The sequence below is a fragment of the Gymnoscopelus microlampas genome (assembly GCF_963454915.1).
Source record: "Gymnoscopelus microlampas genome assembly, chromosome: 11".
NCBI lineage: Eukaryota > Metazoa > Chordata > Actinopteri > Myctophiformes > Myctophidae > Gymnoscopelus > Gymnoscopelus microlampas.
The window spans coordinates 19,039,437-19,111,055 of NC_139948.1; the positions used below are offsets into that span (position 1 = coordinate 19,039,437).

Sequence of the window (71,619 nt, forward strand, 5' to 3'; positions counted from 1 at the left end):
CCATGTAGTAAGCCTATTGACGATTTGTTATTACTACGATTTGATTAACCTTGAATTACAATTGACCTTTTACGTTGAGGTCACACATATAGAAATGTATCCCATTATCTATGCATGATACATGTCAGAGGCTCAGAGCTCAGGGAGTACATGTTTGAAGTTAGTTATAACAGGCAGATCAGGTTAGTCTATGGGCATGTATTTGAGCATCTGGGTGTAATGATAATGTTTTGGTGAAAAATACAGTTAATTTAGGCTGTTGTCCTAAGTGTTGAGAATGAATATGGAATAGTGAGGATTACGATGCTCGTATTCTATTTTAGGAAGAGGTTTCATCATGTCATTGTTGTCAATATCAATCTCACTTTCTCCCTGTCCCTCCATGCTCCGTAACAGCTTTAGACATCAGTCACAAACCACCAGATAACATGTACCAAAACAAAGTGTTGTGATTATGAATGTGTCACGTTCATACCAATGCTGTATAATGCTGTTTCCCCAAAAAACAACATTGGTTTTGTACATAGTGGATATAATTCAATATCCACTATGCTATTGAGGTGTTTGTTTTCCTGAGTATATGTGGTATTTATTTTAGTCGTTATACATGTTTGTTTTGAAGCTCTGCAACTCTATAAGGTTTCACATTGGCGACGTATAGTTACAAGTACAGTCCACCAGCTTAATGATAAGATTAAAACTTTATTCAGCCCTTTAAAGACGGCGGGATGAGTGTTTGCTGTTGTTTTAATAATCCCACACTGATTTCATATTCATATTCATAATGTCATGCTGGAGGTTTTGTTGTAAAGAGACATTAAAGAAATAAGCAGCCATGTCAGGGAAAACAAGCCCAAATTATTTTGCCACATAGCACTTTAAAGTAAACCTACATTTGAAAATAGCCGATCTACAAGCTTACAATGCGTTGTGATGCAACGTATTGAGCTTGTAGATCTGCTATTTTCAAAAAATTAAGTCTTGAAATAAAATGTGGAATATTTGGAAGATTCTTGAAACATTCTAACAACACAAATCTGGTACGGGGCACCCTGGCACAAAACATTTTCAGATGGGGGTTATAGGGACAAATATATATTAATTTGGGGTTTCAAACCATGACAAGAAAATGTTTGAGAACCTCTGGGTTTAATACTGTTAATTAAAAAAAAGGAAACAATCCAAATAAGCAACAACTACACTTTAAGAAACAATGTGTGGTGAATGTTGTTGCTGACAGAGAACAGTTGAACTGCATCACAGTTCAGCTCTCAGTCGTAGGCAGAACACAGAACGACCAGGCAAGAAGCGACCCAGACCCGTTCAGTGTTTATATTATGCTTAATTGGATCGAATATTTCCAATTAAAACCGTCGGACCCATGGTGAAGAGAAAGAAGACGTCGCCTGCGGCCGAAGAAAACGAAAATGGGTAAAATAGTCTCGTAAAGAAACACTTTATTTAGAGGTCGAGTTGCGGTGGAAGAGGGTTTCGTTGTCGTTTCTTTCTGCAGGGCGCTTAAACTGAAAGGCGCTCGGCGTTTTGAATTTGATTTAAATTCAACCCCAATGTTTGAGATTCAACTGAAAAGACAACTAGTTCAAATACACGGCCAGCTTGTCCGACTGTCCCGATAGTTAAAACAACGCAAAACAATGATATAGCTATGATATTTGGTGTTGTTTTGTTGGGACAGAGAGAGGGGATTTGAAACAAACAGCGGCGGCCATGTTGAGCGAGAGAGAGAACGTCGTCTTTTTAGAAGTTATTTTTTTGCACAATGTTCTTCTTTTAACGTGACATATTCTCTTTGAAACGGGCTTTGCCAGCAGCATGACACTGGGCTCACGGGAGGGGATCGGTGCCGATGGAAGGAAGAATTCAGCCCGAAAGCCTGAAGGTTGTGACGAGGAGGAGATCAGCGCAGAGCAGGGGAGCGAGGAGCGCGATACAAAGGGAGACGGAGTGGAAATCCTTAATCCATCACCAGCACCGGTCCTTCCCACCTCAACACCCAGCCAGGCCGGACCGGGAGCCAGTCCGACCCAGCAGACCCAGACCCAGGCAGATCCCACTCCTCCCAGTCACGACCAGCATCATTTTCTCCGATCGAGCGTTCGACCTCCGAGCAAGCGGATCCGGAAGGATTCCATCGGCTCAGCCATCAATGGACATGGCGGGGCAAAATCGAAAGGCAAGTAGGAGTCTTCCATCGGTCCCTCTCTCTCTCGTAAAATGTGTCATTTGTTGAAGTTCAGTGGCCGAACACTTGTTCATTAGCCCGTCATAGAGCTGTTTTTTTGTAATCGAGTTGAGATATATCTCTCATTTGACTATTGAAATATAAATAACTGCCAATCTAGCCGCAAGCAACTCTTAGATCCTATTTTTAATATCTGGAATTTAGAGTTATTCCAAAAAAATAATCTCCTGCACGAAATGTATTGACGGAAAGTAGCTCATAACATGTCTACAGTGCATTTTTATGAAACAAAAACTTTTGCAGATAGAAAGAGGATAATTCAAGTTTTCCGTACAACTGCAATGTTGGTGAGTTTAACGTCATTTAATGCAATCAGATCGGACTTTTCTGTTTGGATGTATGGGCTGTCAATGGTTGGTATTGCAACTCTAGATTCCAGATATTAAAAATAGAATCTATGAGTTGTTTGCAGCTAACTGTCAATCCATGTTACAACCCCATCTGACCACTACCAAATAGGACAGGAGTCACTATGATGTGGAGAATACAGACCACTTTCACTGTCATTCTACTGTTGAGGTGACCAAATAAACATAGTCGCCAACCTTTTGACATGAACCGGGTTCATATGTACAGTACACAACAAGTTAGCTGTCATTTTTAATCTAACTGTGCTGACAAATTGGTCCAGCCAGTTTGGGAAACTGTTCTGAAAAGATGTAGTTTTCATACTTAAAATAGATGCAGGTATATGTTGTGTCAAAAAATACACAAGTGTTGTTCTTTTTCTTGCACAATATTTTACGATTAGAGAAGCTGTTTTCAAAATCACAACAATGCATTTGTCACAATGTCTTTTTCCAGATATTTAGTATAGGCAAACATAGCCTTGAGTTTGATTGTATACAGCTGAGCTAACAAGTGCAATGGTACAAATCACTCCAGCCTGCAATACGGCTGAACACACTTTATATGAAAATGAACAGTTTTGTGCAGAAATGATCTGATAGATATTAGGCAGTTCTTTTAGTATAATTCCTTTTAACAGGTCGTTCATGAAAGTCCTTGCGGTCTTGTTTCCAATGAGAACCTGTGAGCAATTAGGGGTTAAGAGTCTTGCTCAGGGACAAATTTCATTTCATCGACACATATGCTGGCCTGGCCTGGAATCGAACCTGGGGCAACCAGGGCCTCTGGCTCCCTAGGCGGGCTCACTAACCACTCAGCTATGGCCGCCCCACAATATAGCAAGTATAGCATCTTTTGACGGAAGCAAAGACCCTTTAGCTTGTGGTGATATTTATTTACTTACTTAACTGTACTCTTATTGATGTTCACTCCAGTGGCTAAATGCAAATGGAAACTGGGAAAATAGGAACTAGAGATAATTTGGAGTTTCTAGATTTGACAGATTTTTAAATATAGAGGGGAAGAAGATGAATTGTGAACTAGTTGGTAAACTCGTCAGTTTGGGATTGACAAGATTACCACATCCTATAGCACTATTATGCAGATTGGAGATCCCATATGAAAACTGACTGGCTTCTTAAACACATCAATGCCTTTTAAAAGTGACCTTATAATCACATCATTTTCCCATTAATGAGCTAAATAAATCCTGTCTTAATCATGAACAGTCCTCCTCTGGGTTTTCACACCATAGTGTTGAATGATTCCGATTCAACTCAAGAATCATAAAACGGCCTAATGTCATCTAGTTAGAGATCCTGACAAGACCCTGGCAAGTCTATACAGCCCAGTAGCTGGAAAAAGCTCACAGCGTCCTATAAATAAACAAAACTTTTTAGACCTCCCAGTCCTAACCGCTTCTTTCTTTAAGAATTTTGGGGTTTCACTGCTTAGGGGGCATTTAACTCCTTGCAGTCGCACTGGTCTTTCATTTATTGTTCAGGCCAGCAGAATGGCATGGTGTTGCCCTGGTGTACTCACTCAGACACACATTTTACAAACTAGCGAGGTGTCTGCTCTGTTTTCACCTGCATCTATTTCTTGTTGGTCTGCAAAACCCTTTGTGCAAAACTTTGTGTTTTGTTAAAAGTGCTTTAAAGCTAAAGTTGAGTTTGAGGCTGATACTAGATGTAAACATTCGGCTTTTGGCACAATTCTGTCGGTCGCGGTGGTGAGAGAGAAACTGGTTGGTTAATCAAAAAATGCTGAGGTCAAACAACAGCATGTAGACCAAACAATTGACAAGATTAGACGTGGAGTTCAGTCCTACTTACATTACATTACATTACATTGCAGTCATTTAGCAGACGCTGTTAAATTTAGTCATTTAACATGATAGCTATTGTATTGGTTGGTGTCCATCTATCATAATAGAAGACCTACATGCATCGAGTACAGGGCATCATTTCCACAAAGGCTGTCTGATTGTGTTCATGTCCCCTGGCACTGTGCTGTGTTAGGGTATTCTTGGCTGTATGCTGTATATTCTCCTGTATGTTGTATGTAGACCTGGCTGTTTTCCAGCTTCCTTCTTAACCACACAAGGAGAAACTCTGCATGTTGTGTGCACTATAATGTTTTTGTGGATTTGTATTTGAACCTCTCTCCAAAAACTGGCACAGCAGAGCTCCACTGTACTTTCCTTTGCGTTCATCCACACACCATGACATGCAGAAAGTTTTCCTCTATACCTTGATTTTCACATTGGAATTTAAAGCTGTGTGTTTTTCCTCTGCGAGGGTCTCCTGTTGATTGGCTTTAGGTTTGCAACTATTGATTACTTTCTTAACAATTATTGTATTGATTACTTTTTGAATAATAAATAACTTTTTTGTTAACTTTTATACTTCGTTGTTAAGTGTTGCACAAAAAATAGCTAAAATAGCCAATCTACAAGCTCGCAACGCGTCGCATTTGGAAAGAAAAACGAAAAATATTTTTTGATTACAATTCTTTTTATAATCGATTAAATCCATTAGTTAAATTAACCGGTTTGTATTTTGCTTTTTTGTTGTTGCTCGTATGCCACAGGGCCAGAGAATGGCTCTTCTTCTTCCCAAGGGGGTGCAGGTCAGTCAGGTTCTGTGACGGGTTCCGCCGGGGGCGTGTCCAAGGCTTCCAGGGGTCAAGGCCCCACTGACAAGGAGGAGCATGCAGGGAACCAGAAGAGGGCCCGTCGCCAATGGGAGTCCTGGAGCGCAGAGGATAAAAGCAGCTTCTTTGAGGGGCTCTATGAGGTAAAGCAGGAGATCAAGGAGGTTGATTATTGCCCACGTATCGTTTCTGTCGGGCAGGAACCTCCTATGTCCATATTCTAACTTTTTGTGTTTTTTCGTAAATGAACGAATTTAATTTACGATGCATTTACAAATGGCTGGTACCTGCTCATGCGTTTGTCCAGTTACAGGTTAAATAAAAAAAGAACATTGGATAAAAATGTATGCTCTTAGACATACATTTTTGTGTGACGCTGTTACAGCGTCACACAACAAAAGCATCAAAAGTAGCAGATCCGCAAGCTCTGAGCTTGTAGATCTGCTACTTTAGCTATTTTTTTATTTGAATCCTTAAAGTAACAGTTTTGGACATATGAGGTTTCCACCCGACAGCAACGATATACTGCACTTATATTATGATGTGCAGTAGGTGAGTACTGCACAAACAAAATGGACCCATATGGGGTCAGTATTCAAACTTAAGCAAGGCAGGTTTATTCGTATCGCACATTAGGAGTTGAGGCATTACATTTTGTTTGACTCCGTTCCACAGATAAATATTGTGAAAATAGCCGATCTACGAGCTCACAACGGCGTTGTGAGCTCGTAGATCGGCTATTTTCAAAATGTTTGTTTATATTATTTGACAATTTGGCTAATGTTTGACCTGTGTTCATAGTTTAGTTTGTTGATTACTTTTGATGCAGCAGAAATGGTCTTTTTATTTTCTTTACTTTGTAAAAGTCCATAAAATGTCACTTTACTGTCATCTGGGGAACCCCCCAAAATCATGTGGGGACCCCCCTGGGTTCGCATAGGTAAAAATTGTGCTTGTTCAGATATCTCTTTCTCACTTCTCACCTCTCCTGTCTTCAGCATGGGAAAGACTTCGAGGCTATTCAGAACAACATAGCCATGAAGTACAAGAAGCGGGGCAAGCCGGCCAACATGGTGAAAAACAAGGAGCAAGTCCGTCATTTCTACTACCGCACCTGGCACAAGATCTCCAAACACATCGACTTTGCCAACGGTGAGCCTTCTGTGCGATCGGTGATGAAAGAAGTACTTGTGTGTTTTACTTGAGTGAAAGTAACAATACTGCAATGTAGAAATACTCTGTTACAAGTAAACTTCCAGTATTCAAAATGTACTTGAGTAAAAAAAAAAAGTACTTAAAGTACCAAAAGTAAAAGTCATTCAGTCATTCAAGTTCAAAATGTATCAAAATATTTTTTAAATAGCATATCTACAAGCTGCGACACATTGTGAGCAATTCTTGGTCAGTAATTCATAAATCTTCCAAATCCCCTGTTTGTTGTTTATGCAGCCGGTGGTGGTGACTTCACTAGATAAGCACTGGTTGCTCTCTCCACTAATAGTCCTATAGCAGCCAGCCGCTGCTACTATGGTTATCTTAACAGTGCATACCCAAGTTTCTTTTTGCATCACCAGCTAATAAGGCAGCATTGTAAGTAACTCTTTGCTCCGTTTAAACCTCAGTGTACTCCCGAGTGCTGAAGAAATCCTCTCAGGAGCTGTACGGACTCATCTGCTACGCCGAGCTCCGCAAGAAGGTCGGAGGACGTGAGTAAACACGCATTTGAATGCATGGCCTTCTTCAGAGGCAGTGTTGCCAACTCTCGTGAGAGAAATAAGCCAACCCACCTTCAAAAACAACCCAAATCTGACCTAAACAACCAAGGCAATACAAGTCCAAGAATATTGCCATATATTATTCATAAAACAATATTAGATGCAGATATCATTATAATTACTATGTTGGTCTATAATGATTTATGTTTTGGTTATTTATTATAACACTAGACACATGCTTGAGCCAGGGCTTAATAAGTAGAGACACCAGACCGATTCTGTCATTCAATGTAATTCATACTCCTACCCAAACGTATGGGGAATAATAGTATATACATAAAAGAAATGTTGGCTTGTTAAATTTGCCAAAGAAGCCACCGCGTTTTTTTAAACGAGCCCCAAAAAATGCTACCCATGACTCGTAATGTCTTCCCGCAACTCTGGGGAAAAAAACAAGCCAAAAGTTGCGGTAAATGAGCGCACTGTTCAGAGGTTGTTTGTGTGCAAAGTGTTCAGGAGACACGGGGGAAGTGATTAAATGGGTTGTGCGTTGCTCAGGGGGGGACAGTTGCTCCTGCTGTGCAGGGCGGGCTCCTGAGGGGGGCGATGTTCTAAACCGGCCTATGTTTGTTTTCTCTCCTGACAGTAATGGATGATAAGAACGTGGCGAAGCTCAACGAGCTCATCCAGCAGGGGTAAGTCAGTCAAAAGACAATAACATCAAATCACAGTCATTTAACCAGTTGAGACCTGAGGCCAATTAATTAAAAAAAGCTTCTAAATCCTATGTTTCTATATCAGTGGTGCTCAAACCCCCGAAATTATATGAATTTGGCCTCAAAATATTTTTTCCAGGGACACTCAGAAGCAAAGATTTGAGTTAAAAATTAGAGTTAGAAAAATACATACTCAAAGATTTGCACAAAATTTCAAAAATAGCAGGTCTACAAGCTCATAGAAGTGGTTAAAATGATTGTGTTTTGAAAATAGTTTTTTAGTTTTTTATACATCAACAAATCGATTAGTTCCATAATGGTGTCATGGATGGCTAATCTACAAGCTCACAAGGTGCTATTTTCAAAAAATATATTCACTTTTGCTTACAGTATAATGACTTACCCAAAATATCAATCGATCATTAATCAATTATTTATATAAAATGTACGATAATTGTTCTTAAATAATAGATTAAAGTGATTAGTTAGCTTGACTGTTGCATCCCTAGATACTATGAGCAACCAGCCTACACATATTCAGATGAGAAGGATGGCTACCATTGTGCTCCCGCTGCCTTCTAAACAGTTTTTGTGTTTGTGTTTTGGAACCAGGGCTACCACGGTGCGCTCCAAAGGCAGGAACCTACGAATCAAGGCACCCATGTGCCGTGCTCTGAAGAAACTATGTGACCCTGACGGTTAGTACTGTGCACGCACTCGCACTAACACACACACACAAAAGTAAACATCAGGGTATTTGCGATGCTTCCAATCAAGAAGGTGAGGAGCAGGGATTGTGGAGGCGGGGTTTCTGATGGCGAAAATGGCAGCATGTGGGCAGGGAGCGGCTGTGTTTCCATGGTAACTGGCCTGAGGAGGAGGAGGTGATGATGTTGACGGCAGCTCTAACCGTCTACACCTTCTATTTCCCAAACAGTGGGTCGAGGACACATTTTTGTAATGGGTCACGAGTAAAATTTCCTATTTTGTTTTAAAATATTTTTTTATCTAAAAAATATAATGAAATTAATTAAAATAATTATTTAGCATGAGCATGAATCTAATTTCATAGATGCCTTACATTTACGAAATTCCATAAATGAAAAAGAAGTAGTGAAAATATCTGATCTACAAGCTGACAGCGTGTCGCAACTATAAAAACGTAATTTGAATTTAATAGTTATTCTCAACTATAAACACATCTTTTATAGTTATTCTCTCCCCACCCCAATTAATGTAATACAAGATGTTTGTTTAAATAATCCAACATGACACATTGAAAGGAGTATACTGTACACAATGTATACTAAGTCGTGTGAGATCGGGTTGCGTCACCATTTGATTCGCGCCTCCATGTTGAACGTACATGCGCGTTCCCGTCTCCCGACCATGAACGCCCATCTATTCAATAGCATGGAGTCACACAGCTAGCTGGCTGGCTAACTAAAACATGCTTTAAAAGTTTGTTTCAACCGATCAATTACCTTTTCTAGACTGTCGGAACTACAGACACATCGCATAAGCATACCGGGACTACCTTTCCTTTTTATATGATACAAAAATAGCTAAGAATTGAGCAGAGTTATTGCCCCTCTTCCACACTTTCAACATGGGAGCGAGTGAGTCCCTTTTGCTGCTCTGCAGCGAGTGGAGGAGGAAGATCAGTGATCACAGACGAGACTAGTGTGAGAGTAGATGTCGGATGACTCGGATCATAATAAACATTTAATCCTCCAAAGTTGTCGGCTATTTTCTCATGAAGTAACAAGTATACTAACGAGGTCATTAAAATGTCAGTAGCCTAACTGTAACGGATGCGACCGGCCACGGATGCGTTCAAGAGTACCGAAACGTGGTACTGTTTGTTTTTAAATGAACCGGTACTCGATAGTACCGTCGTGATTCGGTCGGTATCATTAAAAGTACCGACTTCGGTACTCTACCCTAGTTGTAAGCTTGTTGTTCGTCTATTTTCACAATACCTATCTGTGGAACCGAGTCAAACAAAATGTGATTCCTCAACTCCTACAATTCCAAGTGCTTCTCAGGGTGGAATATGATTATTTTGGGGGGTCAGGGCCTGAAAGGTTTGGGAAACCTTGTTCTAAAGCACAATGTCACAGTCTGCCCTGACTCTATAGAGTTATGTAGCTTATAAAAGATCACAGTCAGGCCTGACTTTATAGAGTTATAAAGCTTATAAAAGATTGTTTCTCTTTTTTTGTTTTGTTACCCCTTTTCTTCCCAATGTAATCATTATGCCAATAAATGTGTTGTCACTGCTGTTGTATCCTACTGACTCACCTGCCAGTGAGGAGTAGCCCCCACCGGGAAGATATAGTAGAGCCTCCGTCCTACTCATCCCATCCAACACTCCATGCTGACAGGTGCCAATCTGATTCCAGTAGGATTATGCCCTAAAAAAATCTCAGATCTGTTGAAACAACCATGGCACCTCCCTTGCTCTTTTAAATCTGCTCACCACCTTCCATATCCATGCGTCTCATTACTGCATTATGACCGACAAATGCCAAATCGACAAAATCGACACGTCACATGACACTTCTTTCGGTTGAAAATATGCGTTTCTTTTTTGACGAGTCAATCTACAATCTACACAAGTACTGCTTTTCTCCAGAGTGGAAGCCAACTCTGTGTGTTTTCTTCCCCCTCAGGAGTGAGTGATGAGGAGGACCAGAAACCTGTGCGTCTCCCTCTGAAGGTGGCAGTGGAGCTCCAGCCACGCAGTAACCACTCCTGGACCCGTGTTCAGAGTCTGGCCCACAACCCTCGCCTTAGGTAACACCTGCCAGTTGGCAACTTGTCTCACACCACAAGCCACTTGAGCCAGATGAGTTGCAGTGTGACGCGTTGAGCTCTACCCACTAGGTCACAGAAATGCCACAGAGTAAAATGTGGCATCGATTGTATGAATATCAGACTAATAACAGACTTAAAGGAGTAGTTCACCCAAAACATTACTTAGCGTCTATCTCTGGGACCCCAATCCACACTGTAAAATCATCAGTGTTAATTTAACTCCGACAGTGTATACATGGAACCACGGGTCCATTTGGTTCCATTTGGTTCCTTTTGGTTCCATTTGTACACTGTCGGAGTGACAGAACCACAAGGGTTCCTAACTATCAATCATTTGGTGGGGGACCACAGGGCTGGAACCCCTCTCAAGGACCCCACATTGAGAGCCGGTGAGCTCCAGGGTTAAAAGCTTAAACAGTATCCCATGCAATTCCTCCGCAGTAGGTTCTTGTGTGGTCCAAAAACTAACCCAAATACACTGCTGTGGTCTCATCAACACAGGATGATGGTGGAGCTCCACAGAAAAGTGTCCAGCCTCATTGAGTACCTGAAACAGAAGTGGGCTTTCCATGACGAGCGCATTGTATCCTTTTTCATGAGCAAGTCGTGTGTGTTCAAATCTAAAATGACACGGATACTTTTCCGATTTTAATGGGTTAAGCAGAAATGGACAAAAAATACAAATACTAGTTGCAGATATAGGACATTTTAACACAGTACTTGGTGTTGTACCTTGTACCACGGGTTTAACCGTGTGTGTGTGTGTGTGGGCTCCTTGACACCGAGGCCTTCCCAGATGAAGAGTCTCCAGGAGAGAGAGGCTCTGGAGGCGGCGGGCGGGCGCTCCGGCAGCGTGGCCTCCTCTCCCGTCAAGGTCCTCCAGCAGCAGCAGCAGCAGCAGGAGGAGGAGCTCTTCCTCTACCCGTCGGAGAGCAGCACCGTGACCACGCTGCCCGGCGTGGCGCGCGTGGTCCACTCCAAGGCCTCCTGCACCGTGCACTGGCAGGAGAGCGGCAAGAGCCGCCCCGGCGCCAAGGAGCTGGCCGCCGGCGCCCACCAGATCCTGGGGATCCACCACCACCCTGCTGCCGCTGCTCCTCTTCCTCCTCCTGCGCCTCCTCCTCCTCCTCCACACCGGGGCGGGGGCGGGGCTAAATCCGGACGCGGCGGCAGCGGCAGCAGCACCTCGGGTAGGCCTGTCACAATTATTACATGATCGCCAAATCACAATTATTTGAGGTAATCGCATTTTTTTAAAGCATTCAATCATTAAATGTGTCTGTCATTTCTTTGCATATTTAAGTTATTTGTCATCATCTGCCCTGTGCAATTCCCTTTAATTACGAAGCCTAAAAGGCAAACAGAAATTATGTTTTTATTCATACGCATGTTCCAGTGTTCAATGCCAAAAAAACTGTTATAAATAGTCGATCGCAAATTATTTGTGTGACAATTAATCGTCAACTTACATTTTTTTATGGTGACAGCCCTGGCCCCGGGTGACGCCCGTCGAGCCGAACCCCTCCTCCTCGCCTCCTCTGACCCTCCGCCGGACGGTGGTTCGGCGACATGGGAGGAGCAGCAGAACCCTTTGCTTCCCTCCGTTCTGCAGCTGAGCCTGGCCTCCGCAGCGGAGGGCGGCGGCGGGACGGGGACCAGGCCGCCCGAAGGGATGAAGGCGTGCAGCGGAGCAGAGGGTGGCGCTGGTAGGCCTGGCACAATTATTAACATGGTCGTCTAATCGCAGTTATTTGAGATAATTACCAATTATTTTTGCATGATCGTCATAATCATTTACATGTTCAAAAATGTTCATATATTTCCAAACATTACAAAAACATTTATATTGGAAATGGCAGATCTACAAACTCACAACGCGTCGTGTCGTAAGCTTGTGGATTGGCTATTTCCTCTATTAATGTTTCTTTTGTTTGTTGAAGTATTATGTTATTTAATTAAATATGTCAGTCATTTCTTTGTATATTTAGGTTATTTGTCATTTCTGCCCTGTGCAAACTTCAAATCTTAAAAAGGCCAAACATTTTGTACACATTTTGTAAAAACAAAACAAAAAAACGACAACGGCACAATCGTTCAATCGCGATTTCATTTGCGTAACAATTAATGGTCATGTTAAAAAAAACTGTCATCATGGTGATACAGCCCTACAAGGCGGAAGCAAAGAGAAGCCGCCGCTGAGCGGAGGAGGGCCGCCGGAGCAGGGCTCGTCGTCTGATCAGTGCAGAGAAGAGCCCAACGCCAGCGTCGTCTCCTCCTCCTCGCCGGAGGTCAACCGCTCACCACCTCCTCCTCCTCTTCCTCCTCCTCCGTGCAAGCCTCCAGGGAGCGGCTCAGAGGAGGCCACTCCGCACCAGCAGGGCGGCGGTAGGACCCGTTACAATTATTACATCAGGAGTCTTCAACAGGGGGTTTGGTGTAGGGGGAAAAAAAGAGCAGACCAAGTATAGAGTGAAAGTTCAAGTTTACTTATTATTGACAGTTTAAGTGGTTAAATGTCTGATAGAATACACATGAACATGAATCCAACACTGATGATAGTGCTGTGAAAATAGTATATGAATCCATCTATGAAAAAGTTTAATATGAAACACAATTTTAGACAATATATGTAGTGGGGGGTCCCTGCTTCATCTCTCTGTCAGCTAAGGGGTCCTTGGGCTGAAAAACGTTGAAGACCCCTGTATTACATCAAATCACTTGAAAATAGCATGCTCGCGACGAGCTCACACAACGCGCCGCGATGCAATGCGTTGTTGTGAGCTTGTAGCTTTTGGCCATTTCCGCAATTGTTTACATTTTTATCGAAAGTATAAAACGATTAAATATATGGCCTTTTTACATCATTTTTATTTTCATTATTGATACTGGTCATCGTCAGTCATTTAGTCAGTATATTGAAGTTATCTGTCATATCTGCCCTGTGCAGTTTTTGTCTAAAAGCCAGACGGAAATGTAATTTTATTTATCGTCTCTGTCGGGTGGGAACCTCATATGTCCGAAACCGAAACTGTTACTTTTCTTGATTCAAATTTAAAAAGTAGCAGATCCACAAGCTCAAAACGCGTCGTTTCGCGCCGCATTCTGGCATTGCGGATCTGCCACTTTTGATGCTTTTGTGTGACGCTGTGGTGTGATCGAGCATGGCCGTTAATTTACAAAAAGAAATATGGAGATAAGAGGGTTCTGCCCTACAGCGACGTTATAATGTTAAACACCCAAAACGACAATGAAATCACTAATTTCGTATTTAGTATGACAATTCAATTGTCAACAAAAAAAACAATGTCATGATGGTGACTTTGACAGCCCTAGGCGGTGGTGGTAGTGGTGACGCCCGCTCAGCCGAGCAGCAGATCCGTGAGGAGGGCTGGAGCGCGGCCCAGGGCTCAGACGTCACCCTGGCGGAGCTCTACCTGATGCTGGGCAAACCCAGCAAGCTGCAGCTGGAGTACGAGTGGCAGACCCCCGCCGTGGCACCTCCGCCGTCCCCCCCCTCCCAGGAGAACGGACAGCAGCAGCCGCATCCCCCCCCCTCCTCCGGCACCAGCACACACCAGCATCACCACCGCGTCCTGCGCTGTCTGCTGAGGCTGGTGTCCACCGAAGTCAACCCCAAACCCGTGGTAGGGACAAACTCACTCTCACTCTCTCTCTCTCTTTCTCTTTCTCTCTCTCTCTCACTCATATCGTATGCCACAATTTAACCCAGTGGTTCTCAAACCAAGGACCCCCAAAATGATTTTTGGCCGCGGACCCCCCATCTCAAAATATTTTGTTCCAGGGACCCCCAGAAGCAAAGCACGTTTTCAAAATCTTTCAAAAATAGCAGATCTACAAGCTCATAGCGTGGCACAAAATGCAGCGCTATTACGTATTTAGTATGACATATGAATAGCCAAACTATAAAATACAGTGGTTTAGAATAATGGTTCTCAAAAATAGCAGATGTACTAGCTCACAGCGCGTCACTTGTTTGAATAATTTAGATTTTTTTAACACAAATCTTCTTTGGGGGTCCCTTGCACAAAACATTTTCAGATGGGGGGGGGGGCTCTTCAAAATGTGCAATTTTCTGGACAGAAGCCATAGTTATCGGTTCTTTCCTGTCTGTCTTGTCTTTTTCCCAGGCCCCGGAGGTGTGCTCCACAGCCACGTCTCCAATGAAGCCCACCCAGGAGGAACAGTCCCAGGCCCTCACCCCTCCAGGGAAGGGACCCACTCCGGGGGTCCGCAGCCCCAGCTGTGGCCGGCAGCAGGCCTCTGTCCGCGGGGCCAAGGTGCTCCTCCCGGGAGTAGGAGCTTCAGGTAACTTTGCTTTTATCTCTCTCACACTTTGATCCTCTTTGAGTGAAATTTTGAATTCCGGACTTACTTATAACAGAGTACTTCGACATTGCAGTATTGATACTTTTACTTAAGTAAAACATTTTAGTACTTTATCCACCACTGTATTTCTGACACTTGTGTCCCGTCTCTGTCCCTAGGTGGTCGTAACCTGCCCCGCTCCCTGCTGGGCTCCGTGCCAGGTGGGGACACAGAGGGTGGGGTCTTTGCCATCCCCACCACGCTGCCTCCCAACAGCTCTCGTCACTCCAGGATGTTTTCCCCAAACAAAGAGGCCGAGCTGGCCTTCAAACAGCAGCTCGACTCCATCAGCGTAAGCCATTGGTTCTCAAAGTGGGGTCCTTGGAGGGGGGGGGGGGGGTCCCCAGCTAAATTAGTTACAATTAGTTATCAAATTAGTGTCGCAATCATTTTAACCACTTAAACCATATGTTATACTTTGGCTATTCAAAAATAGCAGATATACAATCTCATCATGAGCTTGTAGATCTGCCATTTTTGAATATATTTTTAAAGCAAACGTGTTTAACTCAAATCTTTGCTTCTGGAAGTCACTGTCACTAAATATGAGATGGGGGTCCACAGCCAAATATGTATCATTTTGGGTGGTCCTTCACATGAAAAAGTTTGAGAACCACTGGTGTAAGCCAGTGGTTCCCTTAACTGGGGGTCGTACTGCGAGGCGTTGTGAGCTTGTAGTTCGGCTAATTTCACTATATTTATCTGTGGAACCGAGTCAAACTATAAATGCAATGCCTACAATTTCAAGTGCTTGTCAGGGTGGGGGGGGGGGGTCGTGGCCTGAAAGGTTTGTGAACCCCTGGTGTAAGTAAGTAAGCGTGCGGTGCACTCTGTGTTTGTCACGTGGTCGTTGACCTCACTCAGAGGAACACCCACCTGCAGGCTTCGTGATTTGATTACAAGCTTTTGATTATAAAACACAGTGAAGGTTTATATTTTTTCTTCTTGTTGTTCTTTTTATTTTCTCTTCAGATGCAGTCAGATCTTTTCCTTTCCAAACAGAGAAAGTCCAGGAGCAGACAACTACGGAAGCCACTCGTAGTTCAGGTAAGACGGGAGTGGAGGAGGAGCTCGCTGAACCCCTGAAACCCGCTTAGTTTCGGTCAACTTAACCAGGTATCAGGCGATAACATGATCGTCAGTTGACCGAAACGTTATTCTTCATTAAGTCAAAGTATTCCTTTCTCTACGCTGTTGACTGTTCTCTCCTATGCACCTGTCCTTGTAAATAGGTGTGCAAAAGCACCTTTATCTACTATAATTGAATTCTTACCACTGACCACAAAGGATGCTGTGTGTTCCGCCGTGTTTTTGTTGCAATGACATCAAGCCGTGTTCAGTTTCAGGGAAATCGGGGCTCTAAAATGAATAAAGAATACAATGAAAAAAAGAATACAAGAATACAGAATGCATGTAATGATCTAAAATATTTCATAAATGCACAGGTTAAAGACTCAATCTGCATTTTCTTCAACTGGTTGGCTGTATAGCTACCAAAACCTCATAATTCGACATATTTTGCTAATTGTTAATGAAACACAGTGCTAGCGTGTGGTGGGCTCCTTTCACGCTGTTTGACAAATCGCAGATTAGGCCTAAGAAACATTTTTTTTTTTTTTCAGGCATGAGATTTTATTTTGCTTTAATCCATGAGTGTTAACTGTAGTTGTTGTAGCCGGTGTTGAATGAGTAGACGGATTGGATTAAACATGTGGTTCTTGTTTCCAACCTTCCTTTTGTTTTCTCCAGCGTACGCTGCTCCCCCGCACCACCGGAGACACCCCTCAGCACGTCTGCTCCTTCTCCATCCTCTCCAACTCCTCTGCAACAGGTAACACATTAACGATAATTACACATTTTAAACCCAAGTTTGTAATGTTTGACTCTGAATTTATATTGAATACTTTTAATTTCAAGGAAGGCCCATAACTCTTGAGAGTTACAGACCTGTAAGGCCCCATTTCTGCTTATTTTCACCCCGTTGTCTTGAACAGAAAATAGCGGATCTACAAATTCACAACGCATCGCAGCATGTAGATCCGCTATCTCCGGTGCGAGACACTGCACGCCAAGTATAAATCAAGCTTTAGTGTCCATTTGGAACCCTGAGGGGCACTTTGAGAACCACTGATATAATACATAAAATAAGCCTGCTTGTTTGTGTATGGAAATCCCCTCTCTCCAGGAAGAACTCCACTAAGTGCTCTGTCTCTGTCTCTGACTCTCTCTCTCTCTCTCTCTCACTCACTTCCTGTGTCTCCCCTCAGGAACAGGCTCCTTCCGGCCCATCCAGGCTTCCAGGTTGACCCCCTCCTCTCGGCCCTTGCTTTCCAAAACCTCCCCAACCACCTCCTCGGGCTCTGCAACCACCAGCCAGCTCTCCAGTACATATTATACATTTATATTTTTACTCATTCTAGGAATGATCTGTTCCTATGAAATTTGATTAAATCATATATATTTTTTGCTGCTGGCTATTTAACACATTGAGTGGCAAAAACGGCCAGGGCCGTTTTTCATAATCCAACCATTGAGTGCCTATAAACCTTAAAAAAAAAAAGATTCCTTCACAGCACCAGGAGATATAATTTTTCGAAGATTTAGACTCCCATCCACTTCCTGGTTAACTTATTACTTTAAAAGCCTGTATCTCGGTTCCTGTGTACTTTTTGGCAAAACATGCTATTTTCAACTGGCTGCAAATATGAAACGGATTACCGAATGGATTACCGAATTTTAACGATTGAAAAAATCACTGGCACGGAGGTTTCTGGCCGACAGCGACAAAATATGTGTTTTGTACTATTACTATAGTATGAACTAGTAATATGGTGAGAATGGCTGAAGTACCAAGAGAGCATGTTTTAATTTTTTTTTTACCATTTCAGGTGCCATCGACCTGGCGGCCAAGTCTGCGGGCATCATCCCTGGTATGTCCTGTCAGGAGCTGGGAGGAAGCTCCAGCGTTGATGGCGGCACCCTGCTGGAGCACCCACCCGTTGACACCCAACCACATCCACCACTCCTCCAACACAGTGCACCAGAGGTCAGAGAACACACACATTACACATTACACATACGTTACAGGCCTTTTGTTCCACACGGGCCCTACACAATGAACGCCCTAATTCATCACACTACAGCGTCGCTCAAAAGTAGCAGATCCGCAAGCTCGAAACGCAAAGCGACGCATTTTGAGCTTGCGGATCTGCTACTCTTGCTGTTTTTGAATTTGAATCCTGAAAAGAAACAGTTTTGGACATGAGAGGTTTCCACCCGACAGAGACGATGATGTCTTCTTTTTGGGGGGGGGGGGGGCTCTAATACACAATGCTTGAAAAAGGACACACAAATGCGTTCCCGGTCTTAATGGGTTAAACGATACAAATGATAACGTTCAACCTGATGTCTGTTCCCAGAACGGCCCGCCCCCTCCGTCTTCTCCTGGCGTGGCCAACGGTGGCGAGTCCCTCCTCTCCCCGCCCAGCGTAGCGTCTCTACTGGACATCTCTCTGCCCGGACCCCCCGAAGAGACACTGGCTCCTGGAGAACCCCAAACACACATCAGCGACTCCATCATTGAGCTGGCCATCAACTCCGCCCACTATGGTGTGTGTGTGTGTGTGTGTGTGTGTGTGTGTGTGTGTGTGTGTGTGTGTGTGTCCGCCCACTATTGTGTGTGTGTGTGTGTGTGTGTGTGTGTGTGTGTGTGTGTGCGTGTGGGGCCTGTATCCCAAGTAAACTAGGGCAGTTCTTCTCAAACATTTAAAATATTTCAAAAAGATGCCAAATGTTTCACAATGTTCCAAGATTTTTCTAAATGTTTTGAAAATATCAGATCTACAGCTCAACACACGTTGCAACGCATCGCGATGTGGCGCGTTGTGAGCTTGTAGATCGGCTATTTTCAAATAGCCAAAGTATAAAATGGGGATAAAGTGGTTAAAGCCTTCCTCATTTTGCTGGAGACCCCATAGAAGGTTCTTTGGGGTCTGTGTCATTTTAGCGTTGGCTATTCAAAAATAGCAGATATACAAGCTCACAGTGCGTTCCTTCGTGCCGCGCTGAGAGCTTGTACATCTACACATTTAGAAGGCATTTGTGGAATCGGCCTCAGGTCTAGATGTGTTAAACTCACCTGCTATAAAGTGGCACCTGATGCATTTCTCACGCTGATATTTAACCACAGGAATGAAGCAGAACGGAAAACATTTGACTTGGCAAATTGTGCAAATATTTCAAACGTCTTTAGAAGGGAACGCACACAAACGAGCACTGAGTAACAAGTCGATCTTGGCACGCTCGGCTCTATTGAACGCAAGGCTCCTTACATCAGCTGTCAGAATGCTACCAAAATGCAGTTTAACCCATTAAGACCTGAGGCAGATTAAAAAAATGTTTCCTAAATCTTAACAGTTTTTTGAAAAAAATCCATACATTTTTTTTCCAAGATTTTTCAAAAATAGCAGATATACAAGCTCATAGCGCGGCACTCGGTGCCGCGCTATGAGCTTGTATATCTGCTATTTTTGAATAGCCTAAAGAAATCTAAAAATGGATGCGTTCCCGGTCTTAATGGGTTAAAAAGAGAAAGTGGCAGCCTGGAAATGTTTCAGTACTAGGCTAGCACTTGTGAAATAACCGGTTGTTATTTATATGTCTAACTCAGTGGTTCTGAAAGTGGGATCCGGCGACCCCCCCAGGGGTCCTTGAGGGGGTTCCAGGGGGCCTCCAGCCAAAGGATTAATAGTTAGGAACCAAATGGACCCTTACTGGTCTGTAACTCCCAAGACTGTCTTCCATTTGTACACTCTCAGAGCTATGGGGGGGTCCGTGGTCTAATGCATACTAAACTGTTGGTCCTTGCAATTTAGTTTGAGAACCACTGGTCTAACTTAACACAGTCAGTTAGACCCGCATCCGTGTCATCTTTTGATTTCTTTGGCTATTCAAGAAAAAAAAGCTCATAGAGCGGCACCGAGTGCTGCGCTACGAGCTTGTAGATCTGCTTTTTTTCTTTTTTAAATCATGAAAATGTGTGCAAATCTTTGAATATGTTTGAAAGCGAACGTTTGTAACTCAAATCTTTGCTTCTGGGGGATTCTACAAATGTCTTCTAAATCCAGAACAGTTAAACAGTTTTTTGAAAAAACGGATGTTGCTATAATCAGTGGTTCTCAAACTTTTTTGAGGGACTGTCCAAAATGATATGTATTTGGCCGCGGACCCCCCATCTCAAAATATTTAGTTCCAGGGACCCTCAGAAGCAGAGATTTGAGTTTAAAACTTCTCGCTTAAAAATGTATATACAATGATTTGCAAAAAAAAAATCATGATTTAAAAAAAAAATGCAGCCGTGCTATGAGCTTGTAGATCTGCTTTTTTTTTAATAGCCCAAAGAAATCTTAAAATGACACAGATGCGTTCCCGGTCTTTAATGGATTAAAGCCTGCGTAATTATTTCAATGTGTGTGTGTGTGTGTTACGTTGCAGGTGAGGAGGCCTCCCTGTCTCCAGCCAAGCTGAGCAGCAGTGACGGCTCCAAGCTGTTGGCGTCCTCTCCTCCGGTCAGCCCGACGCGGGGCTGGATCCCCTCGCCCAGCCATGACCCTCAGTGGTACCCCAACGACTCCTCTGACTCCTCTCTGGGATGCCTTCTCTGTGAGTCTGTTTATCTCTCTCTTAAACACACTCGCACAAGACAGCACACACATTTTGATTTAAGACCTGAGGCCGATTCTACAAATACCGTCTAAATCAGTAGATCTCACACTTTTTCGTGCCAAGGACCCCCGAAATGATATGTATTTGGCCCGCGGACCGGACACTAGCAAAACATCTGCTATCAAAAATGGCAGATGTACAAGCTCGCAGTGCGGCACAAAGTGAGCTTGTAGATCTGCTATTTTTGAACAGCCCAACGCTAAAATCTAAAAGCAGACTTGTCATTTCTATTCATACGTACGTATGGTGTGTTTTGCTTCCTTCCAGCCAGCCTGGTGTCTCCTGATAAGGGCAAGCGGTCCACCCTGACCCCCTCCGGTCCCTCCAGTGGCACGGCCCTGCTGGGCCCCAGCCTCATGGACTGCAACTCCCACGATTCCTTTCAGTCCCGCGGCCTTCCAGATGTAGCAGAGGTAAGGAAGACCCTTTTTTATTGATTTATTCATTATTTTTTCTCACACTTTTTTTACAAGCTCGCAGCACGGCACAAAGTGACGCGATGTGAGCTTGTGTGTCTGCTATTTTTGAATAGCCAACGCTAAAAATCTAAAACGACACAGATAGTGTATGTCTATCTACACTATCTATGAAATGACTATCGGGATGAGTCACTATCGGGACCCATCTTTGGGTGGCGGACACATTTTTATGGGTCGCGAGTAAATATCTCCTTTTTTCCAGTTTGCTACATTCATGTTTTTTATACATACATACATACATACATACATACATACTAGATTTTAAAAAGTTTAAACAACAAAAAACTTTTCATCAATTGGAAAACAATTCCATCATTTTCCAAAAGTATTTCATAGATAAAATGAATAAAATAAAATTAGCCACACACCGTCCATAGACCTTCTTGAGGCATCTCATGGGATGCCTGAAGAAGGTCCATTGACCGAAACGTTGCTTAAATAAAGTTGTCCCTATTGTGCAAGTGATTTTATTTGATTCTATACGTGTGATCCCTGGCCACGCGCCCCTCGCTGAGCTGATCAGGTGTGCATAACACTTTGTTGTTTCATGTAAATAAAACAAAGAAAATCTAATAATTTCCATAAATACATTAAAAACAGGTTAGTGAAAATAGCATATCTACAAGTTGTTTTCACTAGTTTGGGTCCGGGGCAAACGTCTCACCAATGATCGATCACTCTCCAGATAGATTTGGCATGACTCGCCGTGGTTCGGAAATATCCAATAGAGCTCAATAGGGCTGTCAATTGAGTTCAGAAATGACAATACAATTTCAGCCTAACAAATTGGCCTATTTTCTATTGTATTTTTATATCTTGCATAGAGAATTATGCACATAATGTAATGTTAGAACTGGTCAGTACCGTTAGAGCCACAAGAGGAAGCTTGCCGCCCATTGTCGAGAACAAGCTTATGTAAGGCAATGTGAATTCATATTTATTTTATGTCTTAGTTTAGTGAGTTTTGACTGTCTTTGGACAGCTAGAAAACTATAGCTAAACTATTGCATAGTGACCCATTATTCTACCTGGGTTACACCTTGTGATACTAGTTCTACTTGAATGTTGTTAGATATTAAATAATGACTCATGTAGCCTAGCGGACCCCTATATTAATCCCACTCGTGTTTCTGCAGCGTGAGCTTCAAAAATAGTAAAATATACTTTGACTGACCAAGTGTTTGAAAAATGTTGATTCATTTAGTTTTTTTTTAAAAAACATATCTTTTCTTCTGTGGGTCCCTGGCACTAAACATTTTCAAATGGGGGTCCGTGGCCCAAAACAACAATTTGAGGGTCCTTTGAGAACCACTGATTTAGACGGTATTTGTAGAATCGGCCTCAGGTGTTATTGGGATATAGAGTAATACTTGTGTCTGTGATGGTTGCTTTTTCCTGCAGATGGATACTCAGCTGGCCTGTATGATGAGTGAGAGCAGCGTTGACTACATCGCCCGCTTCAATGACCTGGCGCAGGAGCTGGCAGTGACGGAGCCCTCCATCCCCCCCTCCCTGAGGTAGAGAGGAGGCCCTCCATCCCCCCGACCCACAGCCATCTGGAGCGGACCTGGCAGGTGCCATTTGATGTTCGACCACCAACAGCGAAGAAGGCCTCGCCGTCTGGACTATTGCCAAGCCGCCGCACCCTCCCCTTTCTCCTGCCTTTTGGAAGGAACAAGGTTGTGACAAAAGGCCGACCGCAAAGCCATCCCCCCTGACCCGTTTGTTAAAAGTGCAATAATATAACGGTGAACTCTGACCATTGTTTAGAAACTCGCTGTGCAAAGTAAACAACACTTGTGTCGGTTTCATTGATTTTTTTTTTTTTTTCTCTCGATGAAATTCTCTTTAACTTAACACTTTAGGAAATAAATACCGTTTACAAAACACAACCTCATGTACAGAACGAAACCTATGCCAATATCTAAAAACAAGATGTCCCTTCTTGATCCTCTGTCTTTGTCCTCTGATTTCTCTAAAGATTTTACGGCCTCAGCGTGTGCAAGCGCGCCCAAAATGTGCAGTTTAGACCCCAAAATGCCTGGTTGGTTGGGCTTTTAGTACGTAATGGTCATTGAACGTGCCTCCCGGACGTGGAAGGTTAACAGTGTCCTTTCTCCGTTAGTTGATCTGTGAACTATGTAACTTGTGTAGAACAGAGGTTGTTTACTTGGTCCATTTCATGTGTTCTTGGTCAGGCTTGTAAGCAGTTAACCCATTAATACCGGGAAAGCATCTGTGTCATTTTAGAGTTGAGCTAAAACGCATTATTTTATACTTTGGCTATTAAAAAATAACAGATATACAAGCTCATAACGCGTAACTTTGTGCTGTGCTACAAGCTTGTAGATCTGCTATTTTTGAAAAATCGTGAACATCTGTGCAAATCTTTGAATATAATATATTCAAAGATTTGCATTTACATATTATGTATATATTATTTTAAAGCAAACTAAAATCTTTGCTTCTGGGGGTCCCTGAAACAAAATAGTTTAAGATGGGGGTCCGCAGCCAAATGCATATCATTTTTGGGTAAAAGGTTTGAGAACCACTGATATAGTAACATAAGTGTTTCAGAAAACTTGTTAGGATTTAGAAAAGAGGAAAAGCCTAGTCTGAGACTCAAGAGTCTCCATTGAGCTGGTCATCAAATTATTGTCTCAGGAATGCGACAAAAACAAAAATCTCCATGAATTCAAGGCTTCTTGGGGTGTGTAATTGATAGAAAAAGTTTTTGTTTGGGGGTGAACTACTCCTTTTAATGGGTTAAAGAACACATGGGAGGAGGGATGTTAATCCAGAATGGAACACAGCCCTGGTAACCTGTCATTGTTGGGTCAAAATCCATTATGATTCAGCACACGCAGCAGTAGTCTTCTGTTTTACTGTTCCATTATTGCCTGGCATAGAGATTAAGTTGGTTCAACCCTTTAAGACCTGAGGCCGATAGGCCTAACAGTTCTCTGAAAAACTTGTGTTGCTATATCAGTGGTGTTCAAACTTTTTCATGTCAAGGACCCCCGAAATTATGCATTTGGCAGCGGACCATCTCAAAATATTTTTGTTCCAGGGACCCCCAGTAGCAGAGATTTGAGTTGAAAAAAAAATCGCTTTAAAATATATAGATATTCAAAGATTTACACAAATGTTCACGATTGTATATCTGCTATTTTTGAATATCCAAAGTATAAAATAATGGTTTAAGTGGTTAAAATGTTAACTAAAATGACTGATTATTTCCCTGTTTTAATGGATTAACCACATGAACCCTAGTGTCCCTGTTCTGGCCATGTTATAAAAGGCGAACATTCAGCAAAAATGGCAGATCTACAAGCTCACGTGCAACACATTCGACATACATCAAATTATATAGTTTAAAGTAGTTCAAAACTACCCTTCATGCCTGTGCGTTCGAAGGCATTAGTCAGAATCCACCATGTAATTCTTACTAGACAGTCAAAAATGAATACGCCATAGGACAAGAGATGTGAAGGTGTCCCTATTATCGTTTGTGATCCTGTGTTCTACGGTGGAGTTCATTAACCCATTACGACCTGAGGCAAATTCTACAAAGGCCTTCTAAATCAGTGGTTCTCTTTCAAGATTTTTCAAAAATGTAAAAAACTATTGCAAATGTACACGCTCGCAGCGCTGTGAGCTTGTATATCCATTTTTGAATAGCCAACGCTAAAATAAAAAATGACGTGCTTTCCCGGTTTTAATGGGTTAAGAAATGTCAGCACCTAGGCTGCCTGGTGGCTCAGCTAGTTGGTGCACTGACCACGTGCTCATAGTGAATAGCGAGGACCATAGTTCTCCCGCCATGTCTCACGTATGGCTGTGGAGTCGCATACCTTCCATCATATTGCATCAATTTCCAGCTTAAAGTTGATAGGCACAATAGCAGTAATACCAATGGGGTTATGTTCTGCATTTCTTTCTACTAAATACTGTAGATTTATCCATCAAAGGGATCATTTTTGTGCGTTTTATTCAGCACTCAGTGAAGAGTTAAGGTATGTGGCTCCTGCTAGCTCATTGCCGAGTGTTTTTTCCCACAAGCCATTTGTTGGAGACCTGTAGGGAAATACAAAATGTCATTGTATCTCATAAAAAGGACAATGTTTACACACAATACACACACTAAGACCATGTTCAAACACTCAAATACTTTTTTAAATTCTTTTTTCCATCGCTAATTAGAGCCCCATGATTAGTTGTGCACAATAGGGTCTCTGCTGGTTAGCACAACTGTTGCTAACAAAAGGTTAACAGGAAGCGATTGCTAAAGCTTATTAGTGATCCTAACCATTGCTTTAACCCATTAAGACCTGAGTCCAATTCTAAATGTCTTCTAAATCTTAAGTTTTCTGAAAAACAAATGTTTCTATATCAGTGCTGCTCAAAACTTTTCATGTCAAGGACCCCAAAAATGAAATGCATTTAGCTGTTGAGCCCCATCTCAAAATATGTTGTTCCAGGGACCCCCAGAAGCAAAGATTTTAGTTAAAAATGTTCGCTTAAAAAAAAAAAAGTATATATTCAAAGATTTGAATACATTGATTTTTCAAAAATAGCACATCTACAAGCTCATAGCGCGTCATGACGTGCTATGAGCTTATATTTGACACAGATGCTTTCCTGGCTTTAATGAGTTAACCATACCTCATTTATTTGTCATGTGCTTTGGGTTTTGAGTTTGGCGTCTTAAGTGAGGCGTGAGGATAATAAAATGTGCTTTACTTTTACATAACCAGTACTTTTACAGTGGACTCCATTTCCCCTTATATTTGCACCTTGACATATCGCATTATACACGCACAAGGTGTTAAAAGTATGCAGATTTCCTCTGGATGATTTCAATTAACCAGCATTGCAAATGGCAGTATTATGAGCAACATCTCATCTCAGCATAATGTTTGTAAACTTCCTTTCGGACTGAGTGATTTTATTTGTTGTGGGGGGGGGGGATTGTCTTAACCCATTAAGACCTGAGGCCGATTCTACAAATGCCTTCTAAATCAGTAGTTCGCACACTTTGTAGATTTTTCCAAAATGTCCAAAAATAGCAGATGTACAAGCTCGCAGCGCTGCACGAAGTGACTCGCTGTGAGCTTGTTTATCTGCTATTTTCATCTAAAATGACTGATGCTTTCCCGGTTTTAATGGGTTAATATGCCACAAACGGGATTTCACATGTAAAACATGTCACCTTCCAGCACTGTGGTGCTTTCAAAGATTTAATATGACTCATTATTTTTTTTTACATTACAGTCACATTAAGTGACTGCATAATGTAAAAAATGTTTTATTCTGTGGATAAAGAAAACGTAACATTGTATTTCTCACACGAAAAAGCAATGAGATTCATGCTTCTAGTTCATTTATATATATATATATATATATATAGCAGGTTCTGTCTTTGAATAGGGCATGCAATGGTTTTAGTTTCTGCTGAAGGGTTTATTTGTACAGTTACAATACCATTGACTGTGCTTTTTATTTTTTACAATGTAAATTCTTATTTGGACTATTTATTGATAACATTTGCAAAATGGTGTTTAAGTTAATATTAAGATGACATCTAAAAAACAAAACCCTCATGTGTAAAGAGTTTTGTTTGTAAGCTGTGTTTTTATTCTGTGTATAAAGATAGTTATGGATACTAGTGACTCTGACCAGCCTGTTCATGATCACACCACACAGAGAAACTAATATCACATCCCACAATAGCAGGTGGTGGTCTAATTTTTCAAAGAGTCTGTAGTGTGCTATCTCATGTTTTCATGTAGGCTAAATCTACAACCATTATACTAAGACACTTTAGTTTAGTTTGTGATAAAAACTAGCAAATATTGCAAAACAAATTGGCTGTGACTTTATTTTAACCACTTGAACCCTAGCATCGCAAGAGATTCGGTGTAGAGGGAAAACAGGAGGGGTCCATGGATAGATCCCTGGGGGACCCTAGTCCACCAAGTACATGGAGTTCAAGTGGTTAATTGTCAACTGTTATTTCCCGTGGCTGAAAAAGGAGTTGTGACGTCACAAGGTTCAACTCCATAGTTCTAGGCAATTAACTCCAAGAAATATCAAGGCTGTGATGTCAGAACCAACCAGAATTTAGAGTCGTTTCTAAGCAAGCACTGAACACTACTATAAAGCTTTTTTTGTTAAGACAGACACTGCAGCATTTAGCACAAATTTCAATATTTAGTTCTGAAGTTTATTTGTCTGAAAACTGAAAGAGACAATCATGTTAGTTGACGGGAATCTCATGAACTCAATGATGAAAGACTAGTAAGTCTATGATTGTTAAATGTAATATTTCACCACCCTTGGAATGGCTATGGTATATAAATCTGTATGTAGACATTGTTAAACAATCCATTTTTACTTATCTATGACTAATGGTGAATGAAAGAAGGCTTTGTACTGCCCAACACCTGTCGGCACCGAGATTCCCAAGTAGTGTTCCCATTGCTGTGGATGTGGGTGTATCAGTGATTTTCCACCGATGATGTGCATGTTTGACTAATGACGGCCATATCTAACCTGCAAACAAATATGGTCCTTTTAGAGAAGTCACGTATTGTAGGCTGGGTAGGGTACACGGACGGATAACAACATGCAATGAAAGCCAATGTTCTGGTAGTGGGCTGTCCCATTTCAGTTAAGCCCACCTTTAAAATCCATTAGGGCCAACTGTGCTGATTCCACTGCTGTGGTCAATCTGAATGACCTCTAGAGACTGGGCATTCCAAGTGTCATTACTTGGACCCACATGCTCTGTGAAGCTTCTCTCTCTTGCGTTCTCGCTCTACCATACCCAATAAACCAGGGGTCTTCAACAGGGGGTCCTCAGAGTTACAACAGGGGGGGGGGACAATTGTTTTTGTGATTTTTGCATTTCATTAACCACTTGAACCCTAGCATCCCTATTCTGAGGGGGACATCTGCTATTTTTGGGAGAGAGGTTTGGTGTAGAGGAAAAGAAGAGCAGACAAAGTACAGAGTGAAAGGTCAGGTTTACGAAGTATTGATGGTTTAAGTGGTTAAATGTCTGGAAATAAACATGAATCCAACATGATAGTGCTGTCAAACAAATCTATGAAGCTATCTATGAAAAAGTTGAATCTGCAACACATCTATACAATAGTAGTGGGGGTCCCTGCTTCATCTCTCTCTCAACTAAGGAGTCCTTGGCCTGAAAAACGTTGAAGACCCCTGCCTGCAATAAACAGCTTCACACATGCCGCTTCAACCGCTTGCGTACCTCTGTGTCTCATTCAGCTTTACGTTTTTCTTCCTTGCGAGCGCGTGAGGACATGAGTTTGAAGAAGAGTGCGGGCCACAGCGTGCGGAGGTAGACGGCGAGGGTGGGCAGCGCCTCGGCCAACAGGACGTCTTTGCTCCTCTGACGGACAGCCTTCAGAACTGCCTGGGCCACGTCGCTGGGGTCTCGGCCCGTCGCCGTGCTCTTGTCTAAAACTGGAGCCAGTGTAGGACGAGGAGTTGAAGAAGTTACACCATCAGACATCATGCGGCAATAGACACACACACAGATATAAAACATATATACAGTATAACATGTATTGCTGTTGTCGGGTAGCCTGGTAAACCCTCCCTCCGGAAATCTCATTTCCATTTGATTTCAGGAGAGAGTCTGGGCTGAACCGCCTTTCTGCAATAATCGCTCTGTTCTCCGAACCGACGAGCCTATCAGCGTCGTCGCACATCGTTCTGTGATTGACAGCGACAGTTGGCCAATCAGGTGGCGAGTTCGAGTGAGCCCGAATGAAGCCGAGTGCAGCCTGACTGGGGCCGACAAAAGACGAACGGCAGCCATTGTTGTTGTCCGAGTGCCTTCACTGTTTACTTTAGTTTTTAAAACGGTCTCAAACTTCTTTTTTGAGGCACGGAATTTACTATTAAGATATCGTTTGGACTTCATATATGTGGTCAATTAATCATGACAGAGCCTATTTAAAAATATAAATTTAGAGAACCGGCAGGGGCGGGGAGTGACACGCATGTATCCCAATAAGGCAACCTATTTTCGGCATGGCCGTCCCAAAAGTCCCGTTGCGTCACATAGTCTGGAGCTCGTCAACATGAACTGCTGATTGGCTGAAGGGGAAAAACGATCATTGGTTGAAGGGGTTGTCAGTCAACGGTATTACTCCCGCCCAACTCCAGCCCACAGCGATTATTGCAGAAAGGCGGTTCAGGCCAGACTCTCTCCTGAAATCAAATGGAAATGAGATTTCCGGAGGGAGGGTTTACCAGGCTAGTTGTCGGGCAGAAACCTCCCATCTCCAATGCCATATTCTAACTTTTTGCAAAGCGGCGTGTTTTGAGCTTGTAGATCTGCTACTTTTGAATTTAAATCCGACAGAGATGATATATACACACTGTAGCATCATTATAGTAAATGTGAAGCCATTTTGTTCAAAGTTCCATTCTCTTACCTCCATACTTGGAGCCGTCCCCTGTGACAGCATTGAGTGACAGGTTGGTTCGGATGTAACCGGGGCTGATGACGGTCACTGGGATTCCATAGCGCTCCACCTCTGCTCTTAAGCAGTCAAAGTAGGCCTGGGTGGCATGCTTGGAGGCAGCATCTAACCAAAGTGGAAAAGTGCATGCAGTGTGATGATGGTTCCAAATCATTGGTCTAGTGAAGAAAAGGGGAATGTCCGCACACGATATACTGCTCTACCGTCTTTATTTATTTACCAAAAATGATGAGCAATGTTTCGCCCCTGTGTAGATGAAGCCCTACACGGGCGAAACATTATTTTTGGTTAAATAAATTAAGACGGGAGAGCAGCATATCATGTGTGGACATTCCCCTTTTCTTCACTTGATAATCTTCGGGTCCAGCACTGTGTCTTAAGAACTGTGGAACATGCCAAAAGCGCTTTACAGAATTTGTTATAAAAAGGACAAGAACAGCGGCTTCATTTCAAACAAAACGTCAATGTGAAATAACATTTTACAGTGAGAGGTTTATCCATAATTAAAACGGTTCTCTATTAAAAAATAGCAGATATACATGCTCACAGCGTGGCACTTCGTACCACGCTGTGAGCATGTACATCTAAACATTTTTTTAAAATCTTGAAAGGACTACTGGTTTAGAAGGCATTTGTACAATCGGCCTCAGGTCTAAATGGGTTAAATGATGGAGGAGTACTCACAAGCTGATCTGTAAGGAATAGCTATTTTCCCCTGAACACTGCTGATGACCACAATATGGCCACTGCGACGGCGAACCATGGAGGGCAGGATGGCTAGAGGTGAAGGAAAGAACAATGTGAATGCCCATACTGTGCATAAATATATATATTTAATGTATCATGTTTTTTTACACTTCTTTAAGGGAGAAAATATACAGTGCTCTGTATATACTGTATATTAAAAAAATATATACAGTATATATATCTCTGCTGTCCGGCAGGAACCAGCTAAATCCAAAATGTTCATTTTTCAGGAAATGAAAAAAACAAAAATGAGGTTAGGAGGTTTTGTTCATCATTGATAAGAATAGCTGAATGGACGTCCAAGCCAAAGATTTTTTATATAGGAAGATACACATTCTCCATTGGAGCCACTAGAGGCGAAGTAGTACACAAATCCTACAAATGGTCTCCTAAGTAGGCGTGGTTTTCTTCTCCCCCGACCAGTCAGAAACATTTTCATTGGTTAAATATTTTTTTGTGTTCAATAGCACTGATTTATAGAAAAAAATGCAAAAGCGGAAAAATTGCTGGTTCCTTCTGGACAGCAACGATATACATTGTGCACTGTATAAAAAAATCGAAATCTAAAATTATTACCCCTATAGGCCTAATAGGTGCTCGCCAGTCGCCACTAGTCCATTCAATGGCGTTACCATCCACTGGAGTACAAATCCGATATAAGTGAGGAGCGACAGGCTGAGACGTTGTATGTGTATATATACACGTTACTGCACTGAAAATGTGCTCACATTTGTGCATAACAGATTGAAAAGAAACACTTCGACATATACAGTAGTTTAACAGTGATTGAGAAAAACATGATTGTGAGAACTTTTAGTTTTAACCAAAAATATCACTTACCCTACCTTTAATCAAAAGGAAAATATACTGTATTATTTTGGTTTTAAAATGCAGCTACAGTGAATCTCCACCACCTATTCATCTTCTTATATTCAAATTGGCTTACGGGAGGTCCGGCTGGCGGGCCGGCGGACCATCTCATCACGCTCATGTCACTAAGACTCAGCCATAACCATATACGATTTTTTTACTGGTTCACACAGCAGACATTTGATCACTATAAATAGTTTAATTTCCATACAGATGAATGATTAATGAATCAACTAGAAAAATCTGAAAGACCTGTTTCGTTCAATGACTATAGAGATACTGTGTACCGATATGCGTGTTGTTTGGACAAAATCTGTAGGAGTACTGTCAAAAAATGTGTTTGGCAAAACTAGGCCTACTGGTGGCGCTATAACCGGCCCATGTGAGACATTTGGGGCAGAGGTTCTGCTCTGGCATCCAGGGATTATGTGTGCACAGTTTCGCTGCGATCAAGCCAATGGTGCTGGAGATTAGCTGTCCACAGACGGACACACACGCGGATTGACAGACAGATGGACAGGGTACAAAACATAGTCCTCTGCCATGCCTTCGGTCTGGTGGAGACAATGAAGGACGGACGGACAGGGTGCAAAACAAAGTCTCCGCAATGCCTTTTGGCCTGGCGGAGACATTAACGGGTTTCAATTATGGGCATCCCTACAATTAAGTTGTTTTCCTGAAGTTAATGTGTTGCTCCAAAAGTTAAAAGAACATGTCATTAGACAGTTTGTGACCTTTAGTTTTGCTCCAAGGAGCACTTTTTCTAGTTTTAAACATATTTTTGGGGGGGGGTTTCAGAAAACAGCTCAGGATTTAGAAGGTAGCCTCTGGTCTAAATGGGTTAAGTTACCAAAGCTGGATTTCCAGGATGACAAAAGCAATCAGAACAAATGATCTACTCCCTCACTAACCTTGTGTAAGAGCGACTGGCCCAAAGTAATTTGTATCCATGACGTTCCGCTGCACCGACAGATGTGTCTCGAGGATGTTGCCCCGGTAACTGATGCCGGCATTATTGATGAGGATGTCCACCTGGCCGTAACACCTCAACACCTCTTCTGCTGCACTCTCCACTGTGTCAGTGTCAGCCAGGTCAAAGGTCACGACACAGGGGGTGTGTGTCTGCTAAGAAAGGTATACATATATATATATATATATATATATATATATATATATAAATAAAATTGAATACTTTGCTGTCCACACTTGCATAACTATGCATTTTGCTTATCTGAAGTTAAGCTAAAAAAAACAGTTAACACATTTTAGATCATTACAAAGCATCTGATTTTTTTTATTAATAGCGTGTGCGAGCATATCCCACCCTGGAAATTTTCATTTCCGGGAGGTCGACACAGAATGACACACAGGTAATGCTTCAAATAATCTGATGTAAAGTGGGTGTTATATTTCTGTCATCTAAATTAAGAAGATAAAACTTCACTAGTACTACACTTCACTACTAGCAGTCACTAGTAGACGCCCATCTTCCCACAGCGAATGACATTACTACATTTTGCCAGCGACACATGAGAACTAAACAACAGGAGGTAAAAGGGGCGTTGCAGGTTGGTCTGTATGCTTAATGTGTGCAACCGAGCCAGTAGGCGGGCTCTAGATCGGATCTGAGCAGTAAATATGCGTGAGATGAGATTCATGAGTGGGTGTCCGGAAGCGGACGCTAATTCCCGGGAGACTCCCGGAACTTCCGGGAGAGGTGGGATGTCTGTATGCGTGTGTGCACACCTGTCGCTGAATGTCTGACAAGCTTTCTGTAAGTTCCTGGACCACTGCCTGTAGCCGGGTGGCATCTCGTCCACAGAGTACCAGTCGTGCTCCTGCAGCGTGGAAGACCCGCGCACACTCTGCAACCAGAAACACACCTCTTATCCACAGGGAATATCAGCGCCGCTGCATATAATTTCCTGCACAATAGGCTATGTGTATAACTAGTGCTGGTTTCCCAAAGGTGGCATATCCATTTCCGGTTCAGTTCCCTGTAGTTTTGCTTGATTGGCGTGGCAGATGACGTGCTTCTGATTTGAATCTGCTGCGGCGCCAGTCAAGGTAAGTTATGGTAGACTGAACCAGAAACTGGAAACGGGTATGCCACTGTTTTGCATAATGTTACATGTTTTGCATTACGCATAATGTAACGTACTGTTACTGTTGTATGTTTATCCCCAAACATAACATGTTAGGGGAGATGTTTTTTTTATGAACAAAAACAATGCATAACCAAACCTTTTCCGAAACATAACATTCCAAATCTTTTCCAGGCCTGATAAACAGTTTTTTTTCATGAATTTCATGACCCTGTGGGAACCCTGTACAGTTATACACAAAGTCTACATATTATGGCATAATACACATGCCAGCTATCTCACGTCAACATCAATAAAACACTGGCAAACATATCGTTTTGTGATGAAGTAGGGCTGGGCGATATGACTTCAAATCAATCGCACGATTATTTCAAATGATTAGCCTTGATTCAGATGAATGAAAGTTTTTTTTTTTTTTTAATGTAGTGAAAACAGCAGAGCTTGTATATCAGCTATTTTCACCATTTTTGCATGCCACCATTGTACAAAGAAGTATAACATAGTGGTTAATCAGACTTATCTATTTAATCGATTAAACGATAACTTCTCGATTATTCGATTAACCTACATGATCAAGATTAAGTTGGTATTTCTTTCTGAATGTCGGTTTCGATATATTTTCGGCTAATTCCCCAACCCTACCATGTAGTACAAATGAGGCTTAACCTTTCCCTAAGCCAGAGCTGGCTCCTGTGATGACCACTACAGCATCCTGGATAGCAGCTCCCGCTCGGAGACGGACGAGCATACGATAAAGCAGAAAGACGCCCACGCTGCCCAACACCAAAGGCAACATGCCACCTGCTGCCATCACACGCTCCATGAACCGTGGCCCCGCCCCCGCTACGCCACGCAACCTATCCCAATGGAAAGGACACAAAGTAGAAAAATCATCATCACAATTACAGCTTGACATTGAATCATTAAAGACCTGAGGCCGATTCTACAACTGCCTTCTAAATTAGCAGTTCTCAAACATTTTTCAAACACTTTCAAAACATTTCAAAAATGATGATTAATGTTTAAAGATATCACTATGAGCTTGCATATCTGGTATTTTTGAATATCCAATGCTAAAATCTAAAATGACACAAAAGCTTTCCCGGTTTTAAAGGATTAAACCCTCTTCTTAGTAAAAAACGGACCTGAGTGAGTTGCAACTGTACTTGGACCGCTTTTTCCCGTCTACACACCAAATGTCTTCGCCAAAAATAGCCGATCTACAAGCTCACAATGTGTCACGCTGTGAGCTTGTAGATCTGCTATTTTGGGGAGAATGTTACCCCCCAGAATAGGGATGCTGGGGTTCAAGTGGATAACTATCAACAGTCAAGTGGTATGGCAAAAACAAGCCCCTGTTCCAAATCTCAGTTACTGATAAACTGCCTTTATGAACACAACCCACCATATTTGGAGGGGGAACATAAAAGTTGGAGCTTTGAAGCTCAAAAGTGACCATGACCTGTTCACCCCAAAATACAATATTAGAATATGGGCGTGATGTCTGGATCAGTTTGATAAACCTGGCAGTTTCCACAGCAGAGCGCAGTCAGTACAGCAGCAGTAACAACTGCTATTATATAGGCCAGGGGTCTTCAACAGGGGGTCCGGGACCCCTAGGGGGTCCTCAGAGCTACTACAGGGGGTCCGCCAAATCTTTGTGTGATATTTCTTTTCTTTTTTTACCTTAACCACTTGAACCCTAGCATCCCCTTTTCTGAGGAGAACTTTAGACAAAAATAGCAGATCTACAAGCTCTCAACGCCTCGCACTGCGAGGCGTTGAGAGCTTGTAGATCGGCTATTTTTGGCAAAGAGGCTATAGGTGTAGAGGGAAAAAAGAGAAGACTAAGTTTAAAAAAAAACGTATCTCATCTGAAACACAATTTTATACAATATAGAGGGGGTCCCTGCTTTATCTCACTCAGCTAGGGGGTCCTTGGCCTGAAAAGGTTGAAGACCCCTGATATAGGCCTATTATGCACACAAACCAGGTAGTGTGAAAGAGCATCACTTGTCCCTCCCTCACTAAGGAACTACCATGAGGGGCCCATGAGCAACGCACAAAACCCGCAATCCCTAAGTGATTTAGCCATTTAGAAAATAAATAGATACAAACGCAAAACAATAAAATCGTAAAACTTTTATGGGCTATGCGTTTTTAAAGGTAGAAACTGAGTAATGTCCACCAGAAAACAAAATATATCCAAGCTAATTACAAACCAAGCTTTTCTAATTCATGAGATCAGAAAATCTCAGTAGCTAAGGCACAGATCTAGTGAGCTCTGGAACTACATTTCAAGTAAAGTACGCAAAAGTCAGACTCGATCAAATACATCTCTGATAGTCTTGATCCAAGGCTACACTGGACAAAATAATAATGTTAATGTTTGAGCATATTTTAAATTGTGGTTCCCTAATATCACACACATGCCAGAAAACATGCTTTGTTTTCCTGGGTTTACTCACCAGAACAGAATAAGGTTACTAATACTAGAAAAATATATATGTTATTATTAGCTAAAAAGCCAACACTAAATGGCCTGTAGAAGTCACCACCAGCCCACTTGAGTTGTTATGGTGCTGGTACACTGAGATCCAAGTCAACACGGAAGAAAACTGCAACTAGCATGGGTGAGCAACCGGAAGTGTATCTATTTGGACGCCTGGCATTGTGGGGATTGGAGTTTATTGTGCATACCCTATTGTAGAAATAGTCTGTTACAAGTACAAGTTCGGTATTCAAAATGGCATCAAAATGTACTTAAAGTAGCAAAAGTAAAAGTGCTCATTATGCAGAATGCCCCATTTCACAAGTTTTCCGATGTATAAAAGTCTTTTGAAAATAGCAGATCTACAAGCCCACAACGCGTCACGATGTGACATGTTGTGAGCTTGTAGATCGACTATTTTCAAATAGCCAAAGTGTATATATACGGCTGAAGTGATTCATGTATGTTTTGTAATAATAATCTAAATCTACAAAGAAACTAGTAACTAAAGTTATCTAATAATAGTGGAGTAAAAAGTACAATATTTATACTGTATACTGTAATACTCCAGTAAAGTAAAAAATACCTCAAAAGTGTACTTAAGTACAATACAGTACTTGAGTATGTGTACTTAGTTACTTTACACCACTGCATTCTGACTCTGTACAGTTGATTATGCTGTAATGGATAATTATTCCACTTAAGAGCCTCAGTTCAAAGTTGCACTGCCACTTACCGTTGTCTTCTTTCTTTGTTGGGATTGAATACTGGTTGCCTACTGGTTACATGGTGTCTCTTCTCTTGCATATACCTAGGCCTGTCACAATTATTACATAATCACAATTATTTGAGATAATCTCATAATTGTTTTTAATATCGTCATAATCGTTTCCATGTTGTTGTTCATGCATTCTCTTTCAGTAGCAGAAATAGCAGATCTACAAGCTCAGTGTGTTGCATCAGCTAATTCCACTATTCATGTTTTTTTTAAGTATAAAGTTATTAATATGTAATTTGTATATATTTACATTATTTGTCACATCTGCCCTGTACAACTTCAAAGTCTAAAAGCCAAACAGAAATGAAAATGTTATTCATATTGTTCAAACGACAAGAACAAAATGTAATCTTTAACGGCAATTATTTGTGTGACAATTAATCGTCATGTAAAATGTCATAATCGTGACAGCCCTACATATACAGTGCCTACTGATAAAGGTTGGGTTTTTTCAACATGTGACACAAGCTTATGGAGCCTATGGAACATACTTACAGTATAAATAGAGCCTTGTCCTACAACACCCACTTCATTTCTCCCAGCATTGTCATGTACAGTAGATCTTGGGCCGTCACCTTCCTATATTTATCAACGCTAACAGGGGTTGGGGCAGGGTAGACTGCATTCCAACTCCTTACTGAGGTGAAACTAAATCACCACTCTGTTTTCTAGAGGCCAGAAAAACATCACATGAACCACCTGTGATCCAGGAGTGACAATCAAATTACAGCAGTTCTACAGTGAAAGGGTTTAACAAGCCTAGTTCCAATTAAGTTTTATTTAAATCATATGGCGGAATTAAATTTAAAGTCACAAAGAGAACCCTGTTCAACTGGTTGTTCTGCATATACTCAAACGTTGTGCACATGGGCATAAGCTCTCATAATAATTCTCCCAAAGCTTGATTACAGTAATAGAACATGCAGCAATCTGGGGAAGATACTATATATCACAAGCTGCAATGGAATTGTCCAAGTATAATGCTACCAAAACATAGATCCATTATTTTTTTTCAGATGCTAAATACATTTCAACGTTAGCTCTCTTTAGTAGATATGTTACAGGTAGATTGGCATTCCAGGTAGAATGGAAAAGAAGCGCTTATTTTCACCGCCCGTCCGCCCACCAGGCATTTCTGTAGAACCAACGCTAGAGGGCAATAAAAGCCAGTCCCACACCACACACGCACACGCGCACAACACAAACGAGCACGCACACAAACGAGCACGCGCGCGCGCACAAGGGGGCGAGCCTGAGGGGGCGGGGGCGGGCTGGCGGGCTATGTTAGTGCAGCGAGTGGCAGTTCAATGGGGCAAACCATAGAGGGGCAAATGCAGTCCCCACAACATCATTTACGATTCTGTCCCTATCGGTACATAACTCGAACGGCGCCGATTCGAATCAGCAGACCATCGGCTGGTCGTCGCGGGCACTCGCACCTGGAGGCGCTCGGGCGCGACTTCCTCAGCCTCAAGGTCTGCTGATTCGGCGCGCCTCCGTCATGGTCCAAAACTATACTTTATCGGCGAAAAAAAGTAGTCCGCGGTTGTTTGAAAAAGTAATGTCCCAAGCGGCAGTCAAACCCAGACTTCCACTGGTAGTGGATGGGGTGTCTAATGATTGATTGTCGAAGTGCGCCACTGAAGCTGGTATGTATGTACATCCATGTTGTCCTCGTCGCCGTCCTCCTGGCATCGCAGCCCCGCACCGAGCCTAAAAACAAGCGCTCCACTTCCATTCTACCTGGAATGCCAATCTACCTGTGACAGATACACTCTTGCTTTCTCCACAACACTTAAAGACACTTGGATGGAGGATAAATGTTGGGAGGGGGGACACCTCCCAATTCGACAGGGGTCTAGTACTAAAGACAAACCCACAAAAGGTCAAAAGCCATTGCAACCTAGAAGGTATTAAATAATTGACAAACATCCCATTAATGCTGATGTATATACAAGGCCCCGCCAGGTCTCAAATTTGGTATTAAAAAAACAGTTGAACCATATTGCCAAGAATTCTCTGTAAATCTTCCTAGAAATTGGGCCCAGCAAAAAAAATATTTTAATGTCCATTTCTCAAAATAGTTTTAGATGCAGCATGACAGATTTCATATTGCACAGGACACTGCACACATTTCCTGCAAGAAGCAAACTGCATGAAAATAAACTCCACTATTTTGTCATTTGACTGACATGTCAGTTAAAGTGTGTGTATTATTGTGATTGTTGTTTGCGCTCTTTTAGCTTGTTGTATTTCCATCTTAAGTCTCCTAAGTCATATCATGTACCAAACTAGTTTGCTCAGAAAACCATCATTCACTTGGATTAGGAAGTTAACCTATCATGGGCAAGAGGGTGAAAACCATAGACTGTAACCAGTGCAGCAAACACTCACACACTCAAAATGATCTGCAGGGAAAGAATTCAATAGCCATCTAGGAGGACCTTAGTCTTTTTCCATCCCAAATCATTAACTGCAGGCTACTCTACATGTATTCAGTTAATGTGTGATTACTAGTACACCGTGTACATTTTAGAGGGCATTTGATAAATGTCCCTAGAAAAACCTTATACCTGTGAAATGTGAAATTGAAAGCCTCCCCCTTTCAAATGAAGATGATCTCCCTTGCTCTCATATAGCAATCAAGTCTGTGTACACAAGACACTCCCACAGAAGGTGCTGTTATTTGATCTAGGGGTCGATCCGCCATCGCCTCTGATAATTTATCTTTTCCGTACCATCAGCTGTTTGGGCAGATCTGCTGGTCAATAAAAAAAAAAAAAAAAAAAAATCACCCTTTACTAGACGCATCCGTTCCCTTATGAATCTAGTTTATTGCCTGCTGCTGGGTACTCCATGCACTTTGTGATTTCATTTAATTTAGTTCAAAAGCTGCATGTTTGACAAGTTATTTTATTTAACATAGGTTCATTTAAATTACGTTTTGTGTCATTGAAACTTTTTAAACACTGACATTTAGAATATTGTAATTAAATAAACTTAAATCATATTGGCACTGAGAAAAACATCAGTCGACCCCTAATTTGATCTGTTCAGCATATTGTGTGGAATTGCTTTAATGAAAAAACATTTTTAAAAATTATATACAGAAAGGTGAGTTTGAAATATCCTAATGTTTAATGAAAAGATGGCGTACTGATCAGCAAGAAAGGGAGTACAGTAAAACTACGAGGATAGGGAAAAGAGCTCGCGTATACGCAAAAACATGTCTGTCCATTTCAACCGCAACACTGATTCAGTCCACAGGAACTGCTTCTATACCCTTGTGCACTGGCTTGGGGTGTATTAAGGATGCAGGAGGTGGAGGGCGCAGGGAAGGAGGCGCAAGGGTAATATGGAGATAAGTGTGCTGGCGACACGAGTAAAGAAAATGGAAAAGAAAAACAATTCCTTCTAGTTTTAGCTATATCCCTCTGATCAATCAAAGTTCAAAATGGAAGTGCCACCACACATGTGGAGCTGACCCCTGACCCTGATAACAGCTTCCACTTGGCTCACTTCTGGGGGTGGGTGGTTCTTTTTTTTTTGTCATTTTCTTTTTTTTTTTTGTTTCGTTTTCCATTTTTTCTGTTGGTTCTTAAATCCTCTTCAGAGCGCGATCATACCGCATAGAGTTCGTAGATCTTCTTGGCGCAATAGGCCAGGGCGGCCAGTGCTATTGTGTTGTGGAGTCTCTTTCTGTGGACGTCATCCCTGCGCACCAATACCACGGGCGAGGAAGAGGTGAGCGTATGCAGGGGCAGCCGCGAGAGTTTTTGGCTGTCGTACTCCACCTGGTACTTGCAGCACGGGTCAAACTGCCAGGAAATGCCGTACAAGGCGGCGCAGGCCACGCTCAGGGCGCCGGCGGGCAACGCCACGTAGCGCGTGTACTCAGGCGGTAATGATAGCGGTGTAAGGAGGCAGGCAGCGCCTGACAACACTGCCGTCTTGTGAAGGCAGTTGCCCACAGCGACCCAGCGGGCCGTCTCGTCGCCAATGCGCGTGGGCTCGATCACAATGTATTTGTACTGGGCCTCCAACGCCTGCTCCAGCTCATACTCAAACTGGTCCTGTGCATTCTCCCCATTGTAGATTTCATGCACTATGTAGCAATCTGTTGCCGCCATCACTCCCCTGTACAGGAAAAGACAGATGGAAAAGTGGGGGGAAAAGCATTAATATCGGAAGAAACTTACAAGAAATGTGCATTCAGCACAAAGTTTGTCGACCCCAAATTCACCATACACCTTTGGGATAATCATGGTTCCTGTGTATGTCTGCATATCAAATCCCATGCATATTCATAGTCACACACCAAATATATCCATGATGACTAACATCTGTCAGCAACTCTATCCATCCTCCTCGTTTTAAAGTCATATTCATTCATGGCATTAATGCTTCAAAAGTAACATAGCCAAACAGCATCCAAAGTTGGAATTAACAATTTCATTGGTTAATTAATATGTGATTATGGTAAATATTTAAGCTTAGGCGTTTATTTTCACTTGCAGACTTAAAAACTGGTTTTAAACTTTAAACCTGTTCCAATTTTAACATTGATTGACAGGAATACTTATTTATTTATTTATTAAAGTTACTTAAAGTTAAGCCCAGTGTTTTGTATATGCATCTATGAAATCCAAGATATTTTATTTATCAGACACGACAGGAAAGTGGTTTTCTGTCATGGCAGGCAAACCCAGAGCCCACGTTTACTCGCCATTTCAGGACTTAATGTACATATGAATGTTAAAAAGGTACACAGAGATACAACTGGCAGGGAATTGGGACCGTTTATAAGAGAAACATAACTTAAGTTTGTCGAGTTGGCTCACAATGCAAGCTTGTAGATCTGCTATTTTAAAAGGATTTTAATGTATTTGAAAACTTGTGAAATGGGACATTCTGCATAATGAGCACTTTCTACTTTTGGTACTTCATGTACATTTTGATGGCAATACTTTTGTATTGAATTTCGGACTTCTACTTGTAACGGAGTGTTTCTACACTGCGGTATCGTTACTTTTACATAAGTAAAAAAAATGTGAGTGCTTTTTCCACCACTGTAAGTTAGATACCATTTTGTTATAAGACCAGGTCAACAAACACTGCTAGCCAAATCAGACTAATTCACCGAGGTGTGGGACATGGAATAAAACACACATTCATCAGATCAATGCGAGGCTGGGGATACCTCTGCCATAGTTGAGTCGGGCAGAGTGTTAAAAGACAAACATCACGAGCACACATCGAGACCCTTTCACAAGCTAACGTTAGCCGTGCACACATTAGCAGTGTTGCCAGATTGTGCGAGAGAAAATAAGGAACCCGGGTCTATGACAACAAGCCCAGAAGAAACGACTAGGCCACATGAGACCTTTAAACCTTTACGTTGGCTATTTGAAAATAGCCAATCTACAAGCTCACAACGTGTCGCGCTATTTTCAAAATAATCCTGAAGAAAATGTGGAATATTTTTTAAACATTTTACACAATACAAATCTTGTATGTCCCTGACATACAATATTTTCAGATGGAGGTCTGCAGACAATTTCATATTCATTTGGGGGGGTATTTGACATGAAAATGTTTTAGCGCCACTGGCTTAAACGACATTTAAGAAACAAGCCCAAATAAGCAAGTACACTTTAAAAACAAGGCAAAAAAAACGCAACCACCCACATTTACAAGCAACCTTAGAGAAAAAGCCCAACGTCGCTTATAATAAGCGGACATGGCAACCCTGCAGCTAACGTTAGCTAATACAAGGGAGAATTCCAGTCATTTGTGTGGTTGTAAAGACGCCAAACCCGAACAATATGCGCGCTATAGGAGAGCACCACGTTGTGACATCGACGACAAAAAGTAGCACTTTTAAAATAAGTTGGTTGAATGGTACAGGATGTAAATGTAACTGACCTCTCCCTGTTTACTGGGACACCGCGCCTCCTTCCCAGCGACGCCATGTTGGAGAATACAACACTGATTGCGGCTGACGTATTACTGCCCTGGTGCACTGTGGGTAATGTCGTTTATTGAAGCAGTGGAAAAATAACTTTAATACGTACAATAATGCAATGTAGAAATACTCTGCTACAAGTAAAAGTCCGGAATTCAAAATTGACTTGAGTAAAAGTACAAAAGTATTGGGATCACCATATACTTACAGAAAATAGCCGATCTACAAGCTCACAATATGTGGCATCGCGACTCATTGTGAGCTTGTAGTTGTAGATCTGCTATTTTCAAATAGCCGAAATATATATAGAGCTTTTAAGTGGTTAATGTATGATTAGTAATAATAATCTAAATCTACAAAGTAACTATGAACTAAAGTTTTCATTTCATGTTTTATTTCATCTATTTTCACACATTGACTCATAAAAAGGTAGCAGGCCTACTTAAACCATTTTTTATAATAGAATGTGCATCAGAGATATGAATGAATAAGTATTAAGTAAATAAAGAAAATAAGGAAAAACAGCCGACTTATGGGCAAGCACATCATATCAAGAAACTCAGTCAAATCAATTAGAAGACAGATTAAATAATAACATTTTTTTTAAAGCATACAATTTAATGCGCTACTGCAGAGAACCTCCGCACTACATTACCCATGATGCACGTATGCCAGCCAGCGTACGTCGCACTCCTTACGTGTTTTTTTTATAATAGGTGATATTATGGAGAGGTCAGACTACATTTGTTGCAGAAGTATAATAAAAAATGTATATACGGAATCACTGTCTCGCGTGAAGAAAATATGTCATCGGTCGGAGACTAAGACCTGCACAAAATGACAAAACTATGGAGCACATATTAGACAAAGTAAACTATGCAATTTATGCAAGCAAATTTGATGCATGACGTATGCATGACGTATAGAAACCTTGTCGTGTCCCTTTAGTTTACACACGCACGCACGCACACACACACACACACACACACACACACACACACACACACACACACACACACACACACACACACACACACACACACAATAAAATGAAGGTACGAATACCGTACGATAGAATTGTAGGTAGGTAACTCACTCACCCATACTGTGTCCTGTACAAACCTCTCGACTTCTTGTGTCGTGTCACGTCACGTTGCACGTAGCCTGGTATACAGTGGTGGAAAAAGTACTCACATTTTGTACTTAAGTAAGTAAGTATCAATACTGCAATGTATAAATACTGTAATATAATAATCCAAAATGTACTTGAGTAAAAGTACAAAAGTATTGGTATCAAAATGTAATTAAAGTACCAAAAGTAGAAAGTACTCATTATGCAGAATGTCCAATTTCACAAGTTTTTAAATGAATAAAATATCTTTTAAAAATAGCAGATCTACAAGCTCACAATGTGTCACATCGCGACACATTATGAGCTTGTAGATCGGCTATTTTCAAATGACTGAAATGTATATAGGGCTGAAGTGGCTAATGTATGTTATGTAATAATGATCAAAATCTACAAAGTAACTAACTCAAGTTTTCGAATAATTGTAGTGGAGTAAAAGTACAATAATATTTGCCTCTGAGATGTAGCTAGTGGAGTAGAAGTAAAATTATTGAAAATTGGAAATACTCCAGTAAAGTAAGAAATACCCCCTTGCCTCTGACAGTGGTTCTCAAACGTTTGCAGGTCTCGGACCCCCAAATTGATAGTGCATTTGTCTGCAGACCGACCCCTGAAAATATGTTTGTGCCAGGGACCCACATGCAAGATTTGTGTTGTTAAAATGTTTCAAAAAAAATGTATTCAGATTTTGTCTCAATCTTTCAAGATTTTCTGAAAATAGCAGATCTACAAGCTCTGCTTTACACACAAACACAGGTATGGAACATGTTGAACGTGTGTCAATGTTGAAGTGTGAGATGTGTTGTTCTCTTGTCATGACGTATCTGAAACATTAAGATGGAACAAAGTTAGTCTGTGCTTCATGTAAGAATACGGTGTTGTCAATGTCAAACACTGCTGCCTGCTATTGGACACCCTCTACTCTCCAGGCCCTGGTTGATGTAAACCCCAGTGCTCTGTAATGTTTGCTTATCAGGCTGACAGCTACTTTTTCCTTCTAGCAAGACAAAGCAAATTTTATGGCAGTGGTTCTCAAAGTGGGGTCCCCCAGGGGTCCTTGGGGGGAGGGGGGGGGGCAAGAGTAGATAATATAGCATCAAAATCATTTTAACACCTTTATCCATTTATATGTTGGCTGTTCAAAAATAGCTGATCTACAAGCCCACAGTGCTTCACTTTGTGCCGCGCTTACATCTGCAAAATGTTTAATAATGTTGTCTTCTCCTCTCGGGGGTCCCTGGCACAAAACCTTTTCAGATGGGGGTCCGTGGCCAGATATACTGTATATCAATTTGGGGTCCTTGACACAAAAAAGTTTGAGAACCATATGATCATTGTGCTGATCATATGTATATTTTCTGTATCCTTGCAGCCTCCTCTCTCTCCCTGGGAGCTGCATGTGTTTCCTCTGGCTGAAGACGAGCCAAATTCAAGTACTCAAATTTCTGCCTCCTCACTTGCTCCGTACTCTGTCCTCCAGCATGGCGGTGTTACGGTGAAATTGGTGATCTGCCTAAATAAGTGACCATCTTGTGGACTTCACATAACTGATTGATTGATCGATTGATCGATTGATTGAGTGAATACTTTTTTAGCAGTTTGGCAAAAAAAAAGCGATGATTTATGTTCGGACACTGATGTCATGTGATGTCTATTGTCACATATTTCGGCAGGTCACCAATTTCACGTAATACCGCCATGCTGGAGGACAGAGGACGGAGGAAGCGAGGAGGCAGACATTTTAGTATTGGAATGAAGGCCCTGTTCTCTGAAGATGAAGAAGAAGCGGCGACCCCACAATGCTGCTCAGCCCCACAGCCAGGAACTACATGCCCCAGCAGCAGCAGCAGCAGCAGCAGCAGCAGGCACCTAGCCTGGTAAACCCTCCCTCCGGAACATTTCCGGAGGGAGGGTTTACCAGGCTAGCAGGCACCACCACCACAGTGCTGGCCTCCAAATAGGCTCTATGCACAGCAGCCATATTGGAAAGAAATTGAGCCTCTTCTTACTTCCTTCACAGGTGTTACCAATGATACTAATGAAGGCTCTGTTCCATTCTGGTTAGGGTGCTGATAGCATGCATGTTGGCTCACTAGAAACACTCCATTTTGGTTCCCAAATGGCCCCTTATGGTGGGTGTGTAACGCTTAGTGTACAAATGGAACCAAATGGACCCGTAATTTCTACACTCTCAGAGTTATGGGGGTCCTTGAAAATAAGACAACCACTATGCCACACTAAATGGAACAGAGCCTTAATTAGTATCATTGGTAACACCTGTGAAGGAAGTAAGGAAGGGGCCCAATTCATTCCCAATATGGCTGCTGTGCATAGAGCCTATCCCAGCTCTCTTCTCCAGCACTATCCTCCAGCACCAGCACCACACCGCCTTCTGGTGGACAGAAGAGGAACTGCGCCCCCAACGGTTGCATCGCCTGTAGGTTGTAGTCACCAGGCTGAGTGGGATGTTGGCGGTTGGAACCAACACACCGCAGAGCTCTGGGTGCTCTGATTGTGGTGTGTAGTATGTGTGCACATACTGGGGCTATAGGTGTGTGTGTGTGTGTGTGTGTGTGTGTGTGTGTGTGTGTGTGTGTGTGTGTGTGTGTGTGTGTGTGTGTGTGTGTGTGTGTGTGTGTGTGTGTGTGTGTGTGTGTGTGTGTGTGTGTGTGTGTGCCTGAGAATAATGTGTGATGCATTTCTTTTTTGTGCATTAAAATTTGTACATTAACATTTTTATGGTATTTACTATTTTCTTATTTAGGCATTTTAGCAGACTCTTATCCAGAGCATCTTACAAAGTGCCAGATCATAGTAAATGGATTAACAGTAGTTAAAGAATGCCAGGTTTAAAATGGTAGTGAATGGAAGTAAATAGAGTGCAAAGAAAAGAATTAAGTGCTACACAGTATCTAGTATCTAGGCTACTGGGTAAATATTAAACCTTGACCTCTGTCCAAACAACATGCTATCTAAATAACATACAGCACATATCATACTGTATGTGAAGAACAGGTAACCAACATACATCTGCATAGTAAACTAGTAGCATCTATCAAAATAGGCAACAAGAACTAAAGAAGTGATACAATGAATGAGGAGTGCTAGGGGGTGAGGTGGAGTCTGAGATGAGTTTACAGAGGGGGGGGGGGGGGGGGGGGGGGGTTAAAGGTCATCCCACAGCCTGGGAACCAGAAGAGGAGCGTTGTCATAGGGAAGATGGACTTATTGTGCTGATCTTATTGTAACAGTTGAAATTGTTGGAGGCTATATGATATTTGTCGTAACATGCCAGTATACTGTCCCTCACAGAGAGAGACAGAGAGAGAGAGAGAGAGAGAGACAGGCCTGTCCTGTCTCATCTTAGCCCTAGTCTCATGCAATGAGAGTATAGATTGACCTTCTCAGCGGTTGGTACAGGGCACTGGAGCTGGTCTTGGAAGCGGAAAAGGCAGAAGTATACCAGATTGTTGACTGGGTTAGGTTGTTAACTGTCCCAGCAGCATAATCTGTGAGGCAGTTGGTAATCTACCAGCAAATCCACTTTATTGAGATGTTGATCAGGTGTCATGTTGCTACATAACAGTCAGGGTAACAGGGTTTAACACAGTTGAATAAATTCAACAGGATCCTAGTGGTTTTGAAGAGACCATTCAAACTGATATTGATGTGTGATAACTCAAGCCATCAAACTAAAACCCAGTAGTAGAACATCTACCAGGCCAACACACATACATACAGTAACTGAGGTTTGACATGGCTTTTTACACCTCAAACACCCCTATTTCTTTGTTTTAGATTAGCTGCCAGGAGTATGTTCATACACAATTATGGAAAAAGATATATACATAGCAACCTGTATATACTTCCGTCAACCTGTCTAGAGCCTGCAATCATTCTGTGTTTTAAAATATGTGCATTAGAATATATACTCAGGACTGTAGAACATTAAGATCTTAAAGTAATGCAATAAAAGACAGTGGGGTGTCAGGTGAAAAATAATCCACTACCTAACACACTCAAAACTGTCTGTATTTACTAAATATTATTTAACTTTTAACTCCAATCCCTTCGAGACTATAATCGTGATACCTTAACATAGTCATACTGTATAATACCTGACAATGTACTCAATAGCCAGTGTTATTAGATAGCCCGCCCTGACCCTTCTCATGAAAAGGGAACTCTCCTTCAGACAATGAATCATTTGTATATTAATGCAAGAAGCCTGACATTACGGCGCTTGAATTTGAAAATTGGCAAAACGACTGACACAAATAAAATTTGTCTGGTATGAAAACCAGTGCAATGTTTCTAATGTTTTCAGAAGAACAGATTGATTAATTAACAATAAAACGAATAAAATGAAATGACACTTTCTGTGAAAGCCTTTCTTTTATCTCACTTTTAGTTTCAGTTAAGAAGTACCGTTTCCCTGCTCAAGTAAACTCATTTGTCTGCATTTGCAAATCCTCTCTGGTGCAGGTTGCTCCTGTGTAAGTGCATCCATGATATACAGTATTGTATCATGTTATGCGGTACTGTATTGTACTATAGTGCATTTTGGTCGATGTGAAATGAATGTCCTAGGTAGGTGACAACCCACAGACCTAGATAGGCCATTATTCTAGTGGAAAAACTAAGAAATTATAAAAAATAATGGCTTGGGTATTCTGTATATTCTTCGTACTTTCAAAACACCCAGTCAAGGGCAACCCATGGAGTGCACTTTAACGCATTAAAACCGGGAATGCATCGGTGTCATTTTAGATTAGAGTTAAAAAGCATTATTTTATACTTTGGCTGTTCAAAAATAGCAGATATACAAGCTCATAGCGTCTTTTTTTCTGCTATTTTTGAAAAGTTGTGCAAATCTTTGAACGGGTCGGGATCGGCAACCAAATGCATATCATTTTGGGCTCCTTGACATGAAAATATTTTAGCATAGGCCTTTAGTGATATGTTTTTCAGAAAGAAATAAGACATTTGTAGAATCAGCTTCAGGTCTTGCTGGGTTAAGGGTGATGAGTCTTTGCTTGTAGGGGTGGCACACACACAGTGGGGGCCCAGCATTTTAAGAATGACTGAAGGTGTGCATGTTAAACTGACCTTTATTTTTCAAATAAAGATGTCTTTAGTTTGGTGTGCGGGCTCTACCTCTTAAATATTAAAGTACTTTAAGCCCAGCACCCATGAGTATCCTTTGAAATACCCAATATTACTTTTTTGCAACCTGTAAAACAATCAATATTTGACACCGTAATTACAAATACTGTTCATTTAATGATGAAACCACCTGCAATGAGTGTTTGAGTGAGTTATTTATTTAGTAAAACAAAAGTAAAGAATAAACAAGATATTTTGAGCTAGCCAATAATATAATGGCAATGAGTACATTTTGGCCCTTGCCATAGCTGAGCAAACTCAAATTTTATTTATACATCCATAACCACCAGTATCCATGAACTGGTGTAAATGGCACTTTGAAGTGATGATGAACCTTGGCCATGATTGAAGTCAAAATATTTTTGATTACCATTATGTTGCTTCTGCTTTCTGTGGTCAATGAACTATAAGTAGTGATTCAATTATTGTACAGTGAAAAAGGTTTAAAATGATATATTTCACACACAACTGCAGAATCTGCTTTGTTTGTGCTAAAAGCGTGATGTTGAGACCCGTTTCGGCCTACGAGAATTAATTGAATTTCTACTTTTGTTGTTCAAGGAGCACAGACACAACATCAACACAGTGATTGATGTACTTAGATCATGGACCATGGTCAAAATGTAACATCACTTTAACTGAATAGTCTGTATGTCCATATCTACCATGCAAGGCAGTGTTGCAAAACCTGAGGTGTTATTCCCTTCAAAAAGGGAGATTGCCATGAGCAAGAATTATTCAAGAGACACATGAGCCACACTCTGAGACCACTTATCTCCTTTGTTCTTAGTTGTTTTTTTGCTGAACTTCATCAAACACCCTTTTGCACAAAACATTTTGCACTACCTACTTTTCAGGAAATCTTAAGTGCAATTTAAAGACAATCTTAAAGATGCTTCATGCAAATGGTTAGTGGAAAAATAAATAGAATGCAGCTGGCTGTTGTTGTTTTTACATGTGATGTTAATTAAACCAAATTGTTAAACAAGTACATATATAGAGATAATTTAATAGCAAGTTTGGAAAGTAAATGCCTACTAATTAAATCAATCACCTGTGGGGGGAAAAATACCTTGGTTAACTTGCATTTACTTATACAGTAGCTAAAAGATCCCAGAATACTTTTTTACCTATCTCACTGTGACACAAATATTGCCTAAACGGAAGGAACATCTCTTTTGAATTGCAAGGCCTGATGAAACATTCCCTTTCAATTCTATCAGCCCATTATATTCAAGATCCAGTGCGGCACATGACATTTACTACTGAGTTAGTTATCTTTTCAGACCTATGTCAAGTGAACTAAAAAAGACAGGCAAAGTATGGAAGGGGGTAAAAGAAAAAAAAAATCTAAAGCATCACCTGCATGTCCACAAAATGGCAAATCAAATTCTCAATTAGCCATGATGCGTATAGCCACTCTTGGTTTGATCCAAAACATCACAAAATTCTATTTTTCATACTTGTCTATCACTTATTTCCCCATCTGTTCAATTACATGGCCATGCCTTGCTTCTGTAGTACATGACATAGGCCTATCTATCATCTATCCTCCATGTTATGCATTTTATTTTTTTTAAATTATGTAATACAGTGGTTCTCAAAGTGGGGTCCAGGGACCCTCAGGGTTCCTCGAGTCGAGGGGGTTCCAAATACTCCCTTACAGTTTTGTAACTCTGAGAGTGTACAAATGCGTTATGGGTTCCATGAAATAAAATAAAAGTATGAGAACCACTGATGTAATAGGCTTGAGCTTTGGTTGGGTTCTTTTACTCGTGCTCCTGAAGGATGTGAACGATCAACTACTGTATCAAGATTCACTTCCCGAATGTGGCAAGTCTGTGTATCTTGCCGTTTATGAACGTAACCCACTGTTCACCCGTGCATTCACGTGACAGAAGTTTTGCCATGTGCAAATCTCCCTCTGGATCCACACAACGTAGTGTCTAGCAAAGCTTGGAAGGTCCTTCGGCTGTCAAGTCTCTCTCCAACCTCAAAGCACATAGACATTATTTTCCCTTAGGAGTCTGTTCCCGCACACGCAACCCCTTATCAGAACAGTGTCTTGTGGGGTCATTGATATATATGGTCAAAGTACTGAGGCTGAGGATTCTCTTTGACATATTTCTGAATGTACCAGCATGTCAAGTGGGCTTTCAGGTCCTCTTCCACCACAAAATCCATGGCTGCCTACAAACAGAAAACAATAAAATAAAAAATAAATACCCATTTAATATATCCTGTATCTCATGCTTGAAGTCTTGTATACAATGTTAAGCGTCTGATGTCTGTGTGAATACAAATGTTTGCACTCAGTTGAAAACTCTGTGTAATTTGAATGCAGAATTTCACATTCTGACTGCAGGAACTAGATCACACTTTTACAAGTAGCCATGAGTGTTTTATGAGTCTGGCTTCAGCAGGGCCGCACTCTTCTCCGTGACTCCATCATTTCCGTACAGTGACTTATAAGTTTCATCTTGTCAAATTCAACCTCCACAGAAAGCGTTTATAGGTCTTACCTTAGCCAGATGCTTGGCAATACCTCTCCCTCTGTAAGCATCTGGAACTTCAGTGTGCTGCAAGTCCACAGTCTTCTTGCCCACATACTCGTACAGAAGTACTGCACGGTCATGTGATCCTATGGACAGAAACAAACATTATGGTGTTGTGTTAACACTCATAATTTGTTTATACTGCGATTTGATCCCATCTGGTACGATGAGACATTTTTCACTTACACAGGCCTTGTTTTTATATATTGGCAGAGTCTGCTTTGTTTGAATGTGTTTGTTTGTGTGTTAAAAGAGTGATTTTGAGACCCGTTTTGTCTGGGTCTCTGGGTTTCACAATTAGCTTATAATCTTGAAACTTGGCAATTAATCTTGCCAGCTGTTGCTCCGTGCTCGCATCTCTATCAGAGGCCATTACCGTTTGACCACATATGCTTTCAAGGAACAACAAAGGCACTAAGAAAAATATTACAAAACAAAAGCATTTTTGCTATAGTATGACAGTAATTGGAGAAAGACAAAAAACATGTCCCTCACTCACAGAGCACAGGTGCAAATGATGAAGATGATTGACAACTTGGACTTATATCATGGCCATGCAGCTGCAGCATACAACCCAATGTTGTACCTAAGTTCAACATAATTTTATAAATCTTCTCAGCATCAGGTGATCCTTGTTAGCCCCCAGACAGGGGGTTGACCCTTGTACCTAAACTTGTTGTGTATTTTTTTTTACTATTTTGAAAAACATTTTAAAATAGTTCAAATAGCCGATCTACATCGAGACATTGTAAGCTTGTAGATCGGTCGACCGATAACTTGTGTACCGGTCGATACCGAGTACCGATCCGATACCAGTGTGTAATTTAAATACATCTAGGACGGTGGTTCTCAAAGTGAGGTCCAGAGACCATCTGGGTTCCTTGAGGGGGTTCCAAGTGGACCCTTACAGGTCTGTGACTCTAAGAGTTATGGGGCTCCTTGAAATTAAAAGGCTTGAGAACCACTGATAAATAAAAATAAATAATACATAAAAATGTTAAAGTGCAGCTACAAGTAAGTAAAATAATAATGTAAATAGTACAGTAAGAGTATAAAACAGTTATAAACAATCAACTGAAGCAATCAAAATAGGACTGTAAATGAAATATTATCATGTGATAAATAACGTGGTATCGGAATGGCATAGACTGGCATACTCGATGATACCAGCATTTTAGGCAGTGTAGGCAGCTTTTCCGATACTGGTATCGGTATCGGAACAACTCTACGGAGAACAGGAGCAACTGATGATGATGATGATTGACAGCTGTGTCCCCATAGCATGTCCAATCATGATGTCAATGCAATGTGCCTGCTGTTCAGGGTTGTGATATGATGTTCCCATGCAATATATATGGTAATGATTGGATGATTTTGTAATGGTGGCAGAGTCCGTACCAGACATGCTTTGTTGAGAAGACACTGACCCGGGGGGTGGGCAGAGGAGAGGAGTACTTATGCTTATTATAAGCGACTTTGGGCTTTTTCATCTGTAAAGTAAAGTCGCTTGTAAAATTGGTAGTTGCGGGTTGCTTATTTGGGCTTGCTTCCTAATGCTGTTTAAACCAGCGGTTCTCAAACATTTCCATGTCAAGGACCCCTAAATTAATATGTAATTGTCCTCGTATCCCCATCTGAAAACATTTTGTGCCAGGGACCCAGTAGATCTGCTATTTTCAAATGGCCGATGTATATAGGTTTACAGTGCTCATGTGTTAAAGTCGCTTCTTTTGGGCTCGTTTTCATAGACCTGGTTGCTTATTTCTCTCGCAACAATGACCACTGTTAGCCAGGAGAGCATGAGGAGCGGGGTGGGAACACCGTGCTAAAAGACAGTGGATCTCAGTCTGCTGTATTCTAGCCTCAAGCTTTCCTCCATCTCCCTTCGTTTTTGGTCTACTCGCGGAGTTGATACAATGAATTGTCTGTATTGTGCCCAACTGCCCATATAGCTGTCCACACCTCACTGAGGTCCCAACTCATTCTCGGCCCGTGGTCTGGCTCAGCGAAACAAAAAGCCAGCAGACATTGAAAAGAAGAGTGTAACCTAACCAAAAGATCGTAACCACTTAATGTTGCATCAGCAATTCCTGGTTCATGGCATGCTAATTACAGCATGGGTCGGTGTCTTCAACAAACTTTCCCCCATGGCACTGGCAAATGGTACTTATTATGAAGCCGAAAGAATTGTGATGTCTTATCTCTCCGTTCGTTCTAATCAGCCTTGTGTCTACCAGGCTTTACTCAATGGCTACTCTCTCAGAGATGACCTCACCGTCTAGCTGAGCCAGCAAACCAAAGGTCTCTAGGCAAAGTAGGCATGAAGCAACGGGACACAATGGAGCATCCCACCCAAACAGTTTGTAAAGGGCGTAGAATTATAATTAAGAGGCCATTGGTCCCAGTGAACCACTGGCATGGCAAGTAATCTGAAACGTATGGTTGTCCATCACAGTGGTTCTCAACCTTTTCAGGGCGCGACCACCCAAAATAATCGTATTTAAACTGGGGACCCCCCACCCTGATAAGCACTTGGAATTGTAGGCGTTACATTTAGTTTGACTCGGTTCCAGATAAATAGTGAAAATAGCCGATCTACAAGCTCACAACGTCTCGCAACGTGCTTGTAGATCTGCTATTTTCACAATTGATGCCCCTTTCTTATATCATTTGACAATTTGGCCAATGTTTGACCAGTTTTTAAAGTATAGTTTGTTGATCACTTTTGATGCAGTAATGGTCTTTTTCTTTGTTATTAAAAAAAGTCTAAAAGTCATTAAATTGTCAATTCACTGTCATCTGGGGACCCCCCCAAAATCATGTGAACCACTGGTCTAGCGCTTTGAACTGTCTTGCCAACAAGTATTGAATAAATAAAATAACAGTTGCATTACCTGGTGCATAAGGGTGATATTTGAAATGCAGAGAAATTAAAAGTTATCATGACTTGGGTGTTGGGTAACGAATTATGACAATGACAGGCCAGGTCTCGTACACAGAGTCAATTTAACTCTGACAGTGTAATCTCATTACATTACATTACAAGAATAACTGATGTTCAGGATTATATTTAATGCCTGAGATGAAAGGAAGTTAGAGGGTGTGGGTTTTTAGGAATAAAGGAAATGGACATAAGTCATAAGGATCAAAGCAGAGTACTGCTTAATGTCAGTGGTGGAAGAAGTACTCAGATATTTTACTTAAGTAAAAGTAGCAATACCACAATATAAAAATATTGTTACAAGTAAAAGGCCTGCATTCAAAATGTTACTTGAGTAAAAGTACGAAAGTATTGGCATCAAAATATACTTAAAGTACTAGCCATGGTTCACGTTTCAGGGCTATTAAAGTACCAAAAGTAAAAGTACTAAAAATGTTTGAAAATAGCAGATCTACAAGCACACAACGCGAGGCTATTTTCAAATAGCCCACATACAAAATGGGGATAAAGTGGCTAATGTAGGTTTTATAATATAATAATGTAACTGCAAAGTAACTGGTAACTCATTTTCAAATAGATATAGTGGAGTAAAAGTACATTATTTGCCTCTGAGATGTGGTGGAGTAGAAGTAAAACTACTGAAAATTGGAAATACTCCAGTAAAGTAAAAATACCTAAAAATGATACTTAAGTACAGTACTTGAGTACATATACTTAGGTACTTTACACCACTGCCTAACGTTTTGAGGGGTGACGCATTATGACAGTGATATAGTTACTAATCTGACCAAATACATGGCCTCCTGATGCCTACATTGACTCAATGACACGTTGGTGTTTGAAATAAAGTTCTCAACAAGGGGATAGACGACAAAGTTAGCACCTAGCCTAGGAACGTTTAAGTGACTACCAAGGATACGTCCGCAACGTCACACATAAACGTAAAGTAATGGAACACGGAAGTGCTTCAAAGTCGAGAAAAAGTCGCACGACCCGTGTTTCCTTCGACACAAAATGGTCATACCAACTGAAACAAGTGTAGTAGTTTAAACGAGTCATTTTTGTCAATCGACACTTCGTCGAATGTTGTGTCTGGACAGTCTGCCTGCGACTACATGCCGCACTAGCCAAGGATCACACGTCATGGATTTACTTCAACCTGGTGTTTGCACTTTTTCCATTTACGGCCCGTACATCTACATAAACGTTCAGATTTCAAATATTAAGTGCTTACCCCATGGCCACGAATGTTAAAATTATGTACGGGCCCTCAAAAGTACCCGTATCTTCCGTATTGTTGAATAAAAAGCATTTTAATCTGATCAATGGCGATTTTCTCAGAGTTATAACGTAACAGAGTGCAATAAACCTCCCAACCGATAGGGTCGCGTAGCTGGAAGCATATGACGAAAATACGGAGAAAATGAACATCGATCGGATTGAAATGCTTTTTATTGATCAATACGGAAGATACAGGTATTTCTGAGGGCCCGAACAGAATTGTAACATCAGTGGCCATGGGGTAAGCACTTTATATTTTAAATCTGAACGTTTATGTAGATGGACGGGCCAAAAAGGGAGAAAGTGCCACACCAGGTTGAAGTTCATCCATGACAGTCATGTTTCAGGGCTAATGCCGCACATCCCCTTTAACGTCACAGACCACTCCTTGGTATTTTCTTCTTTGTTTGTATCCCAACACAGTAGCTAGCACTGTATATACACAAGGCTAGCCTGCAGACATTACATTATTAACATCATCATGTCATTGTTGAACGTACCGTTCAGTCTTATAACAAACTGCCGCCGTTTCTTGTCGTGTTCCACGTGGATGGGAGAGTTGTTGACTTCAAGGACGTTTACTGCTGGTACAGCCTGGGCCATAATAGCTACGTTACAAAGTTGTCGTGTTGCTGCTGCTTCACTCCTAAGCGTTTGTTGTGTTGCTGTAAGCAGGGTTGCCAGATTATGTGATAGAAATAAGCAACCAGGTCTATGAAAACAAGCCCAAAAGAAGCAATTGCTAGGGCACTTTTAAAGCCATTTTTAAACCTGCACTTCAGAGCTACATTGAACATATCAGATCTACAAGCTCACAACGCGCTGTGTTGAGAGCTATTTTGTGTATTGTGTCTGGTATTTAAAAATATATATAAAATGTGGAATATTTGGAAGATTTTTGAAACATTCTAACGACACAAATCGGCTCACTGGCAAAACATTTTCAGATGGGGGTTAGGAACAATACATATTAATTTGGGGGTTCATGACTTGAAAATATTTGAGAGCCACTGGTTAAAATAATTAAAAATGTGTGAAACAAGCCCAAATAAGCACTAGAAACACGGCCCAAAAAAACTGCAACCCGCTGCAACTATCAATATTTACAAGCAACACAGAAACATGAGCCCAACGTCGCTTATAATAAGCGGACATGGCAATTGGCAACACTGAGGCTGGCTCGTAAAGCCACATTTTATACATCGTCGTATGACGGTCTCGCGCGCGGAAGATAGTCGACCTACAAGCCCACGACGCTTCTCCCCCGCCAAGCAGTGTGAGCTTACAAATCGGCTACTTTCGGAGCAGCGCGACAGACAGACACAGGCAGCCCCGTCGGATGGTCGGATTTGAAACCAGGCTTGGTTTCTATTCACTGCTCAGTGCTCTAATCCGGTCTAGAAGAGCCCACCCCGCCTACTATAGTCGGTAAATTCCCCTCACACTTGTAGAACCGTTTCCGTATCCGCTCCAGACCGGATCTGCCATCCGCAAAGTGAATTTAGCCCAGTCTAGATTCACCAGCGAAGCGAAACGCTCCATGCCTTCAGGCAAATAAACTGTGAGGTCATGTGGCCAATAGAAATGTGATGTCCATACGGGCCCAGACTGTATCATTGTAACTGACATTATATAGACATGTATGGCCATTACTGCTGTGATTGGTGAAGGAGACCAAATGTTTTATTATTCTCTCCATCTCTGTAGCAAACAGAAAATATGTAAAACAACCCCCCCCCCTCCAAAAAAATCCTAAAGTATTCCTTTCTTTTTCAAAGTATAAAATATGGCCTGAGTGGTTATAATGGGGTCAAAATAGGGTCCCTGAATGTGATTATCTTGTTGAGCTGTTGACCTGATACTGCAAAACACTAATAGGCTGTGTTAACTCTGTATGGGATTATTAGGTGTGAGAGTGTGTGTGTGTGTGTGTGTGTGTGTGTGTGTGTGTGTGTGTGTGTGTGTGTGTGTGTGTGTGTGTGTGTGTGTGTGTGTGTGTGTGTGTGTGTGTCTTCTTCAACAATGTTGTTACACAGGTCTCTTGTGTAAGCATACTGTAGTATATGGATGGTTGGATTTTTTAATATGGGTAACATTATCTAGGTTTCTACTGATCATGTTTTCTTGCACATAGCTGTGGTTTCAGTCAGTGGATTACCGAGGAAGACATCTGAACAGCTTTTTGAGACCAACATCTAAAAACAAAACTGGACGTAATGGAGTCCTGATGGAGCTGTATACTTCACAAAACAAGAGGTGATGGTCTGTGCACTGTGTCATACTGAATGCACCACTGTCTGCTTTTAAAAGCGTATACAATTGATTGGATCAGATGGATGAAACCAGCACATATATGCTTTAAAGTATCTATCAAAAAGGTACTTGTAAAACATTATCCCATAGTATATCAATTTAGTATATCAATTCAGAAGCTATGAACTGTGAATGTCATGATTGTTGCTAGTAGTGCAGTGCTTGTGTCCCATGCAATTACAGTTCTAGACTTGCGTTGTGAATCGAGTGTCTGCTAAATTCCTACATGTAAAATTGCATTTGTATGCGTTTGTATCTTTCTTGTAATTGTTATGACACTGGACGTATAAATGACAACTTTACTGAATGTGCATGCATTGCAGACACGGCACAACCATCTTCTTTCCACCCCTGCTCTCAATATATAACTCTAACCCTGAAACCCTAAAACTGTCTACAGTCATTCTTGTAGTATGTTCTGGTACACAGTGCTATCCTATGCTGTGTTGTGCTATCCTTTCAAATTGAGAGGTTTCAGATGTGCAGGCCTATGTACTATCAAAGTGTTCCACTCAAGTTATCTAGCACTTAAAATAAGCATCCAATAGCCAAAGGTAATAGCAGTGGTGGAAAAAGTACTCAAATGTTTTACTTAAGTAAAAGTATCAATACAACATTGTAAAAATACTCTGTTACAAGTAAAAGTCTGGTATTTAAAATTTACTTGAGTAAAAGTACAAAAGTATTTGCATTAAAAAGTTCTTAGCCTATTTTGCAGAATGTCCAATTTCACAAGTTTCCAAATGTATACAAATATTTTCAATGTTGTGTTGTTTCAGTGTTGAAGTGGTTAATGTATGTTTTGTACTAATCAAAATCTGTAAAGTAACTAGTAACCGACGTGTTTAAATAATTGTAGAGTTTCCTCCTCTGCTACACCAGTAGGAATAATGGTTGTGTTTGTCGGGACTCACACTCTGTGTAAGGGAAATGCTCTGCCTACATGCTGATTATTTTATTTGTTCTTTTCTCCAAAACAGGTATCAGGAGGAAAAGTTTGCCGTGGTAAATTCCAGGATTAACAAACCGACACAGAATAAGGGCAACAAGGCTACCATACTGTACACCATAAGATGTACAGGCCTACGTCCAACAATCGTGAGTTTATGGTTATGCGTACAACAGTCTTTATATTTTTTCTGCATGGAGGTAATGGAGTCCTGATGGAGCTGTATACTTCACAAAACAAGAGGTGATGGTCTGTGCACTGTGTCATACTGAATGCACCACTGTCTGCTTTTAAAAGCGTATACAATTGATTGGATCAGATGGATGAAACCAGCACATATATGCTTTAAAGTATCTATCAAAAAGGTACTTGTAAAACATTATCCCATAGTATATCAATTTAGTATATCAATTCAGAAGCTATGAACTGTGAATGTCATGATTGTTGCTAGTAGTGCAGTGCTTGTGTCCCATGCAATTACAGTTCTAGACTTGCGTTGTGAATCGAGTGTCTGCTAAATTCCTACATGTAAAATTGCATTTGTATGCGTTTGTATCTTTCTTGTAATTGTTATGACACTGGACGTATAAATGACAACTTTACTGAATGTGCATGCATTGCAGACACGGCACAACCATCTTCTTTCCACCCCTGCTCTCAATATATAACTCTAACCCTGAAACCCTAAAACTGTCTACAGTCATTCTTGTAGTATGTTCTGGTACACAGTGCTATCCTATGCTGTGTTGTGCTATCCTTTCAAATTGAGAGGTTTCAGATGTGCAGGCCTATGTACTATCAAAGTGTTCCACTCAAGTTATCTAGCACTTAAAATAAGCATCCAATAGCCAAAGGTAATAGCAGTGGTGGAAAAAGTACTCAAATGTTTTACTTAAGTAAAAGTATCAATACAACATTGTAAAAATACTCTGTTACAAGTAAAAGTCTGGTATTTAAAATTTACTTGAGTAAAAGTACAAAAGTATTTGCATTAAAAAGTACTTAGCCTATTTTGTAGAATGTCCAATTTCACAAGTTTCCAAATGTATAAAAATATTTTCAATGTTGTGTTGTTTCAGTGTTGAAGTGGTTAATGTATGTTTTGTACTAATAATCAAAATCTGTAAAGTAACTAGTAACCGACGTGTTTAAATAATTGTAGAGTTTCCTCCTCTGCTACACCAGTAGGAATAATGGTTGTGTTTGTCGGGACTCACACTCTGTGTAAGGGAAATGCTCTGCCTACATGCTGATTATTTTATTTGTTCTTTTCTCCAAAACAGGTATCAGGAGGAAAAGTTTGCCGTGGTAAATTCCAGGATTAACAAACCGACACAGAATAAGGGCAACAAGGCTACCATACTGTACACCATAAGATGTACAGGCCTACGTCCAACAATCGTGAGTTTATGGTTATGCGTACAACAGTCTTTATATTTTTTCTGCATCGTTCTATAAGACAAGGTTGTGAGAACTGAGAATATGTATTCCCCTTAACATTTTAACCACGTGAGTCCTACTTCATTGTATGGTTGTATGATGAATTGTGAAAATAACCAGTATAGATATATATTTTGAATTGTTTTAGATTCTGCTTATTTTTTACCATTTATTCACAAGGACGGTGAATACATTTATTCACAAGTTCTCAAGGTGAACTTCAAAGTTGATAAGTCACGGTCAGGGAAAGAAAACATGAACATCCTGAGGATTAGGGAACATCTCCTCAGGATTAAATTCTCAGAATGTCACAAGGATCCTAACCTAAAACGAATGTTCTTATGACAGTTGTTGTGGTTGTGCAGTAAAATTGGCTTGAGGTCACTGGTGGGCTTTGACCCTAAGCCTAGGCAGCCCTGACCTTGTACTCTACTTATTTTTGAGCTTATGTGCATTACATCAGGGGGGCAGCGGTGACCTAAAGGTCAGAGGAGCGTGTTTGTGACTGAAAGGTTTGGTCCCCCGGATATGTATATGTATATGTATATGTATATGTATATGTATATGTATATGTATATGTATATGTATATGTATATGTATATGTATATGTATATGTATGTATATGTATATGTATATGTATATGTATATATGTTTTTGTATATACAGTACATGTATGACAAATATTGAGTTGAACTGTACAATGTTGAGAACAAAGAAGCTGGTTGGTGTGGTATTGGATTTGTCTGTCTGCTTTCAGAAATGCAGTGTTCATTCATCATTTATACAATTTCTTTGTTGGGAAAAGTGTGAGCATTTTATATAATTTATTTTGCATTCACAGGCTTTTGGTCAACTATAGATGCAGCTCACATCTGCACAAGCAGCTAAGTCAGGACTTTGCAGCCTGGTAGAGCTAATTGATTTCTCTGTCGTGTGGTTCAACCTGAGATTTATCCTGTCATTGATTGTCTCTGTGTGGTTGATGAGGTTGCAGTACTCACGATTATTTACTCTCCACCCTGTAGAATGGACTGTCTATGCGCCATGCTGTGTGTGCGTGTGTGTGCGTGTGTGTGTGTGCGTGTGCGGGTGTGTGTGTGTGTGTGTGTCACGTGACCACATAGCATTAGTCAGATGGCACTTAAGCAAATTAAGAGATCTTGTATGGATTAAAAGGTACTCTTTAGGAGTGAGAGGATTGCACGTGTGAAAGAGTATGCATTTGCATAGGAGGAGTGGATGAGACATTTGAGACATAACATAATAGGCAAGTATTTTTGTCACATCTATGCTCTTGCTAATTGCTATAGACTGATTTGCGTGTGTAAGTGCTTGCCTCTGTCTCTCTCTCTCTCTCCTGATCCAGAAGGAACTGTGTCCATCTGTGGCAGATGTAAATAGTGGATGTAATGTAAACAAGCTGGTGGCAGCAGCAGCAGTTCTAAAAGCTCATCTCAGCACAAGGCGACAGTCAGAAGTGGTGATTTGGATGCCACTGACAGCAAGGCTGGTATAGGAACTGGACCAGGGGCAACATCAGCCGGCAGCACCGTTGTGTTGTCCATGAAGGAAGCAGACCAGCGTGTCTCACAGCTAGACTGAACAGTCTCCTCTCCGCGAGCCGCCACTCCATACCTCCTTGCTCTCTGCCGCTCCTCCGTTCACAAGATGCTGCTCTCTTGATCAGCGCTCCAGCACAGAAGGTAAGAGCAGTCATTCAAAGTGTCCATGTGGTTTGTGTCTTGGACTTGGAAACGTGGTTCTATGAGAGTGGTTCATGTCATAGTGTAATTTCCTTACGTGCATGTTTGTTTGTTCGTTTTGTTTTGACTGTTTGTTTGTCAGGAATGACAGTAGTGGCAGGGTCTCTGTTGTCTGTGGAAGTCTTGCTTCAAAAGGCTTAGGAAAACAGTAACAGCACACTCAGCCAAACACTGATTAGCAGCACCCAATTGTCTTTTTCTTTCCAAAATTCCTTCATCTGCACTAAACCAGAGAATGAATGAATGTGAGTGTGACCAGGTTCTGGATGAATATGGCTTCTGTCTGTCTGTCTGTCTGTCTGTCTGTCTGTCTGTCTGTCTGTCTGTCTGTCTGTCTGTCTGTCTGTCTGTCTGTCTGTCCGTCCATCTACGTATCTATATAGAAGTATTGTATGTAAAGAATTAACCACTTGGTGTCCATATTTTGGGCATTTCATTATAGTCAAAGAGTTTTAAAAATATTGAAAATAGCACATCTTCAAGTTCACACATTTGTTGTTCTGCAATAATAGCCCAATCAACTTATTGTTGTATTTTCTATTTGTGTGGGATAACCAGGGATAATATCAAAGGCATGTGTGATGTTGATAATGCTACAAAGATGGAAAGTAATAGTACCGCTTTGGAGCAACCGTCCTCATCTGGAATGAGTTCTGATGCTGCTCGCAATCAGCACTGCAACCGACTGAAGACACAGGTACTTCTATTTTCAAGATGCACTTTTAACTAACCGAGGCCAATTCTACAAAAGTATATGTATTTGGCCGCGGACCCCCCCATCTGAAAATGTTTTGTGCCAGGGACCCCCAGAATCAATTTGGGGGTCCTTGGTACGAAAATGTTTGAGAACTACTGATTTAGAAGGCATTTGTAGAATCGGCCTCCGGTCTTAATGGGTTAAAGGCAACAGAGGCCGGGTTCAACAGTTACAGGGACTGCAATAGTGTAAGTGGCAATGACTAAATGGGGCAAAACAGCAAAACCTCAAGAAAATCTGTTCAGAAAGAGGCTTAAGCAGGAGTTCTGCCATTATTTCTGTGCCAAGAACTGTCTCTGGTCTCAGCATTGCAGCACTCTGTGCCTGATGTCTCCCAGTCCTCCCCTCCTCATTAGTCATTACCATCAAGGCTATGTAAAGAAGGAAAATAAATAAACGTCACTTTCTAGATCCTTTCTTGATGGGAGGCAAACTGGAGCCGGACGTTTGATGGAATGCATCAAAGTCAATGAGAGCCCGGTGGACAAGCGTATGAACAAACACTATCTTAGAATGGTTGTGACCTTTTAAAATAATCAGTTCAGGAGAATAAAAGAAGACATGTTTTCTGAGGTCTTGTTTTTCAATATTCTTTAATTGAGGTATGTAAAGAGCACAGAAAGTTTCTGATTGTGAAGTATGGGCTGTCATCACGAGACTGTCAATTAGTGACAGCCTGCAGGTTCCCGGTTCAATCCCCGGCTTCCCCTTAGTTAGTGTCAAAGTGTCCTTGAGCAAGACACTTAAACCCTAACTGCTCCCAATGAGCAGGTTTGTGCCTTGTTTCCATTGTGGTCCATTGTACTGAAATGAATTAACCATAATGACAGACATTACATTACATTATCAGCAACAACACTAAAAGCAATAACAGATGCTGGTCATTTGAATGTGGACTTAAAATGTTAACTGTTGAAATGTTATCATTTGCTTCCTCCCCAGCCTGACCTACTCAACTTTAAGAAAGGATGGATGATGCAAAAGGATACAGAAGGACAGGTGAACATGGCCTTGACTCTGTGTACAGCAAGAGGGATTAATATCATGAATGTCTGTTTTTGTTATGACAGATTTAATCTAGTCTCATTGAAGCAAACATGCATTATTATGTTCTCTCCTTTGACTATGCTCCCTATACTGTAGTGGCAGAAACACTGGTTTGTCCTGACTGACCAAAGCCTGAGGTTCTACAGAGATTCAGGTGCTGAGGAGGTGGGTGTGATACACTTTACCTAAATTCAAACAAAGCTGTTTGAATTTAGTCAAATTTTGCTTTTCTTTTACTTTGATACTCATATATTTTGATGCCAATACTTTTGTACTTTTACTGAATACAGGCCTTTTGCTTGTAACACATTGTTCCTATAATATTGTGGTAGTAAAAACATCTGTGTACTTCTTCCAACACTGGATATTTACCACTTTGTGTTTCAGGCAGGGGATGTAGTCGGTGAGATAAACGTGTCCACGTGTTATGACATCACAGACTACCCAGCTGAGAAGAACTATGGTTTTCAAATGCATGTGAGTTCAAGAACTATTATTATTATTAAGTTACATTTTACTGATCATTTTCTCAATTCAGTTCAGTAATTATAAGAAAGTTATCAGATTTGTAATATTATTAGAAACAGTTCACAAATAGTATATCATAGTAGATTCAGATGATTGCCAGCGATCACCTTTTAAATGCTGACAATATGGGATTTAGTCAGCACCAAGCTATTAAAAGTGATAAGGTAATACCACACCGGCTACATGGGTACCCAATGTATTAATGTTATTATTAGTATGTTATAAGGGGTCTGCTATCATATAATTTAATGGGGCTAAGTATTCCTTACAACAGTGGTTCCCAAACGTTTTAGCTCGAGACCCAAAAGAGAAATTAGATGTTTGCCCGGGACCCAAACTAGTGAAAATAGCAGATATGAAAATAGCAGATCTACAAGCTCACAACGTGGCGCGAAGCCACGTTGTGAGCTTGTGAGCTTGTAGATCTGCTATTTTCATTACTTCTAAAAAGTTGTTTTTACATTTATTTATGGAAATTATTTGATTTCTTGATTTTATTCATGAAATACTTTTGATTTTAGTTTTTGTTTTTTTAATGTTGGAAACAAAAAAAAGGGGATATTTACTCGCGACCTATAAAAATGGTTTTGCGACCCAAACCCATGCACTGTTTGGGAAACAGTGCCTTACAACGACCCTGCATGTTGTACATACAGCCTGTATGTAACTGAACTGAATTAGGGAAGGATTATAGACAGGTAGTTCTGTTCTAATTTATCAATATATAGGCTGTAGCTGTTACTCGGGAAGGCAGGACACCTTTAATGGCAAATTAAACTTTGCTGCGGATGAAAATTATATATTTCCAACTCAACACAGTTTTTGTCAACAGTGACTGTCAAAAGGATTGTGTGATAGCCTTTAGCTGTCAGAAATTAAACTAGACAGATGAGACCTTTAAATGAAGCCTAAATAATGTTTAACCATTTAAACCCTATATACATAGTTGATTGGCTTGTATATCAGCTATTTTCCCAGAATGTGCCCCCCCCCCAAAAAAAATAGGGACGCTAGACTTCATGTAGTTAGGTATCACTTGGTATTAGTCCATCAGAAACTGTGTTGGTGAAATCAAGTCATATGGATATTATGATACTGTTACAGATGTAGGTGATATTCTAACAGACTTACTTAGCTAAGGGTCCTCTTATGTCTGCAGTGTTGGCTGGATAGGGTTTGATGATCCCATGTCCAATGTAGCTTATCTCAGCAGCCCAAATGCTGTTCCCCTCTGGGTCAACCATGACTCCTTGCTCACTGAAACAATGTATACTTTTCTGTTCACAATATCTAAAAAATGTATTAAGTCTGACAGTGAGTGTGTCATTTATTTTACACAGACTAAAGAGGGAGTGTACAGCCTCTGTGCGATGACCGCTGGCATCAAACATAGCTGGGTCCAGGCAGTACTGAAGAATGTGAGGCCAACTCTCACCCCTGATGTCACCAGGTATGGGAGTTTTAAATTTTCCTTTTTAAAGTTTCAAGTGAAAAACATATGAAATATTGTATGTTTTTGTACAGTCCATGGTTAAATGCCATAGAACAAAGATTATGCTATGCCTGTGACTTCATTATATGTCATCATCATACATGGATAAGCTATACAGTACTGGACAGGGTAGAGACATGGTAGGGATTTACATTCTCTACCATACAGATCGGACCAAATATCATTTTATTCACACATACACACACACAAAACGTATACCATAATATAATATCAAATATCTAATTTGCAACTTCTTACTGAGAAAAAGATGCACACAGAAAAGACGATGTGACTTTGGATTGAATGCAGTGAGGCCTCAAACTACACACAATCCAATTAGGGTGAATGCAATTATTAGATTTTTGCGTTGGCTATTCAAAAATAGTAGATGTACAAGCTCACAACTCGTAACTTTGTGCAGCGCTGCGAGCTTGTACATCTGCTATCTTTTAACATTTCTTAAAAATCTTGAAAGCACTACTGGTTTAGAAGGCATTTGTGGAATCGGACCTCAGGTCTTAATGGGTTATAACAGATTCCCCACATTTCTTCTATCCTGCTTTTTCTCGCAGCTCCATTCCAGAACCACGGACTCCGTTGAAGTCCCAACGGTCAGAGTCCCAGACGGTTGGGGCTGTAGGAAACACTGCCCGTAGGAAAAGCAACACAGAGGTGTGGTACAAAACAGTGGACTGGACAGAAGCCACGCGTCAACAGAAGACGAAGCAGGATCCAGTTAGAGGGCGGAGCGGCAGCACCAATGACAGCTCTGAGATGTCACCAGATTCCTTGTCTCCTGTGGCGTCGCTAGCGTCCTCTCTGCCTTCCTCGTCGTCCTCGCAGTCTCTCGGGGACCTGCTGAATCGGGAGGAGGAGGAGGGGCAAAACAGTGGGAGGAGCCTCTCACATCAGCGCCCCCTTGTCATTGGACCTCCTCAGACAGGTACAGTATGTGTTAATGAACAGAATAAAATAAAAGGAGGTAGTACTAAGTTGTTTCCCCAAGCAACACGAACAGAAATAAAAAATGTAAATAAAAACTCACATTTAAATGTATTGTTTGAGCTGTCGTTATTCATTCAACCTTTTATTTAAGATTCTCGGAGAGATCATTGAGGGAGACCCTCATTTACAACGATGCCAAGATTACACACACATATATATATATATAACATAAGAACAACAAGAAAAACGATAATGTTGACAACAAACAGTTAAAACAGTTGCATGTTGACAGCAATCAGTTAAAACAGTTGCATACAGGTAATGCACGGTTCTTATATAAGTTCTTAAAATGGCCAATGCTAGGCTATTCAATTTCAGCTCTTGTTGCAAGAGGTTCCAGGAATCAGGTGCACCAAAACTGAAAGCAGTCTTTCCTAGTTCCGAACTGGCAAAAGGAACCAGAAGGACTATCCAATCGCCAGAGCGAGTTTGAATGTGACTAGGTTTCTGATGTAGCATGGATGAGATATACAGTAAGGTGGTAATTTTCCAATCAGGGCTTTATAAATAAAGAGGAGCCAATGATTATTGCGCCTCTCTGTCAGAGAAGACCAGCCCACCTTATCATACAGGGCACAGTGGTGAGTGTTGTAGCTATCACCAGTAATAAACCTCAGAGCTGAGTGGTAAACTGAGTCCAGGGGTTTGAGTGTGGAGGCCGCTGCATGACGATATGTCTTGTGGTTTTATGGGACAGCAAAACAAAGCTGCAATATGATCATATATTGATATTAAAATGGGTCATAAATTAAAATGACATACAGTGAGTGGTACTATGCATATCAACATGATTCGATAGAGTGTTTTTAAATGTTTTCTTTCCTTCATTCCAGCAGGTGTGACTGATGCAGCACGGGGTCTGGCAAGGTCCCAGTATGAAGAAGGAATTGGGGGTGACAGCTCCACATCCACACTGGAGCCACAAGACACAGTGCAGACTGAGCCTGAGCACAAGAAAGCAAGGGTAGAGCACACTGGCAAAGAGGTGAGATTGTGTATTCATGCACACCTGCATGAATGCATATGTGGGCATGTGTTTGTGTTTGTGTGGCCAAACACATCAACTTGGGGGAACTTTGCATGAAAAAGTTAGAGAACTACTGATTTAGAAGGCATTTTGTAAAATCGGCCTTAGGTCTAAGAGATGAGTTGAGTTCAGCCAGTACCATGCAGTGGAAAAGTGCCAAAACATTTGGGGTGAAAACATTACCCCCTGTACACATAAACGCAGAGAGATATAATAATATGTATGTTTATGCTTTATGTGTTACTGTATATTTGACGTGTGTATCTTATTAGGTTTCAGTTTGTCACTGTTTCCAATGGTCAACATTTTCCCCTTCATTTCTATAGCTGGAGCAAATGCAGAGGGAGCTGTCTCGACTCCAGCAGTTTAACAGGAGTCTGCAGGCTCAGCTACAACAAGAAAGAGAATATCATTCAAAGGAGGGACTTCATTTACAGGTAGAGGCAGGTAGAATTGTACTCGCCAAAATCAATATAAATATCAATCAGTAATAGTATGTTTAGCAGTGGATGTCAGCTTATGCTTCGATCGTCTAAGTATTTGTTAAGATTTTTTGGAGCTCTTGCTCCATCAGAGTGTAATATAAATCATAATTTTACAGTTCATACTGTATTTCTGTGCATAAACTAAATTATATAAAATATTATGTTTTCTTTTAATTAAGCTACTGGTCATGGTAGCTTAATTAAATCACAAAATATTTTCAGATGGGGTCCACGGCCAAATACACATTAATAATAATTTCAAAAGGAAAATGAACCATGAAAATGTTTGACTTCCACTGGCTTAATATATCAATAAGTGGGACTTTTATAACTAAAACCTATAAAATGTACCTTTTGAGTTAATAAAACCTCATTGTTGTCTTTTAGAATGGCCTTCAATCAACCTCCAACACAACAGCTCAAGCCATGGCGATGAAGCGTCTGCAGAAGATTAATCATGACCTGCGCTTTGAGCTGGAGGCTCAGAGGAGGAGCCAGGAGGAAGCCAGAGACGCTGAACTACGGCGGAGGGTGGACCTCCTAGCTCAGCAGGCACACTTACTGGTCACAGGAGATGCCACAGCACTCGCACAAGCCCACCTAGAACAAGACCGTCGATGCTTCCAGGAGCAGCGAGAGGAGTGGCAGCGCTCCATGGCCTCACTCCGCTCCCAGCTGCACCTCAGCGAAGAACAGAGAAGGGACACCGAGAACTGCTTGTTACAGCAGCAGCAACAGGCAGCTCAGGACTACCAAACCCTCCAGAAGGAGGCCGGTGGCCTGCGCGAATGTCTTCAGGAGGTGACCACTCAGCTCCGCGCGAATGAGGAGGCACAGGCCGAGAAAGAGGATCGCTTGCAGAAGCACCTGGTCCTTCTCCAAGAAAGCCAGGAGCGAGAACGGAGGAGCATGGCAGCTAGCGTAGCTCAGGCTGAGCGCCACGCACAGGACCTGCGGGACAGGCTGGAAAGGGCGGAGCAACAGGTGGAAAGCCTAAATAAGGATCAGTCATGGGCCAGGCAAGTCGATGAGGCTCAACTACAGCTTCAAGAGGAGCTAGCTTGCACGGTGTCTTCTGTGCAGAGGCTACAAGAGGACAGAGAGCAGATTAACCGTCGCTGCCAAGAGCTCCAGAACCAGTTGGCCGAGGCGGACGGGGAGATGAGCCGGCTGCAGAACCGCCTTAAAACAGAGGAGACAGACTACTACAACATGGAGCATTCATATGAGAGAGTGTGTGAGGAACTGCAGCTGGCTTTGGGGCAGGTAAAAAGCAGCCAGGCTGATGCACAGGACATACGGGAGGGCTACGAGAGACTCTTTGACATGAAGGAGCAAGAGCTTAGTGAAGTTTTGTTGAAGATGGAAATATTAGGGAATAGTCTTGAGGAGACGGAAGAGAAACTGAGTGATGTGTTGAAAGTATGCACCTGTGCCTCTTCTCAGCTAGAGAGGTTGTCTTCTTCTGAGCCCGTTCAGCATGACAAGGGACAACAGCACTCAACTAGGCCTCCTCTAGAGGTAAATGACACACTGCTTACGGTTACACACACCAAACAGCTGTCCAGCAGCTTGAGCAACGTAGATGTCGCACAACTAGACGGAGACGGTTCTCACGCGCAGCGTGCAAGAACCCGGTCTCACTCCCTCGACCCGTCATACCGGCACGTCATGAGCGCAAGAGATGACCCAGAGAAGTTCATGTCTGTGATTCGAGTCCTTGAGACCAAATTGAATGTGACAGAGGAGAAGCTACGAGATGTCACACAGAATCTGGAGGAACACCAGAGTCACGTCGGCTGCCAAGACCCACACCTCTGCTCCCAGCTCACTCAGAGCCGAGCAACCGCCCAGCACCTCAGCCTTCTGCTTCACAACCAGGCTAAACAGAGCAAACGCTTTGCCCAGGAGACCGAGTATCGCTTCAAAGTGTTGCTTGACAGAATTCAATTTGCGCTGGAAAGCGTTGAGGCCTGCAGGGAAAGGCTTCAACCACTCCTCAAGAACCCTGGACAAAGCGGCATGTACACAGATACGGCTGTTGAGTTTGATAAACAGTTAGCCTCTGCTGCTGCGTGTCTCCGACAAGGAGAGAAAGACGCCGAACACCAGCAACAGGAATGCCAATACACTTGCACCGCGATGAATGATAAATTACCTGAGACTGAGGTAGAAATCGATGCATCAGAGGATATAATGGGTATTGGCAGAACATTATTGAGAGAAGCAGGACTAGTGGAGAAAATGGTGTCTGTCCTTCAGAGTCCATGTGCAATAGGCCATCTACAGTTAGTGTCAAGAGAAGCTGAGGGGGATTTGCCACAACAGTACAAAAGCATAATCTCACAAACAATAGCCTTAGAAATAAAGAAACGCATCCAACAGGGTGAAACAGATGGTGGCAATGGCGAATCTGTGGAAAGTACGATCGGTAGGGTCTGTGTGGAAGCAGAGCTCATTTATGCTGCTTTAACATTACAACGGCTACATGAGTGCACGTCTCTGGGTGACCTACCAGTAAAGGACCAAGTGATGACACATCTCTGGCAAGGCGCTTTGAAAGGTGGTGATCTATTCTACGTACCTAAGGGTCTAGTGAGCATTAGATCCCCAGAACTGGCCCTGTGTGAGGGGCAAATGCAGCAAGATGGCAGAGACTTGGAGCAGGATGGGAAGCAGGTTGACGAGGGCCAGTCTGTTAACCGGGTGGAGGCAGTGAGAGACCATGACTGGTTAAATAGACTTGTATCCAAGCTGCAAAGAAGGGCCAAAGTGTTACATCGACTCCACCAGGACATATGTGATTGTGGTGGACCAGACACAAAGAATAGTGAAGACTATAGCTGGGAATCTGCAATAAACTTGAAGTGGGTGGAGGACCAGGCCAAGCTGATCTATATGTCAGACAGGCTGTACCTGGATTTTGAACAGGAGTTGCAGCGAATGAAGGTGATGTGTGACCGACTGAAGGACTTATGTCAACAAAATAATATTGTACGTACTGATGAGCAGCAGGCCTTTAGTAGCACCATATCACAGCTCCAGCAAGACAACAATATCCTCAGAGAACACCTAGACTGTGCAGAACAGAACATAATGGCTGCTGCGACTGGGAACCAACGACTGCTAGAAGACATGCAGAAAATTGAAGACCGCCATG

General features: G+C 41.6%; 4 protein-coding genes across 6 annotated transcripts; 1 reads left to right on the top strand and 3 right to left on the bottom strand.

The window, feature by feature from the left end:
• The first annotated feature begins 1,059 nt into the window (after positions 1-1,059).
• Positions 1,060-23,534, top strand: cramp1 (cramped chromatin regulator homolog 1). The gene is made up of 23 exons (XM_084072394.1): positions 1,060-1,431; positions 1,830-2,194; positions 5,204-5,409; positions 6,265-6,418; positions 6,889-6,972; positions 7,628-7,676; positions 8,310-8,395; positions 10,373-10,496; positions 11,019-11,100; positions 11,314-11,707; positions 12,005-12,223; positions 12,681-12,902; positions 13,845-14,161; positions 14,666-14,843; positions 15,023-15,195; positions 15,876-15,950; positions 16,653-16,734; positions 17,171-17,287; positions 17,792-17,949; positions 18,323-18,512; positions 20,397-20,564; positions 20,895-21,040; positions 22,508-23,534. The coding sequence occupies exons 1-23, from the start codon at positions 1,382-1,384 to the stop codon at positions 22,625-22,627; spliced, it is 3,759 nt and encodes a 1,252-aa protein (XP_083928520.1). The 5' UTR covers positions 1,060-1,381; the 3' UTR covers positions 22,628-23,534.
• A 1,587-nt stretch (positions 23,535-25,121) lies between these two features.
• Positions 25,122-35,948, bottom strand: dhrs7b (dehydrogenase/reductase (SDR family) member 7B). Of its 3 annotated transcripts, XM_084072397.1 has the most exons (8): positions 35,816-35,948; positions 34,014-34,204; positions 32,989-33,107; positions 32,154-32,367; positions 30,310-30,402; positions 29,578-29,730; positions 28,383-28,597; positions 25,122-25,183 (listed from the first exon to the last, which is right to left on the bottom strand). In XM_084072397.1, the coding sequence occupies exons 2-7, from the start codon at positions 34,168-34,170 to the stop codon at positions 28,392-28,394; spliced, it is 942 nt and encodes a 313-aa protein (XP_083928523.1). In that variant the 5' UTR covers positions 34,171-34,204; positions 35,816-35,948; the 3' UTR covers positions 25,122-25,183; positions 28,383-28,391. The 3 variants fall into 3 exon arrangements, with proteins under 3 accessions (XP_083928523.1, XP_083928524.1, XP_083928522.1); XM_084072398.1 differs by lacking the exon at positions 25,122-25,183 and having other exon boundaries at positions 27,118-28,597; positions 32,154-32,364; XM_084072396.1 differs by lacking the exon at positions 25,122-25,183 and having other exon boundaries at positions 27,118-28,597.
• Positions 35,949-39,513: 3,565 nt separating this feature from the next.
• tmem11 (transmembrane protein 11) lies at positions 39,514-42,613 on the bottom strand. Its single transcript, XM_084072622.1, has 2 exons — positions 42,542-42,613; positions 39,514-40,753 (listed from the first exon to the last, which is right to left on the bottom strand). The coding sequence occupies exons 1-2, from the start codon at positions 42,586-42,588 to the stop codon at positions 40,237-40,239; spliced, it is 564 nt and encodes a 187-aa protein (XP_083928748.1). The 5' UTR covers positions 42,589-42,613; the 3' UTR covers positions 39,514-40,236.
• A 6,399-nt stretch (positions 42,614-49,012) lies between these two features.
• Positions 49,013-56,296, bottom strand: natd1 (protein NATD1). Its single transcript, XM_084072623.1, has 3 exons — positions 56,154-56,296; positions 51,399-51,517; positions 49,013-51,066 (listed from the first exon to the last, which is right to left on the bottom strand). The coding sequence occupies exons 1-3, from the start codon at positions 56,254-56,256 to the stop codon at positions 50,950-50,952; spliced, it is 339 nt and encodes a 112-aa protein (XP_083928749.1). The 5' UTR covers positions 56,257-56,296; the 3' UTR covers positions 49,013-50,949.
• Positions 56,297-71,619: the final 15,323 nt, after the last annotated feature.

Excerpts from the sequence above, each read along its gene's own strand:
- cramp1 (XM_084072394.1), top strand. The coding sequence starts at position 1,382 with ATGGTGAAGAGAAAGAAGACGTCGCCTGCGGCCGAAGAAAACGAAAAT. Across the intron at positions 16,735-17,170 it reads CTCCAACTCCTCTGCAACAG|GAACAGGCTCCTTCCGGCCC; the intron begins GTAACACATTAA and ends GTCTCCCCTCAG. Across the intron at positions 20,565-20,894 it reads CTCTCTGGGATGCCTTCTCT|CCAGCCTGGTGTCTCCTGAT; the intron begins GTGAGTCTGTTT and ends GCTTCCTTCCAG.
- dhrs7b (XM_084072397.1), bottom strand. The coding sequence starts at position 34,170 with ATGGAGCGTGTGATGGCAGCAGGTGGCATGTTGCCTTTGGTGTTGGGC. Across the intron at positions 32,368-32,988 it reads TGTCAGACATTCAGCGACAG|CAGACACACACCCCCTGTGT; the intron begins GTGTGCACACAC and ends TACCTTTCTTAG. Across the intron at positions 29,731-30,309 it reads TATTCCTTACAGATCAGCTT|ATGCTGCCTCCAAGCATGCC; the intron begins GTGAGTACTCCT and ends CACTTTGGTTAG.
- tmem11 (XM_084072622.1), bottom strand. The coding sequence starts at position 42,588 with ATGGCGTCGCTGGGAAGGAGGCGCGGTGTCCCAGTAAACAGGGAGAG. Across the intron at positions 40,754-42,541 it reads GTCCCAGTAAACAGGGAGAG|GGGAGTGATGGCGGCAACAG; the intron begins GTCAGTTACATT and ends TTTCCTGTACAG.
- natd1 (XM_084072623.1), bottom strand. The coding sequence starts at position 56,256 with ATGGCCCAGGCTGTACCAGCAGTAAACGTCCTTGAAGTCAACAACTCT. Across the intron at positions 51,518-56,153 it reads GTTTGTTATAAGACTGAACG|GATCACATGACCGTGCAGTA; the intron begins GTACGTTCAACA and ends TTCTGTCCATAG. Across the intron at positions 51,067-51,398 it reads TTGCCAAGCATCTGGCTAAG|GCAGCCATGGATTTTGTGGT; the intron begins GTAAGACCTATA and ends TTCTGTTTGTAG.